We start from the raw sequence: 72,089 nt of genomic DNA, 5'->3' as shown, positions 1-72,089 counted from the left end.
GAGAGGGTAAAATGCATTATCTATTTCAAATTCTAGAGGCTCAAAAACAACTTTAATATGTTTCACACCCCCTGCTATCACTGTTATTATACATGCCACTGCATATGCTCTTTGTTCTATCATTACTTAATGTCATGCAATAATAAAAATTATACACATAAAGTCTTAAGCAAAATTTAGTAATTTTTAAGTGTCTATTGTCTAACTTTTAAAAAAGTCCTTGGATTCTATTATAGGTTAATATTCATTTTTCTCTTGCAATGAAGACAAAATCAGTTGATTATTTCAATGTATTGAATGAAAAATATTTTGCAGAAAAAATATCAAGGTACTTAAATTATTAAAATGGAGCAACTAGATAAGAACTGCTTTTCAAGGTGAATTAGTAGTAAAATTTTAACAGAAGTGCCATTTCATTTGTCCAAAGGACAATAGGTATGAAACTGAAAAATAAACTATTTTGGCAATTAGTAATAAATGTAATGAGTAATGAAAAACAATTGTGATTGATTTGGCATGTTCTTTTTTTACAGAATAATAATAGTTACAATATTTTTCTGTTGTACATTCTAGTAGAATTTTAGGAAGAATTTTCTTAGTTCAGGTATACACTGTGAAGACCACAATTAAAACTGGAAATATAGATTTAATAAACATCATATTAAGCAATATTAAAATATCCAATTATTTTCTAATCAAACATCTTTCAAAGTAAAATATTTGCTTTTATTCTAAAAGTAAGAAAATTTACAGATAATTTTTTGTTCTAAAGTATGTTTTGCTTATTCAAAAGAAACAAAATATATTATTGACAATGATTTTTCTTTATATCTTATTTGCAAAATAAAAATTACAACAAAATTTCAAAATATTTCCTGTAAAAACTGTGAAACACACAGAATTTCAACACGTTGCTACTTTTTTTTTTAATTAATTTTATTGGGGTGACAATTGTTAGTAAATTTACATAGATTTCAGGTGTACAATTCTGTATTACATCGTCTATAAATCCCATTGTGTGTTCACCACCCAGAGTCAGTTTTCCTTCCATCACCATATATTTGATCCCCTTTACCCTCATCACCCACCCCCCAACACGTTGCTACTTTTAAAAATACTCTAAAAAGATTTAAATTAGTAAACTATATATTGCAATTTTTTTCTATGAGATTGCCTTCCATTTATAAAAAAAAACAAAATGCTACATGTCTTCTGTTCCCAAAATTATCCTGTTTATTGTTAGTGAAAAACTGGGAGAATTTTTACCCTACTTTTTTGCTTTCTTATTAGAATTCATTATACCCGTTCATATCCAACCTTTATGTTTCTACCATTTTCAAGATTAGTTTTAATTCTACACTTTGACATTAGTAAAAGTAAACTTTGTCTTACAAATGTATTTTATCCTTCCTAATAAATAATGAAATATACTAAAACTTGTTCAGTTACTTCTATGGTAACTAACAGTCCATGATGCAAAAATTTGCTATACTATTTTTACAGATGGAAAATTTCAATTAAATCACTTTGTTTCCCACATAAATAGAAAATGAGTGAAATTAATACTTTTTAAAATTATTTACACATAAATAATGCATTTTTGTATCATTCTTTATAAGATCTAAACAAAATAAACCAAAAAGTAAATGTGAAAGGTAAAATTATTCAAATCGAATTTCCTAATTATAAGTCCTGTTCTACCATCATTAACAGGTTTTTGACACTGTTCACCTGTTTCTCACCTCAGCCAGGTTTTCTGAATCTCTCCCTGTCACAGGTAGATCATGCTGGAATTAATCTTTCCTCCACAAATGTCATATAAAAGGCTTGGATATTCAAATTTTATATGGTCACTTCATATGAACTTGCCTAATAATTTTGTCTTAATCCTTGACAGTGTAGTTGTATATATCTTGTCTTCATTTTCAAACGTATAGATATTTTGGTTATTATTGGCTGGACTTTGGAAAGAATTGAATGTGGCGAGGCTCTTCTTTGCAAGTAGCATCTTTGATGTGATTTTTCTGCCTACCTATTGAATATGTATATTTTATTTCTTGTTTTACTCTGTGGATTTCCCACCATGTTAGATCTACTGTGTTTCTCCGAAAATAAGACCGGGCCTTACACCACATTTCCCCAAAATTAAGACCAGATCTTATTTTTGTTTCAAAAGATGCATTAGGGCTTAAGTTAAGGGGATGTCTTATTTTTTTCATGTACAACAATCTACATTTATTCAAATGCAGTCATGTCATCTTCTTCTGGAACATAGTCATAACATACTAAATGTGTCCGTCTGGCTGACGATCTGAACTCTGGCTTATTTTGGGGGTATGTCTTATTTTGGGGGAAACACAATAACAGTCTTGTTATTACCTAGTATCAGGAAAGGTTTCTATTCTCAACTCTTTAGTTGGTTTTATCTTCTTGTCAGTTTTTAGTACTTCTCTGGGCCTACACAGATAGAATGATTAACTTTATTTTTGGCATCAGGTTTAGGGAAATTCTCTCAATTCCAGCTCTTTATTTTATGTCTGGAATATGGGATATTCAAATATCAGTAATTACTAATAATTTAACCAAATTCTACTTCTAACCATGGTGAGATAACAGGAACTCCTGAATGAACCATCCCTATTTAAATAAACAAAGAGACAAAAAGAAATTTTGAAAATATATCATGTCCATGCTCTTCAACACTGAACTCTCATATCACCCCATGATACCTGCTTGCAGTACCTAATTATCTCCTCTCTTCCAAAATTCCACTTTGTAGGGATTTGATTCATGCCCTGAAGACAGTTCTTCATAGAAACCACCCTACCTCCTCTGCCCCACCCCCCCAGCAGAAATGCTCTTTGCACTCTGTGGCCGTAGGAAAGGGAACCCTGGTCTCTCAAGATGGGAATGGGAATGAACTTTCCCCTGGCTATGCCATTACACACAGAGGAAACTGTACCATCAGAAAATGACAGCCAGTGTATGCTGAAATAGAATTTACTTCTGCATGATGATTTAACCATCATTTGCTATATAACATTTATGAAAAATATGTTTCAGGTTTCAAATAACATCAAACATTTTAAAACATCACAACTGCCATCCCTCCACCCCCCCCCCCACACACACCCATTTTGGAGACTGCCTATACTTTATTCCAAAACAGGGTCTTCTAATAACTATTTGGAAAATGTTATTATTACTTTTTCATACTTCTGTTTTCTATTGCTGAAGTTATGTTGATATAACATGTTTCTCTGTTTTGCCTTCATTCTGGTTGGCAGCTGCCCAAGGTTTCCAGTAAATTTGTTGTAGTGAATTACGTTTTCTCCTCTTGCACTTCTCTTTGCTGCCTCTCTGCTGTTGGCTAGATGCCCACTATACCCTGGTAAGCTTAACTATAAAAACAGGTGGGGAAAAAAATCTGTTCATGGCATTTTAGACAAGGGTTTTATTTGGTTTTACACAGTTGACTGGTTCTTGCAGTTCCTCTCTGTGGTTAGGTTGAATCCATCTTCTTTTCAAGCCTCAAGTTTAGCAATTTTAGAAATTCAGATGATTTTTTTAAAGGACACTGTGAAATACAGAAAGTCTTTTATATTTTCTTTAGATAACTCCATTGCCCTAACCACCTTAACTTAATCTTCCAAATAATAAAAACAAAATAGCTTCCTACTTTGAAGTATTTATCTGTGAATTATGCATAAACTTACTAACTTAATGACATACTGAAGCAGACAACTAAGGCAGAAACTTATTCAAATACTGAAATGTTTATGTCTCAGAGACAATTAAATCTCATGGATTAATAGTCAATCTTAAATTAACAATAATATTAAGTGATTTGCTATTTATGTTGTGTATATGAAGCATACATTCATCAAATTATTCTCGTTATTAATATTCTCATTATTATGTTACAGTGAGGGGGGTACACAATTTTACCAAGTATCGTGCAGTAGCTTTGCTTTTCAGTGACTCATAATATTTCAACTCATACATTTATATCCTTTATTCTTACAATGACTTGATTTGAAGAGATATAAGAATAATTCAACTCTAATGTGGTTCATTTTATTAAATAGAGATGAATGCGATCAAAATAACTTCATCTAGTTTGATCATTGAGGTTTAACGCCACAAGCCTGTACTTTAAGTAGGAAATCCTGTAGGAAATAGTGACAGCCATCATTAAGCTAACTTCTGTGAGAGTATATCCAATCATATTTTAGAGAAGGCAACAAATTGTCAAAGAAACGGACAATGATTTTGGCATCCTCTACCAGTTAATATCTACTAAGTGCTGGTATTAAAACATAAGTTATGTGTACTACCCACAATTACAGACTAGAACCAGAATTTACAAGCTTGAAATAAGACTGAGAAAAAATGCAATTTCTCCCAGCTTCAGCCTAACTATTAAAACTATATTTTCTGTTTCAGGGTAGATACTTTCTATAATAAGGGAACATTTTGAGGTCCTAGGACAAAGTAACAGATGTGCTCAATATTAAACCTAAATCTTTCAATGATCAATCCTGTGACTTTGATCAACTCATTAAGCATATGATCCAACAGATACCCCAAATTCCTTTAGTGGTATTTTCACACTTTTGTTCAAATAGTCTTAAAATATATAATCTATATATCTGTTTCCATACTGTTTATTTTTTACAAATAACTGGTTATTTTAAATTTTCAATGTGACACATTGCAGAAAAATCACTAGGTAGTTTGAGGAAGAAGAGATTTTAGGTATTCTGCTATTTGAATCTTCAGTCATATTTTATATATAGCAATTCTTCAACAAATGTCAGAAGCTATACACTGCCTGATAGGATACTGTCTGACTGTGCCTGAGACTAGGGAAAGCAGTCTCATCCAAGAATAAAAAGTATCACAGCTGACACGTTTTACTTCCCCACTAATAATTTTATAATTTCAATATGGAAAATCCCTGAATAAATAACTAAGAAAGATAATTATTGCTTATATAAGGAAAGTTTAATGTTATAAAAAATGTGGTTCTCAATTCTTTATTTCTTTGAAATTGTGTTAAATAATAGAAAAGAACAATGCTTTAAGTCAGGGTCATGTCATTCATAATAGATTTGTTTTTATAATTTTACAAATAATGTGTATTCAACAAGCACCATCCAATGTTACCGATCTTTTACAAATTGTATTACATGGAAAATATTACAACTTGTATTTTAAAGGTAACAAAACTGATAGACACTGAGCCCAACCATGTAACATCTAACATACATATTTGAGAATAGACAAAAAGTAACATGGAGTTCTTCTTATTACTATTTAAATCCATTGTAATAATTTCTTATTTGAATATTTTTATAGGCTATACTAATAAATTCATTTTATTTAAGGGCAATAGATTTTCAAACTTCTATCAGCAATGCATTAGTGAAAGGATGTCTTAAGAGGAAATAGAATAGAACAGTAGTTTTGAGACTGCACTTTTTTTACTATTTATTTTTTATTAGTTTTAGGTGCGCAAAACAATGTAATAGTTAGACATTTATCATTTATATCCCTCACACAGTAACAACCCCCCTCCCCATCCACTATCCCTCTGACATCGCACACAGCCATTACATTTCCACTGTCACTATTCCTAATTCTGTACTCTGCTTCTTGTAATCATACATATATATACATATGTACACATATGTATATATATATGTACATATATACATATACACACATATATATAATTGTAGTTGACATTCATTATTGTTCAGCTTCAAGAGTACAGTGCATTGACCAGGCATCTACATCTTCCCTGAGGTGGTCTCCCTAATGAGACAAGTGTCCATTGGATACCCTACAAAATCTTTACAATATTATTGATGACATTCCCCAAAGTGAATTCCGTATCACCGTGGCAATCTTGTGGTTATTAACTGTGCTTTCTAATGCCCTCACCTTCCCCCATATCCCCACCCACCCTCCCATCTGGTAAACCTCAGTTTTTCCTCTGTCTCTGACACTATTTCTGATTAGTTCATTCATTTGTTTTTTTCTTTAGGTTCCACATATAAGTGAGATCATATGGAATTTGTCTTTCGCTGTCTGACTTATTTCACTTAACATAATGTTCTCTAGGTCTATCCATGCTGTTGCAAATGGCAAGATTTCTTTCTTCTTTATGGCTGCGTAATACTCCATTGTATAAATGTACGACAGTTTCTTAATCCAGGCGTTTACCTATGGGCATTTCAGTTGTTTCCATACCTTGGCTATTGTGCATAGTGTTGCAATAAACATAGGGGTGAATACATTTTTTTGAATTAGAGTTTTGGATTTCTCCAGATAGATGCCTAGGAGTGGAATTTCTGGGTCATAAGGAGTTCCATTTTCAGATTTTTGAGATACCTCCACACTGTTTTCCATAGTGGCTGAACCAATCTGCAATCCCACCAACAGTGCACTAACGTTCCCTTTCCAACACATCCTCATCAGCACTTGCTGTTTGTTGATTTATTGATGATAGCCATTTTGACTGGGGTGACGTGGTATCTCATTGTGGTTTTTATTTGCATTTCTCCAATGATTAGTGAGGATGAGCATTTTTTCATATGTCTGTTTGCCGCCTGTATGTCCTTTTTAGAAAAATGTCTCTTCATGTCCTCTGCCCATTTTTTAAATTTTTTAATTGTGTTGTTTGTTTTTTTGGAGTTAAGTTGAGTGAGGTGTTTTTTTTTTTTTTTTTTATCAATTTGGGATATTAACTTTTTATCGGATATATCATTGGCAAATATTTTTTTCCCATTCAGTAGGATCCCTTTTTGTTTCATTGATGATTTCCTTTGCTGTGAAAAAACTTTTTAGTTTGATGTAATCTCACGTTTATTTTTCTCTTACTTCCCATGCCCAAGGGGATATATCAGTAAAAATCTTACTCCCGGTAATGTCTGTAAAGTTTCTTCCTATATTTTCCTTTTTCTTTTATGAATTTTATGGTTTCAGGTTTTACATTTAAGTCTTTAAGCCATTTTGATTTTATTTTTATATACGGTATAAGGAGGTGGTCCAGCTTCATTTTTTTTGCAGTGTCTGTCCCGGTTTTCCAGCACCATTTATTGAATAGACTGTCTTTACCCACCGTACATTCTTGCTTCCACGGTCATAGATTAAATGACCATATAGGCATGGATTTATTTCTGGACTCTCTATTCTGTTCCATTGATCTATATGTCTGTTTTTATGCCAGTACTATGCTGTTTTGATTACTGTAGCCTTGTAGTATAATTTGATGTCAGGTATAGTTATACTTCCCACTTTGTTCTTATTTTTCAAGATTGCCGAGGCTATCCGGGGTCTTTTATAGTTCCACATAAATTTTAGGATTATATGTTCTATTTCTGTGAAAAAACATCCTTGGTAGTTTGATAGGAATTACATTCAATATGTATATTGCCTTAGACAGTATGGACATTTTAACTATATTAATTCTTCCTATCCATGAACATGGTATGTGTTTCCATCTATTTGTGTTTTCTTTAATTTCCCTCTTCATTGTCTTATAATTTTCTGAGTACAGATCTTTTATTTTTTTGGTTAAATTTATTCCCAGGTATTTTATAGTCTTTGAAGCAATTGTCAATGGGCTTGTTTTCTTAATTTCTCCTTCTGGTATTTTATTATTGGTATATTCAAATGCAACTGATTTCTGCATATTAATTTTGTATCCTGCTACTTTATTAAATTAATTTATCAGCTCTAATAGTTTCTTGATGGAGTCTTTAGGGTTCTCTATATATAGTATTATGTCATCTGCATATAATGACAATTTTACTTCCTCTTTACCAATTAGAATGCCTTTTATTTATTTTTCTTGTCTGATTGCTGTGGCTAGAACTTCCAGCACTATGTTGAATAGAAATGGAGAAAGTGGGCAACTTTGTCTTGTTCCTGATCTTAGGGGGAAAGGTTTTAGCTTTTCCCCATTGAGTGTGATGTTACCTGTGGGTTTATCATATGTGGCCTTTATTATGTTGAGATATGATCTATCTATTCCCACTTTCTTAAGAGATTTTATCATAGATGGCTGCTGAATTTTGTCAAATGCTTTTTCTGCATCTATTGATATGATCATATGATTTTTATTTTTCATTTTGTTAATGTGGTGTATCACATTAATTGATTTGCGGATGTTCAACCACCCTTACATACCAGGAATGAATCCCACTTGACCATGGTATGTGATTTTTTAAATGTTTTGCTGAATTCTGTTCACTAATATTTTGTTGAGGATTTTTCCATTTATGTTTATTAGAGATCTTGGCCTGTAGTTTCCTTTTTTTGTAGTATCTTTGTCTGATTTTTTGATTAGGGTGATAGTGGCCTCGTAAAAAGTTTGGGAGTCTTCCTTCCTTCCGGATTTTTTGAAAGAGCTTGAGCAGAATAGGTGATAATTCTTTTTTGAATATTTTATAAAATTCACCTACAAAGCCCTCTGGTCCGGGGCTTTTGTTTGTTGAGAGATTGCTGATTACTGATTCAATTTCCCTGGTGATAATTAGTCTATTCAGGTTTCTGTTTCTTCTTGAGTTAACCTTGGAAGGTTGTATGCTTCTAGAAAATTGTCTATTTCTTCCAGATTGTCAAATTTATTGGCATATAGTTGCATATAGTAATTTTTTTTTTTTTTTGTATTTCTGTGCTGTATGTTGTCACTTCTCCTCTTTCATTTCTGATTTTATTAATTTGGGTCCTCTCTCTCTCTCTCTCTCTCTCCCTCTCTCTCTCTCTCTCTCTCTCTCTCTCTCTCTTTTGATGAGTCTGACTAAAGGTTTGTCTATTTTGTTTATCTTCTCTAAAAACCAACATTTGGATTCATTGATCTTTTGTATGTTTTTTTTTTCTTTTTTTTTCTTTCTATTTCTTTTATTTCCACTCTGATCTTTATTATCTCCATTCTTGTACTCCCTTTGGGCTTATTTTGCTCTTTCTTTTTTTCCAGATCCCTTAAATGTGAAGATAAAGTGTGTATTAGTGATTTGTCTTGTTTCTTTAGGTAGGCCTGTAATGTATGAATTTCCCTCTTAGGACTGCTTTCGCTGCATCCCATAGATTTGGGGTCATCGTGTTTTCTTTTTCATTTGTCTCGAGATATCTTTCGATTTCTTCCTTGATCTCATGGTTGATCCATTCATTATTTAATAACGTGTTATTCAGCCTTCATGAATTGGTGTATCTTCCAGTTTTTTTTTCTGTAGTTGATTAGTAATTTCATAGCACTGTGGTCAGAGAAGACAATTGGTATGATTTCAATTTTCTTAAATTTATGAAGACTTGTTTTGTGGCCTAACATATGGTCTATCTTGGAAAATGTTCCATGTGCGCTTGAGAAGAACGTGTATTTTGCAGCTTTGGGCTGAAATGCTCTGAAAATATCGATTAAATCCAAGTGGTCCAATGTGTCATTTAAGGCTGCTGTTTCCATATTGATTTTCTGTCTGGAAGACCTGTCCCTTATTGTCAGTGGTGTGTTGAAGTCCCCTACTATGATAGTGTTACTGTTGATCTCTGTTTTTATGTCATTCAGTATCTGTTTTACATATTTAGGTGCTCCTATGTTGGGTGAATAGATGTTTACTAAGGCATATGCCCATCTTTGACTTTGAGTATATTCTTCATTTTAAAGTCTATTTTGTCAGAAATATGTATTGCAACTCCAGCTTTTTTCTCATTTTCATTTGCATGAAATATCTTACTCCAACCTTTCACTTTCAGCCTGTGTGTGTCTTTTGATCTGAGGTGAATCTCTTTTATACAGCATATACAAGGGTCTTGCTTTCTTATCCACTCAGCCACCCTATGTCTTTTGATTGGAGCATTTAATCCATTTACATTTAAAGTGATTATTGATACTTTTTTATAGGTACATAGTTATTGCCATTTTTTATATTTGTAGTTAGATTGTTTTTATCTTTCTTCTGTTTACAGAAGCCCTTTTAATATTTCCTGCAATGCTGGCTTGGTGGTAATACATTACTTTAGCCTCTTCTTTTCTGGGAAGTGCTTTATCTCTCCTTCAATTTTAAATGAAAGCCTTGCTGGATAAAGCAATCTAGGTTGTAGCCCTTTGTTTTCCATCACTTTGAGTATCTCCTGCCTCTCCCTCCTGGCCTGCAGTGTTTCTGTAGGAAAGTCATTTGATAGTCTTATAGGAGTTCCCTAGTATGTAACCTGCTGTCATTCTCTTCCTGCTTTTAGGATTCTCTGTTTGTCTTTAACCTTTGCCATTTTAACTATAATGTGTCTGGGTTAAACCTGTTTGGGTTTATCCTGGTTGGAACTCTCTGCACTTCCTGGGCTTGTATGTTGGTTTCCTTCACCAAATTAGGAAAGTTTTCGGATATTATTATTTCAAATATGTTCTCTATCCCTTGCTTCCTCTCTTCACCTTCTGGTATTTCTATGATGCACATGTTGCACTTGATATTATCCCAGAGGTCTCTTAAACAATTTTCATTGTTTTTTATTCTTTTTTTCTCTTTGTTGTTCCATTTGGGTGATCTCTGCTAATTTGTCTTCTAAGTCACTGATTCAATCCTCTGCTTCATCTAACCTGCTTGTAATTCCTTCAAGTGTGTTCTTTATTTCAGTTATTGTATTCTTTAGTTCTGACAGGTTGTTCATTATGATTTCTACATCCTTCTTTATGTTGTCTCTAAGCTCCTTAAACATTCTTATCATCAGTGTTCTGAACTCTGTCTCTGATAGGTCGGTTACCTCTGTTTCATTTGGTTCCAATTGTGGAGGTTTATTCTGTTCTATTATTGAGAAATGTTTATTTGTTTCCTCATTCTGACTGACTCTCTGTGTTTGCTTCAATGTATTAGGTAGATCTCTTAGAGTTCTTAGTTTTTGCTGGGCTATCTTATGTAGTATGTATCCTTTATATTTGACTTGCACCATTTTCTTCTTAAATTTTGTGTGTGCTCCAAAGGTGACTCTTGTGTTGTGTATGTTGTCCTGTTAAAGTTGATTTTTAATTGCTTTTGGCTTGTGAGTAGGTGGGATTGATTCCTAGGCTGACTCATTGTAAGTTTTGGCTCTGCCCACAGCAGGATGTTCTGCTGCATGAGGATTGACCACTCAAATGAGGCTTGGCCCCTATGGGCTTTTGTGCCTGTAGAGAATTCCCTCTGGGTGTGTCACTTGTAGGTCAAACCTGGTAGTATTCTGGTTTGGTCTGGAGTTGGCCTCTGGATGTGTTGAGTCTTGCGACCCTTGAGCTGGGCCCTGGTATAGGGCAATTTCAGAACAAAGCAAATCACCAAGCACAACAACAACAACAAAGAAAAAGCCAAATACATTTACATGTGAAAACAACTGATAACCCACACTCAACACAGGCAAAAATATCACAGATATAAAAACAAAACAAAACATAAAAAAGCAGCACCAGTCTTGGCTTAAGCCTATCAACTAATATTGAGGTTGTCCTCTACTGTACCAAAGAGTCCTCTGCATATTGTACAGGCAGAGCCCATCACCGGGTGCCCAGAGTGACCCTGGGACTGCAGTTTTAGATGAGTGGGTCTATGGGGTCTGGATGGTAGTTTTTACAAAGTCAGTGCAGTTTCTGCATTTGCCTGCACATATGCGCACTGAGGGTAACACAACCAGCCCTGTGCCCAGGTCTCCTGAGTTTTAGGGTATTTCTTTCATGGTGTGTGTGTGTGTGTGTGTGTGTGTGTGTGTGTGTGTGTGTGTGTGTGTGTGTAGGGCTGAAAGCCCAGAGCTGCACCTGCAGCCTGCTGCTGACCCCTGGGTGTATCTCCGCAGTTGTAATTGCCCTGCCCTAGGCAGGCCAGAAAGGGTGGGGGTTGCGGATGGAGGGGTCTTCTCTCTCCCAGCCCACCAGTGTCACACTCTTCCCAGTCTCTTCCCTGGGTCAGAGCTGCTCTGCACGCAGGTCTTCCCAAATCCTGAGCTCTATAGCTCCTCTGTAATCCGACACTACTCCTCAGTTCAGGGGCTAGCTTGAGTCTCTGGGAGGGCGGGGGTAGGATTGGGAGAGTGGGGGGAGGGACTCAGGTGTGGAGTTTATGTCCTTTGACCCACCTAGGGCCCAGCTGGCGTTCTCAGCTGAGGTTACTGCCTCAAATGCTGGATATGCTGCTCTCTTGGTGGGAAAGATCAGCTGTGGGACGCAGGGAAAGAGCCCATCTCCTGGTTTTTGTGGTCTCTGTTCTATCCTGGAACCCCCTGTGTCTCGGCAGCTCAGGATGTGGTCTGCGTCTCCACTCCACTCTTTTCCCTCTTCCCCTGCTTGCCCAATCTGCCCACCTTCAATTGATCCTCTTAGGAGTCTCTTAGCTGTTTTGCGTGATGAGCAGTGAGACCTTTGATGGATTATAGATTTTGAATTTGTGGTAAGTTCCAGAGGAGAACACAAGAAGTCCGCCTTGCTGCCACCATTCCTATGACGTCACCCCCGAGACTGCATTTTTTAAAAAATATTTTGTTTTGTTTACGTAATTGTGTATTAGGGAAAATTCTGTGATATGCTGTAAAATGAACTTTTTACTGTGGATCAAGAACAAAAAGTTTGAAAATCACTATTTCTAGAAAAGTTTGCCTGTGGAAAGAGTGGGAAAGAGAAATGGTGGCTATCCCCTCCAGAGAAACATACAGGATACTATTTGAGTTTTGACTGTGTATGTAATGTCTTCCATCCCAGGGAAAAATTGGAACAGAAGCAGATAGTTGTGTGAAATATTAATGAAATTACAAGTGCTGCCAACCCAATACCTACCCAATTTTGACATATGATAATAATTGTTGTAATTACTAATTATGAACAAAATTAATACATAATAAATATAATTCATGAACAGCTTGAGGTGTTCTGTGACATGTGTTAAATTATTTGCATTTATATTTACTTTTCACAAAAATCCTGTAGTAGAATTATAGATTCACTTAATGTATAGAAAGGAAATTGTGGGGATAACTATTCTGGTTAGATCAGCTGATCTAGAATAATAATTAGATTGACTATTCTAGCTAGGAACTGAGGTCAAAGATATTGTATAAATTGATCAACTATCACACAGGTAGAAAGTAGAGAAGCCTTGATTAAATGTTATAATTGTCTGAGTTATCCATATTGATTTCAGAAAGCCCCACTGGTTTTCTTTTAGAAAATCCATCCAACCGGAAAAGGTTCCCTAATGTTATCACAGGCAATTAGAAAACTAAACTTCCTTCCTCTGATATTCTACCACATGTCTCTGGAATCATTGCTAATAACATGAATCAGAGTATTTTTTCACAGGTACTTTTTCTGTTTATCTTTCTTTCTCTGACTCTATGGTATAGGTACAATTTCCCAAATCTGCAATGAACAAGTGACAACTCTCATCTCTGCACCGTGTTAACTATACTTAAAAATATGACTGGTAAAGGTATGGCCTGGTTAAAATTTAAACACTTCTTTTTTTAAAATATGAATTGGGATGCCTTCATTTCATAACTTTTGACTACTAAGGAAGAGTCAATGTTTCTTCACATTGCATAGATTGTTTTGGATTTGAGGTAGGTTTGGATTTAAATAGTAAACTAAAAGAACAGTTTCTTTACTTTATTAAAATCAAGCATATATTGATTCTATTATTTTCAACTTCATCCAGAAATTAAGTTTGGTTATCTTTTATTACAATGGTGACTTCATTAATGCAACCCGTTGCATTTTAGTGTTTTTAGACCATGTGTTACCAATCATGACTTCTGTACCGCAGCTCCAGATTGAATACACATTTTTAAAAGTTATAGCTAAAGTAATGGTTATTTATTTATCTATTTATGTATGTATTTATGTATTTATGGGTTCTTGTTTAAACTAAAATTATGTTTAAGTGAGCCTTGACCTGAAATAGCTGGATTTTATGTCTTTGACATTTTTAACTCAAATACATGTCTTTAAATACAAGTATAAATGAGACCTATGCACCAATAGCAGTGGTAGCCTCCTGTGGGCTAGAAAATCCTTCCATATAAAATACACAGAGCCATTCTCACTCTGTTCTTGAAAACATGGGCTTTTACTTTACCCCTTTGGCACTGACTTAAAATCTACTCATTTTAAACCTTTCAGTCATTTACAGATTCCCAGTACCTTATATTTGATTTCAAAGTCTGAACATCTCTGAAATACTGTTTTTCCTTAAATTTATGATATAAGCATTGGTAGCAAATGCATGGTAGCAAATGGTAGCAAAGCATGAAGTGAACAGACGTGACTGTATTCATAGTCTTTATATACCCATTCATTATAAATGCCCATACAATTTAGCACAGAAAAATCAATATGTTTAAGTATAGGGTGTTGTCCCAGGACCTCACACCCCTTATGGTCATTTCTAAATATATTTTACATGCAATATAAAATGTGTTTGGTATTCTCATGCTGAGAAATATTTTGAAAGAATGTCATAGAGCAGCAAATAATATTGTCCCTTTATGAAAGAATCCCCCCTTGCATTTTGAATGTCTGTAGGAATGTAGGAATGTAGGAATAATGAAATCAGTCTGATAATTTCATTTTACCCATAGCCTAAAAAAATATCTATGGCATATTAGCTCAAATGTCACTTCTTTGGGAAGGACTTTTCTAGCTGCTTGGTGTTCTCAAAGCAGAATTCATGCTGTCTTATCCGGGCTCCTGTGCTTCATGCATCTCTCTCATAGGACGAATGCACCGATTGCCTGGGAGATGTGTGCTTTTAAGACGGTGTTCTTCCCTCCAGTCAATGGATGTCTCCATGTCGCAAATAAAGCTCTTTCCATATTTGAATCATCAGCACCAGCATAGCCCTTAGCTCCTAATAAGGACTCAATGGTTTGATTAAAAACATGTTAAGTGGATTTTTCAAAACAAAATGTCTTTTCAAAATGCCAATTAACATTTAATATCTCCAGTATAATTTTGGAGATTTCCCCTCAGTTTTATGGAGATATAATTGACATACCATCATTGTATAAGTTTAGGTGTACAACATAATGGTTTTACTTACATATGATGTGAAATGATTACTGCAATAAGTTTAGTTAATCACCATTTTTTCATAGAGAAACAATACAAAAAAAGAAACCAAAAAAGGAAAAAAAAATATATATATATACACACATATATATATACACACATATATATATACATATATATATATATATATATATATATATTAAATATAGTCACCATATTGTATATTATACCCCTAGGACTTATTCATCTTTTGTAACTAGAAATGTGTCTGTTTTGACCACTTTTCTTGGAGCTTCTTGTACAAATATGTGCTCAAGTTTCCTTGGTGTATAGTTTGCAAAACCAATTTTAGCACGCTTCCTGCATATTTTCTAGAGAATTCTGTATAATTTCTGTAGAATATCATCAATGTAAACACACTAAGTATATAACTATAATGATAATGGTCTTTGTCAGTTTGAATATTGAAGATATTACAGTGCTTATTTTTCTGATCCAGACTTGAACTTTTTCATGGTGTAGATCCTTGTTATTTACCTTCTCCACATTGAATTAGGTGTTGTTTCCTTAACACTTGAGTAAAATACATACCTGCTAATGTTGGGTATGTGTGTGTGTGTGTGTGTGTGTGTGTGTAATATTGGAGATATATACATATATATGTATACACATATATATGTATATATATATGTATATACGTATATATATACATGCAGTCAGACAATTAGGTTCGTGAACTCATCTTAGTAAAATTGCTACATACCTGAATATCACTATGGTCACCTTTGAAGTACTCCCCTTGGGAAGCTATACACCGACACCAGAAACTAGTCCACCATTCAAAGCAATTTTGGAGCTTTTTTTTCTGGAATGGCCCTCAGAGCTGTTGTCGTATTACCCTTGATGTCCTGAATGTCATCAAAATGTCTTCCTTTCAGTATTTCCTTTATCTTCGGGTAAAGAAAGAAGTCATTGGGTGCCAGATCAGATGAGTAGGGAGGGTGTTCCAATACAGTTATTTGTTTACTGGCTATAAACTCCCTCACAGACAATGTCGTGTGAGCTGGTGCATTGTCGTGATGCAAGAGCCATGAATTGTTAGCAAAAAGTTCAGGTTGTCTAACTTTCACGCAGCCTTTTCAGCACTTCCAAATAGTAAACTTGGTTAACTCTTTGTTCAGTTGGTTCAAATTCATAATGAATAATCCCTCTGATATCAGAAAAGGTTAGCAGGATCATTACAACAAAGTTTGCTAACTTAATTGGCAGACCTCATATGTATGTATATGTGGGTGTATATACATGTATACCTATATATGCATATATGTTAGGTCCATTTGGTCTATAGTGTTATTCAAACCCTCTGTTTACATGCTGATATTCTGTTTGGATGTTTTGTCCATTATTGAAAGTGGAGTACTGAAGGTTCCTACTGTTATTGTATTGTTTTTCCCTTATTTCTGTCAATGTTTGCTTTATAAATTTAGGTCTGATATTAAATGCATACATATTTATAATTGTTATAGTTTTCTGATGGATTAACCCGTTTATTGTTGTATATGTTCCTTCTTTGCCTCCTGTGACAGTTTTTGGCTTAAAATCTGTTTTCTCTAAGTATGGTAACTCCTGCTCTCTTTTGGTTGCTATTTTCATAGAATATTTTTTCCACCTCCTCACCTATAGGACACCTATAGCTTATATGTGTCCTTAAATCTAAAAAATGTGTCCTTAAATTTCAAATTATATAGTAACTATAATTGCATATTGTTTTTGTTTTGTTTTGTTTTGTTTTAATCCATTCTGTCAATCTGTGTCATTTGGGGATTTTAATCTATTTATGTTTAAAATAGTTATTGATAGAGAAGGATTTGCTATCATCATTTATGAGCTATTTTCTATTATTTTTCTGCCTCCCCCATTGACTTCCTTTGTGTTTTGTTGATTTTGTGTATTGATATGCTTCGAGTCCTTTCTCTTTTCCTTCTGTGTAACTTCTATAGGCATTTTTGTTTTGAGGTTTACATAGAATATCTTAATTTATAATAGTCTATTTTAGGCTAATAACTACTTAAGTTTAATCATATATAAAACTCTATTCTTTAATTTTTCTATACCCATGTACTTTATGTTATTGTTGTCACAATTTATATGTATTTAAATGGTTTATTTTAAACACATTTTAGTTATTGTTGTTTTTAATACTTTCTACTTTTTTAACTTGTGTACTAGAATAAAAAGTTATTTATCCGTTGCCATTGCATTTTACCATATTCTATATTTGTCTGTTTATTTACCTTTACCCAAAAGTTTCATACTAAAAAAAAAAAAAAGTATAAAAAGTTTTATACTATCTTGTTGTTTAGTGTCATTCAATTTCAAATTGAAAACTCTCTTTTGCATTTCTCATGAGGTAGGTCTCATGGTGATAAGTTTTGTTTGGTAAAATCTTTATCTCCCCTTCATTTTTGAAGGACAGGTTTGACAGATATTGTATTCTTTCTTGGTAATTGCCTCCCCACCCCCAGTACTTGGAATATATCAACCCATTCCCTACTGTCCTACAATGTTTCTACTAAAAATATCCAGTGATAATTTAATGGATAGAGGCTCTTTGTGTGTACAGTTTGCTTTATTTTACTGCTTTCAAAACTGTCTTTTCATATTAGTCCTTTGATTATTTATTCTTACGTTACTCAATGCAAATTCTTTGGATTCATCTCTTTCTGTGTCTTTCAGGCATTTTGGACTTGAATGACCCTTTCCTTCCTCACATTTGGAGAGGTATCAGCTATTATTTCCTTGAATAAGCATTATGGCCCTTTATCTCTTCAGTTTGTAGAACTTCCAAAAAGTGCATATTGGTCCACTTGATGATGTCATATAAATTCCTTAAACTTCCTTCACTCTCTTTTATTCTATTATCTTTGTATTCGTTTGCCTGAATTATTTCCAGTGACCTGTATACAAATTTGCTGATCCTATCTTTTGTTTCATCTAATATGCTCTTGAAACTTTCTAGTAAAATTTTTCATATAGTTGTGTTCTTTATTATTATTATTATTATTATTATTATTATTATTATTATACTTTTAAACTTTTGTTGTTGAAATTCTCACTTTGTTCATCCAGTGTTCTTTTGACCTTACTAAGAACATTTCTGAGAGTTACACTTGATTCTCTATTCAGATAAATTATATAACTGTTTCATTTGGATCAGTTTCTGGAGATTTATCTCTTTTCTTTGTTTGGAAAATCTTTGCCTGATTCTTCATTTTCCTGACTCTCTGTGTTGGTGTCTATGCATTGGACAAAGCAGTTCTCTCATTCAGTCTTCATGGACCGACCTTGTGTAGGAGATGACCACCACCAATAGGCACAGTCATAGATTCTGCAGGCCTCTATCAGCTCTTTCCCTCCCCAGAAAGACTCAAGCAGCTGTAGTTTTTACCTTCGTGTTTGATGCTGAGCCGGGGTGATCTTGGGGGACACAGTTAGGGCAATTGCCAGCCCAACCCACCACCTCCATTCTCTTCTGGGCAGTTAGACTGTGGCAAACCCGTCAGACTTCTAGGAATGGCAAGACAGATGTTAATTTCCTGAGCAGCCCTGGAAAAGTTGTGGCACTTGATGTACAGATCTATGATTTTCCTACTCAGGAGGAAGCTGAGTGCTGCTTTTGTTTGTTCTGTTTTTGTTGTTGTTTTTTTCATCTACTTGCTCTGTGTGGAGCAGGGAGTAGGATCAATGGTGTTTACCACACAAAGCTATGACTTATATTCTTCTTTGAGTAGTTAGGCTTTGTTGGATTACTCAGAGCTCCAAGTCTGTCGACACAGATGCTAGTGTTCTGGGGAACTCCATCGGAAAGCTGAGGCACGGATGTAAACCAACCGATTTCTTCCTTTTGTGAAGCTTGGGTCTATGGGTCTCTCTTTTTTTTTTTATTATTAGTTTCAGGTGTACAAGACAAGGTAATACTTAGACATTCATCATTTATATCCCTCACACTGTGAACCTCCCTCCCCCCATCCACTATCCCTCTGACCTCACACTGAGCCATCACATTATATATATAAAATTATAGTTGGCATTCATTAATGTTTAGCTTCTGGTGTACAATGCCATGATCAGGTATCCACAGTATCCCTGAGGTGGTATGGGTCTCTTTTTGATCAGATGGCAATGTACTGGGGGCAGGGTCTCTGGTGAGAGGGTGCCCTATATCTCCCTGTCAACCTCGGTTACTGTGGTTTTTGCATTATCCTCTCGTAGAGAACTACTTCAGTTAGATTCTTATTTCTCACAAAGGGAATCTGTGAATTTGTTAGGAGAAGGAGGACGTGTTTGGTATGTTTGTTAGGACAAGGAAGGTGTAGGTGTTCTCATTCATTTTCTTGCTGGTACCACTTCCTGTTTCTTTTTATATATTCGGAATGGAAACAAAAAGTGACTGGAGAACTCACCACTATACAGTTGGATTCTGGTAGAAATAGTGCTAAAATAATTATCTCCTGAGTCCAAGTTGGTTCTCTGACAACATAAAGCTTGTAAGCCTTATACACTATTGACCATCCATCAAATAATCACCATGTAATGCTCCTTCAAGGCTCTTTTTGGCCTAAAAGAAGGGAAGTTTTTTTTTGTTTTTTTTTTACATTTAATTTGAAAGCTTTTTATAAATTTTCTATTGACCTTGTAGCAAACTAGAGTGTCATTAAAACACTGCACTGAAAATAAAATAGTGAAGTATTTTTAATTGGCATTGTAGCTCCTTGTCACATTATTTTCAAACTGATAGATGCAGGAGTGAATAGAAAATGAAAACAGAACAGAGTCATGGAAGTAAATCCAAATCATTCATTACTTGGAGACAATAATCGTACTGTTGAATAGTCTTTTTGCCTATAACTCTTTGGTGAAAATATTAAATTTACAAATATTATTTAGAAGAACTTGTTATAGAAATTATGTAAAACTTGACTTAATTATTCTAATTTATATCACATATCAAACTATAAGTATGGAGAAAGACATTATTCTGCCAATAGAGTGTGAGAAATATTTCAATATAGAATGTTGTAAGCTAAATGTACTCAGTGATAGAATATTCCCCTATAACTTCAATATAAATACACTAATATTTAAGTAGTTTTAAATGATCTTACAATAATTGTAATATTGTCATTAAATAATATGTTAAATATGTTATACAAGCTATTTGCTTTTCTATAACTGTAAAGATAATAACATCATTTAAATATGTTAATTCATTTATCAATTAAAATGTTATAATTTCATTTATCTCTGATTCTAATATAAAAATATTACTTTAGAAAGTAAATTGAAGTTTGCATTCTGATCTTTTCTTTATAAAACAAATTGAAACTAAAGAGAATAACTAAAGAGTTTTATTGTTTTATTTGTTTGTGAAATATATCTATTAATCCATCTTGTGTTGAATTTGTGTTGGAAATATATTAAGAAACATCTATAATATATATTCCCTACATATAATCTATATTCCCTACATATAATCTGTACATATAATCTATATTCCCTAATTCACAAACAATGAGAAACTGTGGTATAACAGGCAGCTAACTTATTTGGATACTAGTTACAGATCATGAAAATATTTTTATAGTAATTAATGCCATGTCTTAAAATGACAATCATTAATGTTAATTTTAACTTTTGAAAACATGGTTTGAATAAGATTTCACAGAATCTTATTTGCAACTCATGTACATATGTTATTCCCATTTTCTAATACTAGAAGAACACATGTAATTGTCAATAGAATATACCCCTTTCAGGAATATTAATGGGAACATACATACCTTGTATACAGCTTTGTGACCCCTACCCACCAAAAAATGGCAGGGAGATTATTCTTTTCTATATTTTTAAGATTTTTTTAATTAAAATACAGCAAACATAAAATATTTTATTAGTTTCAGGTGTACATCATATTTATTCAATAGTATTCACCTAACTCTATGTTGTGTTATTACCACATTATTGATTTTATTCTCTGTGTTAAAGAAGTGATCACCATGATAAGTCCAGCAACCATCGGACACTACACCACACTATCACAATATTACTGACCTTCTCCCCCTTTAATAATTTTCAATTAGAGTTGACATTCAATATTATTTCATATTAGTTTCCGGCATACACATAGTGGTTAGACATTTATATAATTTAGGAAATGACCACCCTGATTGCTACCACCTGACACTATACATTTTTTTACCATATTGTTGATAATATTCCCTATAATTTACACCCCATGACAATTTTGTAACTACCAATTTGTGTTTCTTAATACTGTCACCTTTTTCACCCTGCTCCCAACCCCATTCCCATCTATCACCCTGAGAGATCTAATACCTATGTGGCACCATACATAGTTATTATAACATTATTGACTGTGTTCCTTATGTTTTACCTTACATTTCCATGACAACTGTGTGACAACCAATTTGTACTTCTTAATCCCTTTCCCTTTTTCTCATCCCTAATTCCCTCCTATCTTAACGAAGTTCTTATAAATTCTGTAATACTGGTTCTGTAAATTGTAATACTGGTTTGGTGATGATGAACTCCTTTAGATTTTTTATTACCTGGGGAGCTCTGTATCTGTTCTTCAATTCTAGATGATAGCTTTACTGGTTAGAATAATCTTGGATGTAGGTCCTTGTTTTTCATCACTTTGAATATTTCCTGCCAATCCCTTCTGTTCTGCAAAGTTTCTTTTGAGAAATCAGCTGACATTCTTGCAGGGGCTCCTTTGTAGTTAACTAACTGTTTTTGGTTTGTTTGTGGTTTTTTGTTTGTTTGTTTTGATTTTAATTAAAGTTTATTAGAGTGACAATTGTTAGTAAAGTCACATAGATTTTTCTGCTTTTAAGATTCTCTCTTTGTCTTTAAACTTTGGCATTTTAATTATAACATGTCTTTGTGTTGGCCTCTTTGGGTTCATCTTGTTTGAAATTCTCTGCACTTCCTGGGCTTATATATCTATTTCCTTTACCAGGTTAGGGAAGTTTTCTGTTATTATTTGTTCAAATAGGTTTTCAATTCCTTGCTCTCTCTCTTCTCCTTCTGGTATCCCTATGATGCGAATGTTGGTGCATTTGACGTTATCCCAGAGGCCCCTTAAACTCTCCTCAGTTTTTTGGATTTTGTTTTCTTTTCACTGTTCTGGTTGGGTGTTTTCTGTTCCCTTATTTTTTACATTGTTGCTGCATCTAATCTGTTGATTTCCTGTAATATATTTCTCATTTCTCTTAGTGTATTCTTTATTTCTGACTGGTTCTTTTTCATGTTTTCTATCTCCATTTTTATGTGTCCTATCTCTTTGTTAAAGTTCTCCCTGAAATCAGTGGGAATCCTTATAACCAGTGTTTGGAATTCTGTGTCTGATAGATTGCTTGTCTCCATTTTGTTTAGTTCTTTTTCTGGATCTTTGTTCTGTTCTTTTATATGAGACATTTTTCTTTGTCTTCCCATTTTGGCTTTCTCCCCTGTGTTTGTTTCTATGCATTAGGTAGGGCTGCGGTGTCTTCTGGTCTTAGTAGAGTGGCCTCATGTAGTAGGTGTGCTGTGGGGCTCAGTAGTGCAGTCTTTCTGGTCACCTGCGCCACACATTCCAGGTGTGTTCCCTCCTGTTATATTTGAGCCTTGGTTGGTAATTGCACATCAAAGGGAGAGACTGAGCCTTGAGCTCACTTGTTGTGAGCAGTGGTCTTGACTACAGTGGGTGAGTGGTTGTATAGGGGGTAATCTTACAGAGCATGACCTGCTTTATCACGACGCTGGTGCCTGTCCAATCTGTCCATTCAATGTTTTGTACTTGGAGGCAGTTGGGTTAAGATCCAGCTTGTTTGGAACCAGGGCACTGAGGGTGCCAGCCTCAGGACCACCTTGGAGGGTATCTGCTATACATCAAGTTCAGGTACAACCCATGCCCCACCCAGGGCCACCCAGCAGTAACCACAAAGAAATCTGCAGATGATGCCACATGTGCTGTGCTTGGTTGTGTCTTGAGAGGCCAAGCTGGGAACCAAGGATGGCTGCTGCTAGTGCCAGTTTTAGGGCTGCTCAGCCAGAGGTACAGGAAACACTCAAACCAGGTGCTGCTTGTCTGGGTTCTGCAAGAGACCCTAGGGAATTCTGAAACTTGAGCTAAGGCAGATGATTTGTACAAAAAAGCTACTGGAAGTGGCTTGGGTATTCCCGAAAGTGTGGTGGGGTGGGGTCTTTAAACACCTGAGTGTGGCATTCAAATGGAGGAGACTCAGATATGGTGGTCACCTGTTTTCCCACACTGGGAAGGGTGCAGGGGGCTCAACACAAAAACAATGGTCTCCACCAGCTCCTCCATCAAGGATAAACCTGTGCTACAGCTCCCATCCCAAGCCAGACAACTCAATTCCCCACCATATGCCCCTGCCATCTTTCCAGCTGTTGCCCCAGCACTAAAGCTCAGAGCAAGTGATTCTGTTGGTGGGTAAGTCTGCATGTGGGCCCTTCAGGGGAAGTGGCTGAGACTTCAGCTGCCCTCCATCTCGTTCAATCACAATCTCCACTGGTTTCACAACCAGAAATTATGGGGACTTCTCTCCCTGGAACTGGAACCCTCGGCTGGGGTGTTGCTGGTACCTGCCACTTCTCTGGGGGGTGGAGGAGCTCTCCACAGCCAAAATATCCCTCCCGATCTTTAATGGTCACAGGTGGGTGTGAGACCAACCCATTCCACATCTCTGCCCCTCCTATAAGTCTTAAAGTGGCTTCGTCTATTCATCTTTGGTTGTGGAGCTTTGGTTCAGCAAGATTTTAGGCAATTCTCACTGACAGTTGTTTTGCAGTTTAGTTGTAATTTTAATGTGGTTTTTAGAGAAGGTAAACACAGCATTTACCTACTATGCCATCTTGGTATTCCGACCTCTTGATGCTGTAGTTTTAAGGTAGAATTCCTCTCAGAGAGAATATCTTTTACAATGTTTTACTGGTTTCTTTGTGTCTGGAAGCTAAACACACACACACACACACACACACACACACACACAAAGAAGATGGCAATAATAGAAAATAGATTTGAGCTTTTTTCTTATTATTACTGATGTTCCAGTTGCAAAGTAATTATGTGAGCAATAATTGAAAAACCTAATGATGCAGCTTGAACAAACTTTATTTTGTGGACGAAAACCAACCAGAACATTGTTAAACATAAGATTTTATTAAGAATCCTGCAGCAATTTATGTGGGATCCCTGTATTCTCCTTACAACTGCATGTTAGTCTATAATTATTGTTATACGAGTATATCAACTTTAGCTCAATAAAGCTGTTAAAATAGTGCTAGGTTAATATACCTATCTATAAAATATGGTTTTATTCAGTAAATAAGTCTGTGAATGCAGCACATATCTACAAAACCACTGATTCTAAAATTCTGAATAACAGATATTTTATGCTTGTAAATTTCATAATAATATAATAATAAATTAATAATAATACAATAATAATATAATAATAAATTCTGCATTTGTAGTGATGTGCTGATGTATTTCTTTCCTGTTTAAATTTTACTATTTTATTCCTTTAACCTTTTTGTTCTTGCATGTCCAAAATCTGGGACAGACCCATATACATGAGCAATTAACATACAAATACATATTTTACTCCAATATCAGATGACAATTTAAATTAGAAAGTAAATATTTGTGTCTGTGTTTATTTACCACTTCAGTTTTGAGTTTCCCCTGAAAGCCAAGGTGAAATAAGAGAAAAAGGAGTTTCATATTATTTTGTAGAAGAATTAAAGTAAGTATACACATTCCTCTGAAGCACACAATTTTTGGTCAGCAGCAGATTTTATCAGCCATTTATTTTGAAAATACTTGTGTAAAGCATTTTGAGCAGTATAATAGTCAAAATATTGTACTACAGGTTTGGAATTACTTTTTAAGTTAAAATTTCTTCCTGGCTGTCATTTAAAATAAGATGAGGGCATATCATTAAATAATTCAGTGAAATCATAGCTGTAGATTCAGAGATGGTAAAATGATCCAAAAACAATGATTTTGGGTAAGTCAGCTCCTGTACAACTAAAGCTTAAGACTTGCGGAACTTAACATATCAGTTGTGTGAGCTATCATCTATTTCAAGCAAGCTTTGGTCAAAGATTAGACTTGTGTCATGGCTGATTTACCAAGAACTTCCTCCATTAAGTCCAGTATTTTATGATGTAATTAAAGAGAAGTGTATATACTATAGATATCAGGCAAGCAAGGGACAAAATTGACATTCTTATTATGACAATTCCAAAATCAACATTCTTCAACAGAAAAATGGACTACAGTGGTAAGGTAGCACTCAAAATTTTATGAAGCGTTTTGAATATTTATGTCTGTATAAGATTCATAAGTAAGGAATAGAAAAATTTCATTTAAGATGATAATAAAAATATGTATGTAGGCAGAAAATACAGATGAGTATAAACCAAATGTGCCAAAATACAAAGAATTTGTACTCCATTTTCTCTATACATCTCTTACTGTTTGCACAGTAATCTCATAAGGAGAACTTTTGGTATATATGACATTTTGGTTTTTAAACATTTTTTAAGGATATTTTATCTTAGGCAAAACAACTTTAAGATAAAATAAGGTATATTATTTAGTCTATTGTTGGAGTAGATGACTTTTGACACTAATTACATCATAATTTTAAATCAGTGGCTAACATCTTTTCAGAATTATTATATGACTTTATTAATTCTAATTTTAAATTTGATTATCCAGTGTAACCTTTTATTTTAAATTTTTATTGAGATGAAATTTACATAAAAATATTAACATTTTAAAGTGTACAATTTATTTAGCACATTCAAAATGTCATGTAAGCCATAACCTCTATTAAAATATTTTTATAACATCAAAAGAAAACCTCATGCTAATTAAGCAGTCACTCTCTGTTCTTGCCTCTCCAGACAATCATAAATTTGCTTTTTGTCTGTTTTTTATGAATATTACTTATTCAGGATATTTTATATAAATGGAATCAAACAATATTTGACCCTTTGTGTCTGGCTTCTTTTACTTACCAGATTGTTTTTGAGATTCAACTATGTTGTAGCATGTACCAGTACTTCATTCTTTTTATGACTAAATAATATTACGTTGCATAAGTATACCACACTTAATTATCCATTCATCAGTTGATGGACATTGGGTTATTTTCTACCTTTGGCTATTGTAATGATTACTACTATAAACATTTGTGTACACATTTTTGTTTGAATTCTTTGTTTTGATTCTGTTCGGCATATACTAAGAGTGGGATTTCTGGATTATATGGTAGTTATATAGTTAACATTTAGAGGAACTCCAAATCTCTTTGCACAGCAGCTGTACCATTTTACATTTCCATCAGCGATGTATAATGGTTTCAATTTTTCTACGTCCTCCACAACTCTCCATTTTTTTAAGACATAGCCACCCGACTAGGTGTAAAGAGGTATCTCATTATGGTTTTGATTTATATTCCTCTAATGACTAATGGTCAATTATTATTCATGTGAATGTTGGCTTTTTGTATCTTCTTTGAAGAAATGTCTATCTGTATCTTTTCCCCATTGGTTTGTTTAATTGGTTTGTTTTTCTTTTTGTTGTTGAGTTATAAGAGTTCTTCGCTTTCTTTTTCATTTTGTTTTTGTTTAATTAAAGTTTACTGGGGTGACAATTGTTAGTAAGGTTACATAGGTTTCAGGTGTACAATTCTGTAATACATCAACTACATATCACATTGTGTATTCATCACCTAGAATCAGTTCTCCTTCCATCACCATATATTTGATCCCTTTTACCCTCATCTACCACCCCCATTCCAATTACTCCCTGGTAACCACTGAACTGTTTTCTGTGTCTATGAGTTTTTGTTTCTTCATTTGTTGTCTTATTCTTTTGTTGTTTTCAGTTTTATATACCATACATCAGTGAAATCATATGGTTGTTGTTTTTTTATATATATTCTGTGTACTAGAGCCTTATCAGATGTATAATTTACAATTTGTTTTCTATACTATCAGTTATCTTTCCACTTTCTTGGTATTGTCCCTTGATGCACAAAAGTTTTTGATGTCCAATTTATCAATTTTCTTTAGTTGTTTACAGTTTTGGTGTCATATCTAAGAAACTATTGTGAAATGCAAGATCATGAAGATTTATCCCTTTGCTTTCTTCTAAGAGTTTACAACCTTTTATTTTTAATTAAATATTTCCCCTATCTAAATTTATTGTTTCATTTAGAACAAATATATTTTTGTCATTCTTATGACGTTTATGTTCTATTTAATATTTTGTCAGCTTTCCTTTTTTTTCTTGAAAAATTATCTATATTTGTTTACGCTACATTGTACAAAACTCCTCATTAAAATATGAGAACAGAGGTCAATGTTCATACTGGGGAAAACTTTTCGTTCTTTGTGATCCACTCTGGTTATGACACAAAGAATGCTGAAGTCATAGGTCTATTTTTCTGTTATGCTGGTCATTTCCCTTCTCAAAAGACTGATTAGTGAATTCCAGTGTATGGTTCAGAATATGACTCTGAACTTCTGTGCAGTATGGTTTTAGTTTGCTGCTCCATAGTCACTTCCCATTCTTCTTGCCCTAGGAAGTAGGAAAATAGGTTTTCTGGTCCTGTGGCCTTGGATTGGGCATTATCAATATAAAGTCAAAATAGAAAATCAAAGAATGGGAAAAATAAAGTCTAGATATTCACTCCTATTTATTTCTTACTACAGGTTGTTGGGTTGACTGCCTGTGTTCAAGTTTCTTGTCAAGTGATGCTCTCTACACAAGTCTCTCTGTCTCTCTATCTCTGTCTCTCTGTCTCTCTCTGTCTCTGTCTCTCTCTCTCCCTCTCTAGTATCTCTCTGCTGTTTTGATGATCACACTCTCTCCTTACCCCTCCAGGACCAGGCGTAGTAATGGTGGCTTCCTATTATCACCATCATCTGGTGCCCATCTGTCCTACAGTCTGACTTTACTGTATTGTTACCATGCGTAGCTAATAGGACGGTACAGTGTCTATGACATGTAGAGGTACTTTATAATGGAAAAATAGTACCATCCCCCAAAATGATAGCACTATTAATAAAATTAAGTTATGTTAAAACAACATGAAAACGATTTGTCACATTACATCCTTGAAAACATAAAGGACAATAAAAGATCACATCCAGTGTTTCTGAGGCTTTGGGAAACAAACTGTGACAGTGAGAATATCTATCTATCTATCTATCTATCTATCTATCTATCTATCTATCTATCATCTATCTATCCATCTATCTATCTATCATCTAATCTAACTGTCATACATATATCTATCTATCAGGTGGTTGCAAAAGTAATCGTAGTTTAAAAGGTTAAAAATAATTGCAAAAACTGCAATTACTTTTGCACCAACCTATTATCCATATAGAAGGTGCCAAAAAATGTATACATATTTTAAGAAACGGAAAGAAAACTATTAAAATTGTAATACTCAATATATTCCAATAACAAAAGATGAATGCAAGTTATGTTTGACTTTTGCAATTACAAGAGGTGCTCAGAGTGGTTACCATCAGCATCCAGACACTTCTGATTATGGGGAACTACTGCTTGAGCAACATTGACCAAAGTGCCCACGTGTATACATATTTTTTTGGTACCCCTGATGTGTGTGTGTGTGTGTGTGTGTATGTGTGTGTGTGGTTTAGATAAATTGAGCAATGTGAATAAGTGGGATAAATCTGATTCTGGGGAATATTTGTACATAATGCTATTTTGCACTGTTATTCCTAATAGCCTTAAAATTGAAACCATCAAAATACCCAAAAATCATACATTATTTTTGTTAGTCATGTATATTCATATGATAAATACTAGGTATGTGTGTAGAAGAATCCCATATCCAACACTCAGTAGTCATGTTTCTTTGTGCAAATTATTTGACATCCCTGAAATCTAAGGACAGATCATTATGCTTACCTCCCAGAGTGGTTGTAAGGATTAAATAAATTAGTGCACGTTAAAGATTTCACACAAAGGCTTGCACATGGGAAACAAATAGTAAATATTAGATGCCATTACTGTCTCTCTCTCTCCTTTAATGCCTGTAATCTAGAACACTGATTTTTAATCAGAGATTCATATGAGAATCACCTGTTAATTTTTTTTGTTGGTGGTGGTGATTATACTTTCTTAGAACTCTACTTAGGAGCCTCTGATTCAGTAGGTGTTATTTGGAGGTCAAGGCATAGTTATCCAGTCTCCACAAAAAGTACTGATGCCTATTTCTTTATGATTTGTTCTCTTACATAACAAAATGCGTAAAATATGTTGTAAATTTGAGCAAATTATAACGTTTATTGACTAATTACATTTTAGTCTATGTAGATTTCTTGATGAATAGAATATTAAAGATTGAAAACTCATGCCAAAGACAAAAATGGAATTTATAAGATAATCTCCAAAATCAGAAAAGAGAAAAAAAGTATGTGTGTATATATACACACAAACACATATATATATGTGTATATATATATACATGTTTCTATATATATACACATATACATATATATGTATATATGTGTGTGTGTGTATATATATATATATATATATATATATAGTTACAACAGAAATCTCAAACAGATAGGAAAAGAGTTTTGGTAATTTAAACAAAATAAAATAAACAATACTAGCAAGTCACTGGTGAATTATTATGTAGTAACTTGTATAGAAGCAAATAATCTCTAATAGTGAGTTAAAAAGAGAATTTGAAAGTTCATTATGACAGAAATTCCTAGAGCTCAGAAATCAACAACAACGTAAAAGGCAGTCGCAGTTTTGCAATAATATCATGATAATGTTATACTACTTCTGAAGTCCCTTCTGTTATTGAACTTAAATCTGGTTTGTTTTGAATATTCCCTTCAATCTAGCATGTTAGTAACTATTTTCTAAAGAGACGATCGACTCCAGTGTGCAAATTTACCAATTAGAAAACTTTGAAGCTATTCAGTTTAATTTAGCTGAACAAATACCCTTTGCCAGTCTTTGTGAAATTAATAAAGTAGAACCAGTATCAGAACAAGGGAAGAAAATTGAAACTTTCTGCCAACGAATATAAACAGTGTCCCTTTTCTCAACAATTTTCTGTACTGACTTTTCTCCTGAAAGTTTGAATCGTTTTGTAGTTTTACACTTGTTTATTAGCTTATTTACTTATTATATACATTTACTGAAAAAAAAAAAAACAACAAGCCCTCAAACCCAGTGATAAAGTATTTGCTTATTAGTTGACATTCTTTAATGTGGTTAGAAGAAAACTATGATGTATTTTATTAAATACAAAATTTTAGGTAGGAATGAAAATATATATGTGGACAGACACTATTTTTATTACTTCAACCTTAAGTTTATATTTTTAGCATAGAATGTATGACAGGGAAAACAAATAACTGCGTTTAAGAAAAATTATTGCCATGAAGTTCTATCGGAAAATGTTTTATTGACCTCCCTCTATGCTATAGGCAAAAGCCCCAGAAGAACTAAATGAGGTGCTGGTAATTAATTAGCCAGGACGTTGCAGTCCTTCATTTTTTATCCGTTTTGGATTTGTGCAAGAGTTTGGAGTTTCATCTTGGGACCTGGTCTTACACTCTTACCACAGATTTCTCAACATTGAAGGAAAATGTTGAACAGAACCTACTGATGCCTAAACCTTAGACTTATAAAAATGCAAGACAGATGTGTTTGTATTTGAATAGGTTAAGCCACAGAATGCATAAATATCTGACTTAAGAAGCAAAGCCTTTCTCTTGCAGAACACAAGGTTTAGTTCATTGAATGGACACGTTATGAGATAAGCACCCATGTCAAAGAAATAAAGTTAGAATATGACAACTAACAGCAATCAGAGCTCAGCATTTCCTTCATCATGAGACAGTGTGACCGAAGTTATAATGGTGTTAATTTTGGAAGTAATATAATGGGCGATGAGAATACCTGGGATGTGAAGGAGTGCAGGAGAAAATAGTTTCAAGGATGGCAACTGAGTTTTGCATTTGAATAGATTGTGGCGTGTAGTGTAAACAATGTTAAAGCAACTGGATCTGGTGGAAAAGTTTAGAGTTTACTTTCTAACAAGTTTAGTTTAAAATACAAGGAACATGTCAAATTAAGAGTTGAATGTGTGAGTCTGGAGGTCAAAGCATAATTTTTCTTGGAGATATGAATTTCAGATTTTTTTTTTAGAACCTTGAGAAATTTCCATCAGCTCATAGAGGAAAAAAAATGAATTTAAGCTTACGAATGAAACAAAAATGGGGTGGGGGGGGTACAGTGTCATAAAAACCAAGGGAAGAAAATGCACAGTGTACTTGGATGTGATTAAATGAGTCCTGATAAGTTAAGAGAAACTTAAAAATGTCATTAAATTAGGAATTTAGAAATAATTCATTATCCGGTAGGAATGGAAGTCACTAGTGTCACAGGAGCAAAAGACAGCTTATAATAGGTTAAAGAGGGGGTTGGATATAAGAAAATGGGGATATATCATTAACCATTTTAGGTATATGGCTATGAAGGAGATGAGAGGAATTATATATCCAGTGGATGATATAGGATCAAGGTAAGGGTTGTTTTGTTGTTGTTGTTGTTGTTGTTGTTGTTGTTGTTTTAATTTTGCATATGTTTTTTTTTCTTTTTATGGACATATTTGAATAGATTCACTAATCCAATAGGAAAAATCCAGTTATTAAAAGTTCATTAAAAAGAAAAAGAGGGAAGTAGAAAACCTAGAGTGTGAGAATGAACACTATTGTGTAGAGGGAATGAACTTCAAGTTATAGGCAGGGGGATTAGATTTAAATTGAAAGAGAAGCACATTTCCTTATTCTCACAGAAAGGAAGGATATTAGAATGGGTTTAGTGGTACTCTCCACTACAGAGTCAGTCACACCCTGCTCCTGAAACAATTATAAGGCACAGAGGAAGGCTGTAAACCAAAAAATGCTTCCGTATCATATCTATCAATGAAGGAGTCTTAAAGAATATTGCCTCTTTATGCTCAGTTCCTTCCTTCCTCCTTACCTTCCTTTCTTCCTTCTCCTTCCACATTAATTTCAAACACAGTGCATGAAATATGACTGATCTTGAAATTTCCTTTTAATGACAAGCCCCATATTTCTTCTACCAGTACTTCTGAGGTAAACACTGTATCATTGATCACTGTTTCCAGTGTGAACTGATGGTCATTATTGCCATTTCAACAAGAACAGGAATCCCCAATTTGGGGTGTGAAGACGGAAACTTTATTCAGTGCAAACAATTCAGTTGTGATACAGCACTGCTGCACCTCAGTTGTGCCACAGGCTCAAGTAGGAAGCAGCAGGGCAGTGAAACAGCACTGCTGTGAAGTGGCCGTGGAGCAAGGCCCCCGTGTGTCTAGACAGCTCTGCACAGCTCCATCTGCTCCTGTCTGGTCTGCTCAGCTCTGCTCCAAGGCCTGGGGTGCACAGTCGTTCATCTTTGGTAGAAAGGGAAAGTGTGCTCCAGAACCAGAGCAGAGCTGACTTATATAGACAGAAGTTTCCACGCCTGGTCCCTGATTAGTCCATCCTCATGCAAATACGGACTTCATATCATAGTTTGATTGGTCCAAAAGGCACTGTCCTGTTTACTCAGAATGGAACTGCTCTAATTGATTGGTGAAGACACTGACGGGGTTATAGCTGAGTATCTCCAGTTGGAAGATCTCAGTCCTATTGCTTTAAATAGGATTCGAGAAACTCCTTTACCATGGCTGGTTCAGATGGCAGAAACCCAGTGCAGGAAGGCAGTTCTGTGCAGGAGACAGGCACCTTGGTGCAGGCTTCTCACTGAAGTGCAGTAGTGCAGTTTTCATGAGACTCTCCTGCATAGAAATGGCTGCTAGGCTCTGTTTTTACCGTTTTTGATTTTGTAGCTTTTTTGTTTTTGTTTTTTTCTTTTTCAGTTTGAGCCCAGTTAGACACCAGGAACCCTTCTTAGTAGGGTTCTTTTTTCTCAGGGTCTACACTACTATCTTAAATCGCATTTTTAGCTCTCTTTCCCCCTATAATTGACCTACATTTATACAAAAGATCCACAATTCTTTACACCAGTATCATGAACTTCAGTACATTTCAATTCAGCATAGAAACTCCAGTGACATCTTCCTAAAATACAAATCTTTCTACATTCATAATAGCTTCAAAAACGATTAATTGAATAACGATTAAGAATGCACTGAATACCATAAAATAGTGTGAAATTTCAGAAATGACCTTGAATACTAGAATTGGATTGTGAAAGTCTTAATCATAAATAATTATGTAAAACCATAGAACATTGGACAGTATATCTTCTTTATGTCTCAGTTTTCTCATCTGTAAAATGGGGAAATAATAACACTTATCTGAGGAAGACAGACTTAAAACTTCTCTCAGCTTGACCAAACTTTAGACAGGTTTCTTCCAGACTACAGGCCCTTTTATTAGTACATTTACTTGAAAAAGCTTGCAATTGTGCATTATTCCTCTCTCTCTTTGAGATGTAGATCTTTTTTTAAACCTCTAGCTAGTTTTACAGTCTATAAACATCTTTCTCAAAGACCTGGAGCCACTCTTTTGAAATGCAATTATCAAGAAAAATAAGAAAAAAGTGCCACCCCCATCCAATCTCTGTGGGACAGAGGAACACAAACTTGAATAAATGCCAGTTAGGAAGCACAGATATCCTAATTAGACTGACCCACCTCTTTATGATATCTCTTAATACATTTCCACTACCTCACTCAGTGCTTAAAATTTCCCCAACTTTTGTTTCAGCATTTATGTTCACTCTCTCTCCCCTGTTACAAGAGCTTTAAATAAAGTCTGCTTTGTTTAACTTGTCCTCTATGATTTTTATTTGATATATTTTAGAGGATTATTATGAAAATTGTTTCAATATGTGCACAATGTTAAAAACAGTGCCTAACATGCTGTATTGTGTAAAATTCACCTATTTTTGTAATCATTCAAAATGTAATGCTAACCTTAATCATTAGCTAACTTCCCATCATTCTTTCTCTACGCAAATCTCACACTATGTTGAACTAAATTTATATTGTTCCCTAAAATATAACTAGTTCATTGACACCTTTTTGTTTTCATACTTTTTGCTTGTTTCTTTTTAGGATTTTTATTAAAAATATATTTAACACATATTATATGAGATTCAGGGGTGTATCATAGTTGGTCAACATTTATAGACCTAAAGAAGTGATCACCATGATAAATCCAGCAACCATCTGACACCATACCATGCTATAATATTATTATTATTGTTTATATCCCCTATGCTATAAGTTACATCCCCATAACTTATTTGTTTTATTCTTGGAAATTTGGACCACTTATTGCCTTTCACCATTCCACCATTTTTAAAAAATTTTTCAATAGGGGATAGTGGGCATTAAATGTTATTTTAAATTGATTTCAAGGGTACATCATAGTGGTTAGACATTTATATAATTTAAGAAGTGATCCCCCTGACTAGTACCCACCTGGCACTATACATAGTTATTACCATATTAATGACTATATTCCTTGTGTTTTATTTCACATCCCCATGATGATTTTGTAACCACCAATTTGTAATCATTAATCCCTTCACCTTTTTTTCACCCAGCCCCCAACCCTCTCATCTATAACCCCAACAGATCTAGTACACATCTGACACCATACATGGTTATTAAAATATAATTGGCTATATTCCTTATGCTATACCCTTCATCCCTATGACTACTTTGCAAAAAAAAAAACAAAAAACAAAAAACAAAGTGTACTTCTTAATCTCTACCTCTTTTTATACGCACACCCCCCACACCCCCTCCCATCTGGCAACCATCAACATGTTTTCTATTATCTATTAGTTTGTTTCTGATTTGTTTGCTTATTTTCTTCTTTAGATTTCACACATAAGTGAAACCACATTGCATCTGTCTTTTTCTGTCTGACATATTCCACTCAGCACAATACTCTCCAGGTCCATCCATGCCACCACCGATGACAAGAAATGATTCCTTTCCATGGCCCAGCAATATTTCACTGTATATATGTGCCACCTCTTCTTTATCCATTCATCCATCTACGATACACAGGTTGCCTCCACATCTTGGCCATTATAAAGAATGCTACAATGAATATATGGGTGCAACATCCCCTTGAAGTAGCATTTAGGGTTTCCTCGGGTAAATACCAGAAGTGGGATTACTGGTCCTTCTTTGTCTCTTGTTATACCTTTTGTTTTGAAGTCTATTTTGTCTGGTATAAGTATGGATACTCCAGCTTTTTTTGTTCTTGTTTGCATTTTCATGAAATACCGTTTCCCATCTCTTTCCTTTGTGTCTGTGTGTCTACGTCTATCAATCTGAAGTACGTCTTTTGTTGGCATCATATGTAAGTTTTTTTTTTCTTCTTATCTATTCATCCCTCCTATGTCTTTTGATTGGAGCACTTCATCCATTTACATAGAAAGTAATTGTTGATAGGCATGTCGCTGTTGCCATTTTATTATTTATCATTTTGATTTTTTTTTCTATTTTTGTTTCCATCTAGAGGAAGTCCCTTTAATATTTCTTGTAATACTGATTTGCTGGTGATGGGCTCCTTTCATTTTTTTCTTGCCTGGGAAACTCTTACTCTGCCCTTCAGATAGAGTAGTCCTTATTGGATAAAGTAGTCTTGCTGGCATATTCTTCATTTTCATGATGTTGAATATTTGTATCAATCCCTTCTGGCTTACTAAGTTTCTGTTGAGAAATCAGCTGACAATCTTATGGGGGCTCCCTTACAAATTCCTAGTTGTCTTTCTATTGCTGCTTTTAGGATTCTCTCTTTGTCTTTAAACTTTGCCATTTTAATTATAATATGTCTTGGTGTGAGCCTGTTTGGATTCATTTTGTTTGGGACTCTCTGTGCTTCCTGGACTTGTATGTCTATTTCCTTCGCCAGTTTAGGAAAGTTTTCAGACAGTGTTTCTTAATATAGGCTCTCAATCCCTTGCTTTCTCTTTTCTCCTTCTGATACCCCTATGATGCAAATATTGTTATGCTTGAGGTTGTCCTAAAGGTCTCTTAAACAATTGTTCCAATTGGGTGTTTTCTCCTACTGTATCTTCCAAATTGCTGATTCAATTGTCTGCTTCATCTAGTCTGCTGGAGATTCCTTCTAGTGAATTCTTCATTTCAGTTACTGTATTTTTCACTTCTGACTGGTTCTTTTTTATGGATTATATGTCCATTTTTATGCTTGCTATATCTTTGATGAAGTTCTTACTGAGTTTCTTGAGCATTCTTATAACCATTGTTTTGAACTCGATGTCTGGTAGGTTGCTTGCCTACGTTTCATTTAGTTCTTTTTCTGGAGTTTTCTCCTGTTCTTTTATTTGGGACATATTTATTTGTTTCCTCATTTTGGCTGCCTCCCTGTATTTGGTTCTGTGTACCAGGCAGATCTGCTATGTCTCCCAGTCTTGTCTGGGGGGCCTTATGTAGTATCCATGTGGTATCCTGGAACAGTCTCCCTGGTCACCTGCTCCGTGGGCTTCAGGCGTGTCCCTTGTATGGGTTTGTGTGTGTCCTCCTATTATAGATGAGCTTGTATTGCTATTAGCACATCGGTGGATAAGATTGACCCTCAGGCTGATTGGCTGTAGGGTTTGGCCATGTCCACAGCTTATGGGCTTCTGTGCAGGGGACTTATCCAATGAATGGGATTCTCCCCAATGGGTTCTAGTGCTGGTTGAGATTGCTCTTTATGTGTGACTCTTGTAGGGCTAATTGGGCAGTTTTCTGCTGTGGTCTGAAGCCAATCTCTAGGTATGTTGGTTCTGGGGCCTTTTGGAGGGGCTCTGGTGCAGGCCTAGGTCACCCACTGCCTGTGACCAGCTGTGGACTACGTGGTAGGAGCTAAAAAACCATCTACATTTTTTTTTGCTTCCTGTGCTAACCCTGGAGTTACATGGGAGAGGGCATGCTGAGAACAGAGGAGAGCCCCCACCCTTACCAGACCTGGAGTAGCTCCATCAAAACCCAGGACACCCTGCAGCCTGCTGCCACCCGCTGGTTCCCTTACAGTTCAGCCACTGATAAAGCTTTGTGCAGTATGCAATTTACATGAGGCTGTTTCTCAGCGAGTCATTAGAGTGGGAAGTGTTGCGTTCGCCAAGTTAATGTAGATTCTGTGTTGATTCCAGTGCTGAGCTTGGGGCAACTCAGAAAAAGTCTCAGAGCACACTGAGGCCAGTCTTACCCATCTGATGCCTGTGGACTCTGATAGTTTTGCAAGAAAGAGTGAAATGCAGGCGGGGCTGGCTGCACTTGGAAAAAGTGCCTCTGGCATTGGTGGAGTTTGATGGGGCAGGGTCCCAGTACATCAGTAGGGCAGAGAACTGAAGCTCAGCAGACCAATCAGATTCAGATTTGGCCATAAGCCTAGGGGTTGGACTCACCATAGTTAACGACGGTGATGGCCTGCCCATTTGCACTGGAGAAGGACCCCACATAGGAAAAATGGTGACAGTCCTTCAGCCCTGGCCTCAAAGTCACACACCCCAGTCACCTCCCTGTATGCCTCTGACACTCCCTGAACCACCATTCCTCTGCTGGAGTCCAAGGTGAAAACCTGCAAGCAAATTTGTGTGCGGGCAGTTTAAGAGGATGTCTGGGTTTCCCATAGCAATCCTTCCCATCCAGATGGTTAGAATCCCACTGTTTTTCACAGTTAGATATTGAGGGTCCTCTTCCCAGCACTAATACTCCAGGTTGGGGAACCTGGAGTGGGGTTTGGGTCCTTCGCGCCTATGGGAGGGAACTTCCACTGCCAAGGTATTGCTCCCTATTTTCAACCACCACACAGAAAATTGGGACCATCCTGGTTCCCATATCCACCCCTCTTACCAGTCTTGATGTGGCTTCTTCTTTGTATCCTTAGTTATAAAACCACTGTTCAGCCAGAGTTCAGACAGTTCTCCAGGCTGATTGTTCTATAATTAATTTTAATTTTAATGTGTTCATGGAAGGAAGCAGGCATGGTGTTTATCTTCTCCACCATCTTGGATTTGTCTGTACTTTTTTGATTGTTTAACAGTTGCCTTGCATTCTTTTATTCTTATTGCAAGACACAAATCTGTATCACCAGCTATGAGATACTTACTTGTCTTCTGAAGACAGTTAGTTATATGCTACAGTTTTGCTCATTCAAGTCTCTCTCCCTCACTAGGCTATAATTCCCTTGTAATCAGGTTAAGTATTGTATTAGAAGAGTGTTTGACACATTAAAGGATTTGTTTTATTAATGAGTGCCAGTGACTTTTGCATTGCTATGTTATTAAATATGAGTAGTGGTTTATTTCAATGAGCATTGATATGTGCAATGAGTGTGCAGTGTTTTCTTCGTAGCTTTCAATCATGTAAGCATCTGTGTTTTTTTGTTTGTTTGTTTGTTTGTTTGTTTTATCTTTTTATTCTTTAGATGAGCAGCTCTTTTTATTGCAGATTCCAATCTAAAAGTTTAGAAATAACAAGTAGCAATATCACTGCATTAGGCTGTAAGAGTTCTAATGCTGTGGAACCATTTGAAGGACACCATTTTTCTCCTGTGGCTAACATTAAACAAACAAAAAAAAAATTACAAAATTGTATTGCTTCAGGCAATTCCTTTCTGAATCAATGTCTGTGGACATTGAATGATATTAGTTTTGCTGCTAGTAGTTTTACTATGAGATATTTGGCAGAAAGAAAAAGATATGGATAAAAAATAGACTTCAGAAACCACTTTGTGAAAGCACCTGCTAAGAGAGATATTCTTAAATCCTTGATGACATTTACTTGTAAATTTGCTAGGATTTGTTAGGTTTCAGGTGGAAGGAGCTCCTTTCAGTGACAAGAATACAAGTATCTACAATATAGGTGGTTCCCATTGATCAGGGAGTAGGGAGCAGTTGTCTGGTAGGAAGTAATATTATGCTGCAAAGATCTCAAGTGCAGGAGTTATAGAGTCAGATTCTAGTGCCAGCTCTATATACTAGCTGTGGGAACCAGGCGAATCATGTTTCAGAGTTTCAATTTCTTATATCTGTAAAATGAATTATAAAACAATACATTTAGGGTCATCAAAGGAAGAAACACATCGTGTGTTTGAAAGCATTGAAAATAATTCTTGGCATATAATAGACATATACTCTTTCTCCAATATTTAAGGTGAAAAAATAACGTCTGTACTTGCCTCTATTTCCTCATTCCCCATTCCCCTCTCAACTACTTGCAATATAGTTCTTCCATTTAAATTAATTTTTAAAGGACACTAATAACCATTTAATTAGAAACACCAATGGCATTTCTTTGGTTTTCATCTTATATTCCTTTTTTATTAATAATATCACCTTTGTCATATGTGAAGTTTTCATATAGAGTCTGTGCTCTGTATTCCATTCAACAATGTAGTCTTGTGCAAGTAGCAAACTGTTTTATTTATCTTTGAAAATAACATTTGATCTATCATATGGCAAATCCACATAATGTGCTGTTTTTCATCCAAAATGTTTAGCTGACTCTTGATCATCTATATTTCTGAATAAATTTTCATATTAGATTGCCAAATTTTCACTTAAATAAAAAAAAACAACTTATGATTTTTGTATAATTGTATATTACACAATATATATGTATATAATTTGTATAATTCCTATATTGTATAATTTGGGATGATTTACATTTTTATACTATTAAGTATTCTTAACCAATGATATTTTATATATCCTTTTATTTCATTAGAATTTTAAATGTCTTTCAATTAACATTTACAGGTTAAATCACAAAAGTCTAAACATGCGTCTTCTATTTATTCTTTAATATTTTATATTTTATTACTTCTCTAAATGGTATAGTCCTTAAATTTATATTTGATGTTTCTTGTGGGCATAAATAGAAATGAACATGATTTCCATAGACTGATTTAGTGATGAAGCAGCTTTTTCTAACTCTCTTGCAAACATGATTTGTTTGGAAGTTTTCCTGAAGATAGAAAATATTATCTGGGGACAAGTTATTTGAATGGAGACATATTTTGTTTCTTTCTAACTATTGTATTTTTTGTTAGATTTATCTTATTTCCAATTTTAAAAGAGAATGATATATATCTGTATAAATATAAAACACTACATAACATGTTAACTTGTTTGAAGTGCATAGCAGTCTCTAAAACAAAATATATCGTCTTACATTTTTTTTGTAAGCTTTTTGTCATATGTAAGTAAAACAAAAATTGTAATGGCAGGTGAGGACTAACATGGACCTAAATGATTGCAAAGTTTCTGAAGTTTGTGAGAAAAGGCATACAATTAAACCAAACTAACTGTAAAAATGATATAACTTGTATATTGTAATTACTAGAGACCACTAAAATAATGCAAAGCAGTATACCTAAAAAGCAAATAGATTAAATGGAATTCTAAATGAAATATTCATGTAATACAAAAGAAGGAAAGGGCAAACAAAGAAACAAAATAAAATGGAGAGAAGAATAGTAAACAACAACAACAAAAATGGTAGACAGATTTAATCATCTCTAAATGTATTAAGTGAAAATGGACTTTCCTTTCCTTAAAAGAAAGAATGTCTATTAAATAAGACTCAGATATATGTGATTTACCAGACACAGCCCTTTAAAAATGGATAGAGAGATATAAAGTACATGATTGAAAAATAAAAGAGAATGTCATGCAAATAGAAATTTAGAAGACTAAATCCAACAAATGCAGGATACATTTTGGTCTAGTACACATGGTATGGTCACCAATATTGATCATATGCTGCACTAAAAAACTAATCTCAGTGAATTTAAAAGCACATAATTGACATACACATCTAAAGTATCCATGAATCAAAAAGAAATGCAAATGCAAACTTCTGATTCTTAATTTTATGTGGCAAATTGGGCTAAGAGTTTTCTAGAAATTGAATCAAACATTATTTTTTCCCCCTGAGTATTTCTGTGAGACTTTGGGGATGATAATAACTTAGTAGACTGAGTAGCACAGATTGCCCTCTCCAAAGTGGGCATCATCCTATCAGTTGAAGGCCTGAATAAAACAAAGTGCTGACCATTCTCCAAGTAAGAAATTCCTCCTGATAGACAGCGTTTTAACTGGGATATTGACTTTTCCCTGTCTTTAGACTCGAACTGAAACATTGGCTCTTCCTGGGACTTGTGCCTGCCAGCCTTCAGACTGGAATTACACCATTATCTTTCCCGGTTCTCAGAACTTTGGAATTAGAGTAGAACTAAACTATGGGCTCTTCTGGGTCTTCAGTTTGGTAACTCACCATGTAGATCTTGGGAATTTTCAGCCTCCATAATCAAGTGAGCCAGTTTCTTACAATAATTGTGTGTGTATGTGTGTGTAATTATACATTTGCTATATATTATTACTGTATATGTATATCTCAAACGTATAATTACATACACACAAGCACATTCACACACGCATGCACATAGACATCCTGCCCTGCTTCTCTGGCAGAGCCCTGCCTAATACAAAATTAGAATATATTTAAAACTTAATGGACATCAAAACATAATGCATCTAAATATGTGAGCAGCTGGTCAAGTGGTGCATAATGCAAGTTTATAGGACATTTATAGGAAAACACAAGGAAGTACTATAAATCAATCACATAAAGTTCTAATTTTAAAGCTGGCAAAAAAGAAAAAGAAAATCACAAAGAAAAAAAAAAGAAATTCATATAGAACAGAAACCAAAGTTGGAAAAAAAGATGACAATTGGATCTTTGGAAAGATAATGACCAAATGAAAAACAAGGGGAGATCTTAAAAAAGCAAACAACTAAACCCTAGCTATCTTGGTTCAAGGAGAGGGAGAGGAGAGAGAGAGAGAGAGAGAGAGAGAGAGAGAGAGAGAGAGAGAGAGAGAGAGAGAGAGAGAGAGAGAGAGCAAACACACATAGCAGTGATATCAATAAAAAATTATGGACTTGGGTGATGATATGTCAATGTAGTTTCATTAATTAGAGCAATGCACCACTCTTTTGCAGGGTATTGATAGTGGGGGATCTGTGTATTTCAGTCTGTACAGAGGCAATAAGAGACGTTTCTATGGAATTATTAGGATTATAATCATACTGATCTTCTTGAGGAACAAAATCACTCAGCTACAGTAGCTTAAACAAGGTGAAAGTGTATATGTCACTCATGGGATCATCTGGAGTCATGTAGTCCAGTGCTTATATGACAACCCTATTCTATAGAGGCAGCAGGGGCCCAGGCTCATACTGCCTCATTATTTCATAATCCTTAGGCTATAGCCTCCATTTTCATAGGCTGAGATGAGAATGTCTGTTTTCCAAGTAGTGGTGTAGAGGAGTGAAGAAGAATCAAAGAGTCCTCAGGGATGTTCCCTTCACAGATGTCTCTATGCTACCTTATCACATCCACTTGAGTTACATGGTGACATCTAACTGGCAGTGAAGCTAGGAAAAAAATGTAATATGCTCTTCACAGTTTCTCAATATAAACTGTTGGTTATTATGAATATTTCTAGCGTAAGCTTATAGGAGTAGATCTATACTTGGCTACTCCACTTTAAAATCGAATTTAGAAAAGTGGTTTATGTAAACTGAAAGTGTACGTCAACTATGCAACCAAGTGACATCTCAATAAAATATAGGGAACTTAGAACAAGAAAATGAAAATGTATAAGTGCAAGAATTCATATACAAGTACACTCAAATTAAATTCTCTGAAGATTATGTGTAGTGCTACTATAGTTTGTAATAAACATTTTGAAAGGAAAAAGAATATAAGAAATATCATTTGGCGCTGGATGTTCATTTAAAGAAATATTTTAAAAATCAGGCTATAACTAATAGTAATTTATATGATAGACTGAGAATATTTTTGTAAAATGTTCTTCAGCAAGAAAAAAAATGCAAATATATGCAGAATTTCTGTTTGGTCTTCTGAATGTAAATACTACTCTACCAAATTTATTGATAATTCCAGTTGCTACTGACTCAGCAGAGGGGCTTTTTCCTAATTGCATTTAATAAAAAAAAATACAAACTATAACGATTTAAGAATAATTGTCTAACAAAGCATACTGTCAACAGAACGCAGTTTACGATATTTAATTATCATTGCAAACATTGATAGCTGATTAGCAGAACATTGAAACATATGCAATAATACTTATATTTCTCAGTTTAAAAATATTTAGCTGACATTAAATCTTACAAAGACTATAGATTTGCATTAAATGTATTGTAAGGAAGATATAGTTTTTCAAGTTAGGACTATGGAACATACTTTATTTAATAGTCAGCACTATGTATAACTTTAAAATAATTAGATATATTGTATGAGGTCCTCCTTTTGTACTCTTGTTGCAGATTCCACAATTTCTTTAAATTAATTTTTATTGGGGTGACAATGGTTAGTAAATTCTCCTAGATTTCAGGTGTACAATTCTGTAATACATCATCTATAAATCCCACTGTGTGTTCACCACCCAGAGTCAGTTCTGCTTCCATCACCATATATTTGATCCAGTTAAAACTCAAGTTTTAAGTGTGCTTTTATGCCATTTCAGGTAGTATTCAAAATTCCTGAACAGCCGCATTTTGCAACTGCTGTAAATACCTAACTGCTAATTTTCTCCCCCATTTCTTCAGTTTTTGAATTAGAGCATTTATCACGGCCATCCTGTCTGTACTCCTTCTTGAATATTAAGTCCGAAGAGGACCAAGGTGAGATTATAGTTCACTGGATCGTAAGGGGTCATGTCCACATGTAAGGGGGAAGACTAGGCTTCCTGCAGACATCTCAGACTTGCAACTGTATATAACAGCTGAATGAGACTTTGGATTGTCACCCTTAGGAAAGGAATGCATGTGCTCAAGGTGAAGAAGTTGTGGAATGTGGTGAATACTGACAGCAGCCTTCCAGTGTCCCAGTCAGTTTTTCCTTTTAGAAAAGAATCCCTGTGACTGCCCAGCTAGAGTCTCATTCTGGCTAAAAATGAGCCAAATGTTTATAATTGTATAAACACTGCAGTCTTCTTATAGACTAACTATAGCCCTGGGCTTTCACTCACTCTCTTCCCCAATATAGATAAGTGCTTAAGTAATTTGCTGAAATATGGTGTTATCGGGAAAAACTGCAAAAACTTTGTAATGAGCATGACAGAGTTGCCCTACCAGCCCTGGATTGCTTCCTTCTAGATCAAGGTTAGAGAAGCTACAGTTTACAGGCTGTTTTTGTAAATGAAGTGTTATTGGAACACAGCCATCTCATTCATTTATGTATTGCCTACTGCTACTTTTAAGCTATAACAGCAGAGTCGAGTAGCAATAACAAAGACTAAATGGCCTTACAGAAAAACTTTGCTGGATTCTGCAGTAGATTATTAAATAAAAAGAAATATATTTTACATAACCATTATATCCTTGGTATCTAACAGATTAGCATTTGTCCAAATTAATATAATCACTGCATCTGAAAAAATTCCTTAACTGAAAGTTTTAAAGGGACCAGGTTTCCCCCAAAAACACAGAAATAAAGGATAATTGGATTCAAGTTTTAACCTATCCATGAAGGCTAAGAGATTGGATGCATGAAGGCTATTGTGAGATGGTGCCCATTGCTGCCAGAAAATGACATTATGTAATAGCTGTGGTAATTAATACTGGTTATTACATTGAGAGAAAATGTTCTCATGCAATTTAAGTTTACCCAATTAAAAGAAAATGAAAGTCTTTTGAATTCAAGCTTTCACATACTCCAGGAATGGAATATTGCCTGATATGAAAACTAAATCAAAGCACAAAAACTAAAGACAAGAGTAGCAAGGATATATGATTAGTAAACAGAATATGTAGAAACCCTAGTAATATGCTACACTATTTTTTAAAAAAATGTGTAAGATAAACTATTTAAAAAAAAAAAGGAATTTGCTATAGAGTAGTACCTAAGTGAATTTCTGCTTAATGGTTTAGGAGTTGCATGGCAGAGGGATATCTTTCACTAATAGTTTTTATTACGCACAAAATTATAGTTACTATATGTGACTTAGGTGATTTAAAAGCCTTATAGAGTGCTTGATTCTGCTGCTTCCAATTCAACTGGAACCATCTCTGTAAAACAAATATACTCATGCTAATCAAATCATAAATGGTAACATCCATTGATTTAAGAAAGATTTAAATTCGTTCTAGAAACAATTGTTAAAACAATTGCAATCTATAAATGTTTATGTCTCTTCTGATGTCTATGTACTTCAGAAGGAAATAATTTTAAAGTTTTTTATGTTTGTTTGTTTTCTTTATCAAATTTAACCTGATACGGAACTCACTGGTTGTAGCTATGGTGGGGGCGGCAGCGCCCACAGTAGAAGCCGGAGTATCCAGGGGTGGGCTGTTTAGATGACACAAGGGGGTAGCGGAGGGTCTTTGGGGGAGGATGCCATGGGAAAATGAGGCATGACCGCATCTCTGTCCTGCTTGTGAAGCTCAGCCAGACAAGCTTATCAGCAGTAAAGACTTACCAGACCCATATAACTTAATTCCAAGGAGAAAGGCTGTTTTTTGAAGGAACTGCCCTTCCTTCAGTTCTAAGAAGGAAGGTAAGAGAAGAGTGTTGCTTAGTCTGTTCAGGGTGCTATTACAAAATACCACACACTGGGAACCTTGTAAAAAATAAAAATTTATTTCCCACAGTTCTGGAGGCTGGATGCCTGAGATCAGGCTGCCAGCTTGGTCAGGGAAGGGCCCTCTTTGTGTTGACATGGCTGAAGGACAAGAAAGCTCTGTGGTGTCTTCTTTGTTAGAGAACCAGTCAGATTCAGGAGGGCTCCACCCTCAAGACCTAACCGCTTCCCAAAGGCCTCACCTCCTTAAACCATCACATGGCATCAGTATTTTAACTGATGAATTTTGGGAAATTAAGACATTCAGACCATAGCAGGGTGCAAATTTGAAGTGTCTGTTCCAGATTCAGTACCTGCAAGGAAAAGATTATCACCTATGAACACTGCACATGCAATTCAAAAGACAAACGTGGACAGCAGTGTTTCTTAGCACCCATAATAGCAATAAGGGACCCACTTACTGGCTCTGAAGGTCTACAAGGAGCCAGAGATGCTTGTTCCATTGCAAAGATATTGCATCATTCCAAATGACAAGAACGTCCTCAGATTAATTCTGTAACAAGTAGCCAATTGGAATCCTAAGTGCACTCGTCATATGTACATTAAATGATTATATTTTTAAAGAGATTCAGGATTGGAATTTTAAAGAGATTCAGGAGAGATTTTAAAGAGATTCAGGAGACTGGATGAGATACAATCAAACATATAAGTCATATGAGTTCCCACTCTAGAAAACTAAATCCGTCTAAAAGCGACAGCCATTCAAAAACTTGAATATGTTCTTGTAGAGATGCTGTATCTTCTCAGAAAACTCCTTTGGATTTAGATTTCATTGATACTTCAATGAATAAAAAAATGTTGATATATCACCTGACAAATATAGCATACCTCACATTAAATGGTCATTTGAATCTTACCAGTGAAAAATGTATTCAGGTCTTCATTGCCCCCTACAGTAGCTGCCATCCCCACTTCTCCCCATCTACCTTTAGCCCACCTGTTCATCACAAATCTTCCTCCAATTGTAAATCAACACTCCAGTTACCCTAATTTATGTAGTTCTCTACACAAAATGTAACTGTTAATAGTTTTTTTTTTGTTTTTTTTTTTTTTTTTTTTTTTTTTTTTTTTTTTTTTTTATCAAAATGATACCATCTATGAGGACCAGCAAGACATAGCTCTAGGACTTCTCTGGGAACCTTATCCTCTAGTTAAGTTCTAGTGTATAAAACCTTCAACAAGAAAATCCGTATCTCACATAAATTCTTAAAAGAAAAACTAACTAGCTAGCTAACTAAATAAATACATAAGACAAAGGCCAATAAAATAGCATGGTTTTGAGATTATTGAGGAAAAGAAGGAAGACTTTAAAACAGGAGAGGGGGTTGCCATGCTAAATCACTAGTCTGAATTCCAATGGAGGGGAGGGTTGTTTGCTTCCAGGGAACTTCATTAAAAACTTGAAATTCTAGGTTATTTGATAGAATACATCGCTGTTGTCATCCATGAGCAACACCAGGGTTACAACGATGACTTCAATGATGAGTTTGATGAGGATACGACCTTAAATGCCAGGACAGAGACTAAGTAGAAGATTTATTAAACTGGATGTACAGGGAAGTGCCTTTCTCCAGTTCAGAAGTATCAGATTGTGCATGAAGTTTTACAAGCACATGAAAAGAACAAGCAATTGTTCACAATAATGATAAAGAAACTACATGTAACAAGGCGGCTCACATTAAAAGACAAATAGATTAATTTCATCAACTGGCAAACAAGGTCATAGCAATTAAACTCTTCTTATACTACAAAAATCTAAATAATTTTAAGCTTATTTATTTAATATTTAATCTAGCAAAACAAAATTAGACAAAATTCATGTTTTAAGACATTATTTTATGTGTTGAAATTTTTTCTTTAAATGTTTATATAAATGTAAAAAACAAAATATTAACTGATTCTACTGAATAGGTGAGACACAGAACATCACAGAAATCATCTATATAAAATAAACAAAATAAGCTACACTGATTTAAGCACTTTAGCGATAAGTCAGGAAGGATTTTACTAACAAAATTGTTCAGTGGAAAATAGCATATGTAACATCCATAAGATATGAATTCTTCACAAATGAGATAGTATAGTAAGTTTATTTTGGGTAGAAAGGCAACGATAGAAATATATAAGTATCTACTGTTTCATATTTTCACATGTATGATTATTAAATTGTACAAATTTTGACAATATCCTGGGAGAAGTACAATAGTAACTAATATCGAAATTAGCTGTTAATGCCTATCATGCTATTATAATCTAAAAATCTCATGTCTACTATCAGAACTTTTGCAAGTATATTTTTTCCATCTTCCGGGAACAGCTTTTGCCTGCAAAAACTTTGTCTAAAATATTTTATCATTAATGTACATTTCTTAGTGAGATCTAGTGTCTTTATGTTCTGTGTGCTCCCATCTCCTACGCTCTTCATAGTAGACTGTTATATCCCACCAAAACATGTACAAATCTTTTTTTTTTTTAATTTTTAGCTTCTCCACAAAACACTGTTCTCACTGAGGAACATGTCTGTTGCATGTAATATTTTATACTCAAAGCCTAGAAATATGTGATAAACCATAGAAATGTGTTCTTACACTGGGTATGCATGAAAGTCATAATACTTTGCAGCTTGCAATATTGAAAAATTCAATGGTATATAATTATAGATATATTAATGTATTGTGTATGTAATGATATATAATTATACATATAATAAACTTTGTCTAACTCAATAATTATATACCATTTCTTAAAAATGTACACTGTTCTGCCAAAACTTATTCCCACTCCCCTTCTTCAGAATTTTATAAGAGTCATTGAACCATTGTTTTAATAGGTGGCGTTTTGGAACCCGGAGACATGTTGCAGCAGAAGGTTATTTCTGCACAATGCTGCATGATATTTGTATAACTAAGACTATTTGTATAACTAAGAAAACTCCTAAAGGATTATTAAATTACACAATACTTCTTGAATATAGTTCAAAATATAGATTTTTAATGGAAAGTTAATATATATAGGTTAGAACAAGATGTCTTGCTTACATGATACATGAATTGTGAAAATTAAGTTTGCGAACTCATCCTAGAAAAAGTGCTAGATAACTCATTGATGGATATCACTATGGTCACCTTCGAAGTACTCCCTTTGGAAAGATATGCACCTATGCCAGTGCCTAGTCCACCTTTCAAAGCAATTTTAGAGCTTTTTTTTTCTGGAATGGCCATCAGAGCTGTTGTCGTATTACCCTTGATGTCTTGAATGTCATCAAAATGTCTTCTTTTCGATATTTCCTTTATCTCCGGGTAAAGAAAGAAGTCATTGGGGGCCAGATCAGGTGAGTAGGAGGGTGTTCCGATACAGTTCTTTGTTTACTGGCTGAAAACTCCCTCACAGACAGTGCCATGTGAGCTGGTGCACTGTTGTGATGCAAAAGCCATGAATTGTTGGTGAAAAGTTCATGTTGTTTTAATCTAAATTTTTCATGCCGCCTTTTCAGCACTTCCAAATAGTAAATGTGGTCAACTGCCAGTTGGTACAAATTCATAATGAATAACCCCTCTGATATCAAAAAAAGGTTACCAGCATCATTTTGGCCCCTGATTTGGACTGACAGAACTTTCTTGGTCATGGAGAATTGGCTGACTTTCATTGTGCACTTTGACACTTTGTTTCAGGGTCATATTGGTACACCCAGGTTTCATCACCAGTGATAACATGGCCCAAAACATCATCTTGCGTCTCTTGCTTTTGTCCAATGTTGAGCTTCTCAGGGACTATTTTTGCACACATCTTTTTCATGACAATATATTCAGCTAATATTTTTGTAAATGTTTCTCTATCGATGTTTGCTTGGTCTGCTATGTTTCTCACAGTCAGCTGATGATTGCGCCGCACAATTTGTCAAATTTTTGCCATGTTTTCATCAGTTCTGCTCATTACTGGCCGTGCTGACCTCTCTTCATTAGTGACACTTTCTCTTCCCTCAGAAAAATGTTTAATCCATTTGTGCACTGCCATTTTCTTCATGGCATTATCCCCGTAAACATGGAATAACACGTCCCTGATTTCACTTCCATTCTTGCCAAGTCTAACAAGAAATTAATGTTTGTACATTGCTCTAATTCAAGCTCAGACATTCACGTGATGGCACACACAAATATGCAACAACAATAATGAATGCCGCTCAGCAAGACGCCGCCACATGTCGACACAAACACAGATGTTAGACACTGATATACCAAGGTTATGAAATCTGATAGACATGTTTTTATGGTGCTGCCAATGTAAGCACACGGTGGAAAGTTCTTGAATGTACTTATCAAATGTCATAGCTGTATTATATGCCTAGAAAAATAGCCATTCGTGAGAATAAAACTTTGAATTTTTCCAAGTTGATGAGAAAAGAAACTGGAGAAAAATGTCATGTATAATTTGTGGTTTTCAATTTCCTAAAAGATGCAAGAGAAGTGGGAAATGTTGAATTTATCACAGATATAAAGGCTTTCAGCAAAAAATCAGAGTCCCCACTAAGAATGAGTGAAAAGGTATTGGATATGAAACTAGCAGCCAATAGTAGAGTGACATAAAAACACCATGATAATTAGATGTGATAATTTCAGTGTCAATACTTTGCTTAAAATGTCAAATATCCCCTGCTGCCTTTAACCACAGATAACTTGGCTTTGTCCTTTTCTAAATTTTCTGCCCACTGATTCTATAAGCTATTCAATATCTTGCTAATAAATTTCTTTCCTACTTAAAACAAGATTATAAACCAGGGGTGTCCAAACTGCAGCCCGCGGGCCAACTGCGGCCCGTGATCCATTTTTTATTGGCCCGCAGCAAATTCCAAAAATATATTTAGTTTACTTAAATAAACCAGGTAAGGCAATAAGTACTTTACCTCAAGTGAGTGGCCCGGCTGTTTGTGTATTTTACCGCATATGGCCCTTGGTGAAAAACGTTGAAAAAAGTTTGGACACCCCTGTTATAAACTATGTCTGACTCAAGACAAGGAAGGTGGGTATTCCTTAGTCAGAATTGAATAGAAATTCTGTTATGATCATGCATATGTTTTGTGTATGGACATGTATGGCTTTTCAATATTGCCAAACATTGTGTGGTTGTTAGACATCATAGCAAAAAAAAAAAAAAAAAAGAAAAAAATACACACACACACACACACACACACATACATATATATGTATATATATAAATTATGTGTATAAATTATATATGTATGTATATATTACATATTTATATATTATCTATATCTATATCTATAGTAGATTTCAGTGTTTAGAAAAGTATCCTTTCAATTTTTATTTGGAATTTCTTGAGAATTGGTATGCTAAAGTTTTAAATTTTTAAGAAAATTAATTGTGTAATGGTTCTGTGCACTAAAAGTAAAGATTCCTTTTATTAGGATCTTTTAATCAGAATCAAAGGCTTTAAAAATTATCACCATTATAATTTTTGCATATTCATCGATCTTTTATTGGCTTTTTTCATACTTACTAATGCCACATTTGCATTCATAGCTGTGAATACTGGGAACTTGCTATATCTGCCTAATATTCTCCGATTACTTTAATGTATAATATTATATATTAAAATATTATATATGCGATGATGCTGGCCCAATTGTCCACATGCTGCTTTTCATCTTAAATAGGATGACAGATAGAAAAATATATTATTGTATTAAAAATAAAATATAACCTATATGAAAAGAACATGAGTATTTTAATGCTTAGATGAGTGTACATTTCTTATGTGATATATATTTCTAATACCTTATAGCTTTTAGCAGCCAAAAAAAATTGGAATATAAATATCTATAATATATTGCAGGGTTATTTAATGGGTGCTGAAAGAACTGTTTGCCTATATAGAATTTTTACAGAAATATCATGTAATTCTGATTTAGAGTGATTCCTTTGGCTTAATTTTTCTCAGAAAACCCTTGTGTTAAGAGGCAAATGCTGCTGGGATGGTGACAACTACCCACCATTGTTACTAAGAAACACATTAGGATAGAAAGTATTGAGTATGCCTGAAAAACTTTCCTGGAATATTTTAAATTCTAACTTAAAAAAATAATAAAGATACAATTTGAAACTTTATTATTTCATTAATTGACGAATTGTCATCGAAGAAAGAAAAAGCTTTTTTTTTAAATAAGTGAAGGTTCATTAGAAAATGGTATTCAGTCATATGCTGCATAATAACATTTCGGTCAACAACAGACCATGTATATGATGGTGGCCCTGTAAGATTATAATGGAGCTGAAAAATTCCAGTAGCCTTATGGAATCATAGCTATCATAATGTAGTCGTGAATAAATTACATGTTTGTGGTAATGCTCGTATAAACAGACCTATTGTACTGCCAGTGGTGTAAAATTACCGTATACCATATTTTCACTGTAAGTTTTCTATGTTTAGACATACAAAACTTACCACTGTGTGACAACTGTCTACAGTATTCAGTACAATAACATACTGTACATGTTTGTGGTAGCCATAGCCTATGTGTGTAGTACGCTATATCTGGGTGTAAGTGTACTCTATGATGTAAGCACAACAACAAAGAAAATCACACAATAATGCATTTCTCAGAATGTATTTTCATCATTAAATGGCATGTGATTGTATTGTGTTTTATTAAAAAAATGCCCCTCCATCACAAATAAGTAATCAAAGAACTCTCAGTGGAAGGAAAGAAGTGTCTGATTTTCATTCCATCCTCCTCCAGTAGATGTCAGCGTGACTGTGGAATATGAACTCTTCACCAAACCTTTGTATGTTAGGGTCAATGTTTAACCATTTCCATTAAAAAAAAAAAAAAAAAAAAAAAAAAAAAAAAAAAAAAGGTTATTTTTATTTTTGTGAAGTACCAGAAATTCACCAGTTTTTTTCAATTGCAGTAGCTAAAAGCATGGATCTGTAGTTATGATATGTTTGATTACCCACCATTAATATATTATACAGCTTATAACTTATAACAGTTATAAAATAACTCTGAGAAGTATTATATAATGCATTAAATACAACCATTGTATACATTGTATAAAGTATGTAGACTAAGCCTCCCCATGCACTGTATAGACCAGCATTTCTATGACACAAATCTTGAAATTACCATTTCATTTGTGTTAGGCAGTGAATATCTGGTAGGAGAAACACAAAAATATAGGAGGTGTGATCAGAAAATACAGTAATGTTCAAATAAAAAAATTACAGTAAAAGACACATTGTCATTAATCTCCCCCAAAACACTTCCTCTCACTTCGGACACACTTATCCCATCATTCTCGCCACTTTCTGAAGCAGTTCTGGTAGTCCTCTTTCATGAGTGTCTTTCTTTTTTTCTCTAGTGGACAATTATGTTTATTTTAACATCAATATCAATATAGTTAGAGAAGTACAACATATACATATATTATAGTCTTAGTTGCCTCATTAGAGTTGCAATCACTTCTTTTTTTTTCTTTTGTTTGTTTTTTTGCGTGTGTTTCGGCATCTTGTATTTCGTGAGTGTCTTTAATTGTGTTGTCTTGGCTGTCTCGATGTCCTGCATCATTTTAACCCGAAGTCACACGGGGCCAGATCCAGTGAATAAGGTGGATAAGGACACACCGTAATGTTTTTATTTGACAGTAATTGTTACATACCAGAAGTGATGTGTGTGACACATTGTCATAATGTTGGACGATTTACACACCTTCTCTCAACTGTAGCTCACACCCAATTGACTGCACCATACAAGTTGAAACTTGTCACACACTATTACTAAAGTTTGTCACGCCACCTCCAGTTTTGAAGATCTCTGCTTTTCCATTGGATGGCACCAGCATTCACCGTATTTTGTGAGCACAATGGAAAGGCTTCGTTTCACACATCACTTTTGTTTTTTTTCTGTCAAATAAAAACATTGTGGTGTGTCCTTATCCATCTTATTCACTGGACCTGGTACCATGCGACTTCTGACTCTCCCCCAAAGTCAAAATGATTCAGGACATCGAGGCAGCCACATCAGCACAACTAATAACATTCATGAAAGAGGACTTCCAGAACTGCTTCAGAAAGTTGCAAGAGTGATGGGACAAGTGTGTTCAAAGCGAGGGATAGTATTTTGAGGGGATTAATTACAATATATCTCTTACTATAATACTTCTTTTTTATTTATTTAAACATTCACGACATTTTTTTTTATCATACGTCTTATATACTTTTGATGTTAGACTTTAGTATGTGTAGGGTCTTCTGTTTTTGTTTTTGTTTTTTTCCCTTGAGATGAGAGGGTCTCAGAGGAGTTCTCTATTTCCATAGATGGAGTTTGAATAGTCAGTGGGTGATGTAAATCAATGGGTAAAGAATGCAATATAAAATATAGAGAAGAAAGCAGATACATGACTGGCATTGATTTATAGTCAATCAAGTTACAAATTATTGTTTATGATTCTTTTATTTTTGTGAAAAATGAGATTTGGCTGAGATAAATTTGGGGGGAATTATAGGATGTTAAAGGCTATCTATTATACTTGTTGGGGTATATAGGCCCAAATAATGTGTTTCAATGAGCTGTATATAAGAGGAATATAATCCCAATGAAAGATAAATGAATTTCTGGAAACATCCATAAACAATGAAAGGAAAATCAATTTATTAAAGAAAGGCAGAAAAACAAGGCAATTCACATTTATGTTTAGGATAACCATAAATTACTTATTTTAGTTAAATATATCCATTTCAGCATATTGAAATCTTTTTTCCAAAGTCCTGATCTCTATGACCTAGGACTATTTTCTTTATTGTTTTCATGGTATTCATCAACTTTTTATGTAGTTTATAACTTAATTATTATAATATTATCTATCTGTTATTGCTAAAATACAAACTCTAAGAAGCAAGAGTTTTGTTTTTTTGTTCACTAATATATCTGAAGTATGAGAAAGTGTCTGACTCATAGAAAGCGTTCACATTGAGTGCATAAATTTATAGTCTCCGATTTTAACAAAATAGATATATTAAATTGAAAAATGTTCATATTTCTTAAATTAGATACATTTTCTCAAAATGCTTTATAGAGAATATTTTTTATTCAAAAAACATTTTGAAGCATACTGCTAAGCACTTTTAATTCTTTTTAAAGATGTTATTTTTTTTCCTTTCATGTGCTACTAGTTCTTTTACAATATTAATATATTTTATTATTCAGTGGACATTGTAGTTCTAGTATCAACTAAAGGCAATAATTAAACTATGCTGGTTATTCAGTCATTCAATGACAATGGGGAGTAGGCAATCACATCCTTATTGAACAAGTAAATTGATAAACACTAGAGAAAGTGATGTATTAAATAAAACACTGAGTTTAAAGAGCCTAGAACGAAATGAGGTGGATAACACAATGACTAAAATTTTGTCATCACAACTTAAGTTTTATTTTTCAGAAAGGAATTTCATTAAGTGTTCTTAATATATTTTGAAAAAGTCATTAGCCTTAAAAACAAAAATACAATTGATAAGGTTGTCAAACATAGAAAATAACTTTAAGAGAGGCATGAGGTTGACAGCAGGCATACTAATTACTTAAGCAATGAACTACATAATAGCTTGATACTCTTTCCTGTTCAATTTTTAAAGAGTGTCCAGATTCCCAGTACTAGAGGCAGAGGAGAGGCAGAGGATCATGACCACGTGGGGTGAGATTCTGACTAGAAAAAAGACTGTAGAATAGTTTCTTTTTCTTTTTTTTAATAAAAATAATCCACTTAAAACTTTATTGATATCCTCCTCATCAAGGATTATCAATTTGCAGTTTCTGGCACAGAATGGCTTCCCATTCAGATATTTTCTGAATGAATGGATGTGTGGATAAATAAGGACATGCAAAAATAGTTTTATTTTCCTTTTCTTGCAAATTATTTTTTGCAAATTAATTTCATCAGAATTGCACAATTTCTATATGAAATTTAACAAAACTTTTAAATATATAATTCATGCACAGTAGACATGTTTAAATTTATAATATTTTAACAATTGTCTTGATAAATTATTTTCGTATTCTGTTTTGTGATTCACTATATTATGCTTTATGTTTCAAATTTAGATCACTAGATAGATAGAATCAATTTATGCTAATATTACTTTAACAACATTGCCATAAAATAGGTTGGTAGCAAAAAAAAAAAAAAAAAAAAAGGAAAGAATGCTGTATTTCAAATTATCTGTAAACTTGAAAGGAAACATAAATTCCAAGTTGGCACACTTATCATACTTAGAGAAGATGCATATAAACGTTTTCCAGTAAAATGCTGACACCATATTTGTACTTCATGTCTTTTTATATCATCCAGCTATACCAAAACTACTGAATTGTTTTCTTAAATCTGATGAAAATTCAATATATATTCATGTAAATATAAAGAGAAATGGGTCCTTTAAAGTTAGATAATTACAGAGGAAATGTTTTCTGTAAGAAAATTTGATTCTCAATTAAATTTTCGAAAGCAATTAAATTAAAAATTATTTCTAATCAGACCTGGAGAAAAGTCAATATATTTTGAAAGTCCACATAATAGATAAATGTCCTGAAATATATTAGTTACTAATTGTTTTACACTTTGAACTATAAGCTCATGTTAAAGATTAATTATGCATGTAGTAAAAGCCTTCATTATAAGCAGCAGGAATCATTTTATGATCTAATACTTGTGTTTAAATTGCAATTTTCTAAATATTTAAAACAATGTAGTTAAACTAGTACAAAATAATATAAGCAACTTAAATCTTCTTTTTAGATATTGAGGATGTGTTTTATTTAAAGAGAGAATTGATTTTATGTGATTATCCCCAGTCATATTATCACCACTATATATTTTTTTAAAATCAGAATCTAGGAGTCACTACAGTGATATTTATCGTATAAGTAACATAGATGCTAAATAATAAAAGATATATTATGGCACACCAAAATATGCCTTTTAAAGAAAAATATGCAAATATTTAAGTTTGTAAGAGAAATAATTACAGATGTTGTATTTTTGGATATGAACAAAATGTGTTTTATCCTTTTTTATTTTTTTCCTGGAAAATAGTACTTGATGTATTTGTATCACCTGATTTAAACTCCATTGAATTTTCTTGGAGAACAGAGGAAGTAGTAAAAGAAAGTAGAAAGGGACCAGATACTTTGAGGAGAAACATAATGGGTGCCAAAAAATAAAATGTAGATTGTATGAAGTACCATTGTAAAATAATAATAATATATACAATAAAAATATAGAAATAGTAATGTATAATATAAAATGATATAATAACATTATTTTAATTATTATTTCTATAGACTTAAAACTTTCACAAAGTTTTAAGTGATTCACAAAGGTTAAGTGATTTACCAGAGATTCTACATATAATAAGAGTGGGAGCCAGAGACTGATCCAAGGTTTCTGTTTACTTCCTGTGAACATTGGATGACCTGCATCTGTTTCTTAGTATACGTTTTACATGTCAGATTATACTATCTGAACCTCACATTTCAGGAGATGCAGAACAGAAAAAACAAATTGCATGATACAATTTTCTCTTTTAGGGATTTATTTTATGGGGGAAAATGGCAATTTTACTTTCTCAGATACTACATAGAGGGTATGGATGTCATTGGGTGTCATGGATGTCATGGATGTCATGACATGACATAATTGCATACAACGTGATTATGGTGGAATGATATAAATATATTAATTATTGAATGAATGATATTAAACACAATGAGATATGAGAAATACAAGTTACTCATAACGTACATGGATTGTACTTCCCTTGTGTCTCCTTCATTATTTAAAATGGTTGCAGCTTACAACTTTCCCCCTTTCCTTCAGGCTATTTGTAGGCACTTCTTTTTCAGTGATTAAAGTGCTAATTTTTAGTGAAACCATTAAGGAGAAAGTGACTAATTATGAGCATTAACAATAAACATTATGGGAAGGACAATGCGTTTCATTGTGAATGCAAAATAATACTGTGTGAAAACTGTAATCTGTAATAAATGAATGCAACATGTAATAGATAACCAAAAATATTCATAGAAAAGAAATGTAAGCTATTATCTCTGAAAACAGTGAAGAAATTAGTTAGGAAATAGTGAAAGAAGAGTTTTCATTATTCTGTTCAGTCTTGGGCGGCGGCTAGAGAACAGCTATGAGCTGGAATAGCTTGATCTCACACCTAATGCCCTGCTATACCCCTACGTTTCCCAATACAGACTCACTTGTTCGCTTCCTACCCATGATGCTCTTCTTTCTCTATCTACCCAAAGAAACACTATTAGTTGGTGTGAAATTCAAAAGGCATAGTTTTTTTATATGCTTCCAGAACATTCTACTTCATTATGTCCATTAAAATACATATATACATCTTAATAATTTTTATATGTTCTACTGTAACTATTAAAATGTCTTTCTCATCACACTATCCTTGAGATCTGAAACACCTATTGTAAACCATTTTATCCTTAGAATATAGCATAATCCTGACACATCTTAGGTGTTTAGGAAAGATTTAGTCATTAAAAAATAAGATTTGCCATATTTTATGACATTTGGTATTAAGATGAGGTTATGATTCTTATACAAATACTACCTGATATTGGAGATAATTTTAAAAACATATTGCTATCAATGATTAAAAATATAGCTGAAAATTTGCAATGTTGTGAACATAGAACAAATTACTTCTCTCTAGAAGTGTGCGCAGTATAATTTGAGCTATGGGAATTAAATGAGAAAAATCACATGACCAAACACTGAAAGAGTTGCGTAAGTCTGATGTTTGAAAGTAAAATAAACTTATTTAAAATCATCAAAAGAAAAAAAAAATACTATTGAAGAATTTATTAGAAATAAATTGGATTAACTCTTTGAGTCCGAGGAAGGTTTAATAAGAACATCTATAGCAACTGTATTGAGAATACACTTCCTGGAACAAGGAGAGAAGCATGGATATACACCAGAGGTTATTTAAATAATACAGTGAGAAAATGAACTGCAAGAAATAAGGATGATAATTATGAGTGAGATTTTTGTGTTTTGAAGGTAGAGCCAACAGGATATCCTGGCAAATAGAATGTAAGATGTAAGAAAAAAAAGACTGTCATGAATTCAGGATTTTGGGACTGATTAATTGTAAGCATGGATTTGCCATGAAATTAGATGTGCAAGAATATGAAATAAACAATTTTGAGGGGAGTGAAGACTGATGAAGTTATATGATGGGTACAAATGATATCAGGCATCTCTTGGAATGTTCTATTTAATTTTCTTGGGGTAATAGGAAACACAGTTGTCTCCTGAGAGTAAAGTAGAGGAGGAAGTGATGGATGTTTGGAGACAGAGGAGAGTATGAAATAGCTTTCAAGTAGAGTACAGAAGTGAAAGGAATAAAGAAATGCATTATGGTGACTGGGCAGCACTCAGTGATCACTTGAGGTTCACAATAATGCAATTAAAGAGAGAACTGATAGGGTAGTTGAGTGTTTTTTCTCTATTCACATTTGGCTGTGTACAAGTGCAGAGTCAGAGTAGCCTAAGATTGGATGGAACTGAAGTAGTGATTTTGCCAAACACGTATGACAAAGCAAAAAGGGGCAAGGGATGTGATGGTGTTTAGAAGGGAATTAGTATAATTAATGACCACATATATACACTGGGGAGGGAAGAAAAGAGGTTATCAAGAAGGGGAGAGACAGTTCAAACAATGTTTAAGGCACAGAATTCCTATGTGTCACACATTTTGCTGGTGTTGAAGCATTAAACGTTATACTCTGGAAAGATGAGAATTGGGGTCAGAGAAGATGTAACTGTTTAATATTCAGCTATTTTAAATCTGTAGATGTATGCTAATTCTTGAAAATGATTATTTTTCACAAAGTCTTTTCAGTAGTACATTAATAATGAAATTAATACTGTTTGTAATGGTCTCTTTTGTAACTGTATATGTGAATATACCTTGGTTTTCACACATAATTGTTGAAGGCAAGGCATGAAGAGGAATTATGTATGTTGATCTCTATGTTTCTGAAATTTCATGTCACACTCCTGCAACATTAGGCGATGAATCAGCTCTCTCTTTAAAAAGGGATAATTTGTTGAATAAATGGAATGATATATTTTATTTAAAATCAAGAAAAGTTATGCTTTATAGACCCAAGAAAAGTAAAAGTTCCTCTTTTTCATTCATTTGGAATCAAAAAGATAAACGATATAGTGAGGATAGCACTTCTTTTAAGTTAAGGTCACAATCCACTCAATACACAAGGGAATTTCTTCTTCAAAATTTGTTTTTTAAGCTTAGAGTCCATGAAGAGCTATGATTCATGTTACTACAGTACAGGGGCTAGTGATGTATCTGAATTTCAACAATATGGTGTAGAACTAATCCAGAAAAGTAAGTTACAAACCTTGAAGTGAGATTAAAAACAGCTGTCATTTGAGAAAAATAACTAAATAAAAGCTGCTGTGGGGAAAAATGACTTCTACATCATAAGTAAATACTGCATCGCAGCCTAATTAGCCTTAACTGAAACTAATATATGTTCATCTTCAGACTTTATAGATAGAAAATATTTTTTAAATTAGTCTTGTATCTAAAGTATGGATTTTCAAGTTGCTATTAATCAGCTTAGTTTTTTGGTATAAATTTTTAAAACTTCTAAACCGTCAGAGAGGAGGAGGAGGGGAAATAAAGCCAAAGAGGAGATTTTTAACACTCAATTTGTAAATTTTATAATATTTCTTTATGGTGATATTTAATTTTTTTTCTTTAAATAAAAATACATCGATTCATGTCAGCTTATGGGCCAAGGAAATAACTTATATCACATTAGTAAAAGTCCAAATGTGGGCTTGAATGATGGCTGATTTTTTAACTACCTGAACATTAGTATTCCAGTACCATCCATATATCCCCTCACCAACCTTGGCTTCATCCTTAGATTTATAGAAAGATGGCTGCAGCAGTTTCAAGCACTGTATCCCGATATTACAATATTTAGAGGAAGAAGACAAACAGTCTCTCCGCATGTGTCCTCTTAGTGGTTCTGAAACTTTTTCTCAGAATCTTTCCAGATGCCATCTTGTATCTGAATGATAATTTCTGATCCAATCATTGGCAAATATATTCTTAGGATGTCCTAGACCAGTGGTATGATTTTGCTCGGTAGGGGACATTTCACAATATCTGGAATCATTTTTTAGTTGTCACAATTTGGATAACACTAATGACATCTCCTGGGTAGAGGCCAAGGATAGTGCTAAACAACCTACAATGCACAGTACAAACCCTCCCCCCTGTACCCCCCTCGCCCACAGCAAAGAATCATCAAGAATTCAATAGTGCTGAGGTTGAGAAACCCTTAGAATAAAAGACAATCCATTAGAGTCTTAGAGTAATCAGACCTGCCCCTCAAGCAAGGGTTGACATCAGCTTCTAGTGAGGCATGTGGGTAAGTGAGAGAAGAGTCACTACATAAAGAAAAGTGTCATTCTTTTAGGAACAAAGCCAGGTAAGTAAGTGTCAATGCCACTACCCTCACCTACTGGGCACAATATTACAACTTCATGTTTACCTTCCTGTACAGATAAGGCTGTCTTCAGGAATTTGAGTAAGCATGACTGACCTCACAATATTTAGGTGATGGCTAGCTGATTGCTTGATGGATATATCTTAAAAATGATATTCAAATTCATTTAGATAGCAATGAAACATATAAGGTTTTCTTCAAAGAGCTAATAAAGTATTAACAATAGGGTTAGAAACATTTTTATTTTTCATTTTATAGAACAACGATACTTTAAAATAGAAAACTGTGTGTGTTGATGTGTGCATATGTATGAACTTAAAAGAAAATGATTCTTTTCTACAAAGAACCTGGGGTGTGAACATCTTGAGATGAGCTTTCCTTATTTTTAAACCACCGACGACTCTTCACTGATATTGCATGCTATGTTAAATAATTAATTTTGGATAAGGGAGTTTTGAAATACCTCCTTTTGTATAAAGGAGATTTGAAAATCCCCTTTAAGAGGTGATATTCATTTATTTTTAAATATCTTACAATGCTGATATTGTAATACATCTAAATTAAGAAAACCTATTTCATTGATATACTTATGACATGAAATGTTTATCATGTGAAGTCAAAGTACATTTTCTAGAGTTGAGATAAGTTTTTTGTTTAATTCTAGCTTTCTTGCAGCTTTATTAGAGATTAAATCACACTAGAATTCCAAAGCCAAAGAACAGATTAAATAGTACTGAGAAGAAAACTATCTCAGGGAGAGTAGGTAATGTTTTTTTCTAGATCCCACAGCTAGACTAATTGAGACAAAACTATAATCTCAGAGCTGCAGTCTCATAGCCTGCTGCTCAAATTTGCTAGTTATCTCTTTAAAATAGAGGTAGGCTGTAGGAAAAGAAGCGCTGGAGAGGAGGAAATTTGCACAACATTTTCTATTTGCTATTCCTTGAAGATGACTATGCACAGAGGAATACTTTCAGTCCTTAACGACGCCAGTGATAGTAGGTTTTGCAGAACTAACAAAACTACCACAATATAGTATATGCAATATTTCCTACAGAGTCAACTTGCAAATTTAGCAATCATACCTCCCTAGATTACTGTTAAGATATGAAATTATTATTTTTACATGACAGGTAAATAACCAGTTTCCCTTAATTAGACTGGATTAAGAGAAGTAAAATGCTTTTGAAAACAGCGGTGGAATGGAATGGTGCCTTTCATCAAAAGCAAAATCATGTTAATGTCCATGCTGTCTAGTTATCATGACAAATAGGTTGTGGTACATGCACACTTTAATTATTAACGCTGAGATCTGCTGAAATTGAAGTATTGCTCTTTGTAAGAGCTATTACTTCTGAAATGACCCATTTAATAGTGACCCATGGTATCAAAATATGGATTTAAATTGGTAATTAATAACAGTCCATTTTTGAAAATGTTAACACAGGAGTTCAATAAAAATGCTAACTAGGTTTCAAATACCACAGACAGTATATTGACATATTAAATGTATTGCTTATATTAAATGCTTTATACATTTAGATATGAAATAAGATAACACAAATGTACGAACTAGTGTCCAAGGAATCAGTCAGTAAACTTAGTGGATTAGTTTACTTTTTTGTTTTTTTTCAGTACTTAGACCTGAAATTCTTTACATATTCCTCATATCACATTCTACAATTGTCCAATAAATGGAAGTGAAATAAAATTTACAACGTGACAGTATGACACAGAGGAGGAATTTTGGAGTAACAGGGTGTAGGTGTGTTCCTCATTTTATGGGTCCCATATAACAACTAGCTGCCCCACAACCGTCCTATTCTTTCTGTGCCTTTCCAGAAAAACAATAAAAGCTCACTAGGAAGCCATATAATCAATTATACTGTGAAATAACATATTAAATGAACTTTTAGTAGAAATAAAGCCCAAAGAGAACAAATAAACAATATTAAACATACCTATAGCAGAGTGATCATCTCCAGTCACCAATATATGGTTACAATGAATTAGCTGATCTTTTTTGAGATTTATTTGCTTAAATTGTCCTCTCTTAAACCTAGATTGAGATGGAATTATGTTCCCTGAATATATTGACAGACAGTATCCTTGATATTTTAGAAAAAGTTAAGAGAAAAGACTGTATCATTTTAAATTCTCTAAAGATAATTACAAAACTGCAACTTCAATCTGAGAGTAAATGTATACTATGTTATTTTAACTATGGTGAATATAAAATATGTTTAATGATAACCATTCATCATCACTTAGGTCTTTAAATAAGAACTGCAGAGGCGGTTTAACAAAATTTAGAGTCAAATTTCAACATATTTTGTTTAATTTGATCGTTAGTTTCTAAGTAAACATGTAGAGTGGAAGGATGCAGTAGAAAACATTTCAAAGTACTTTGCAAGTAAGTACATATGTATACATACACTCTCCACAAGTACATTTAACATATTTTAAAAACAACATTTCATGAGTAACTAATCATTTTTAATTAAATTTATTGGGGTGACACTGTTTAATAAAATTATGTAAATTTCAAGGGTACATTTCTATATATCACATTGTGTATTCACCATCTAAAGTCAAATCTCCTTCTGTCACGATATATTTTACCCCCCTTTACCCTCTTCTACCTCCCCTGCCTTTATCCTCTAGTAACCACTATACTGTTGTCTGTGTCAATGAATTTTTGCTTGATTTTTTTTTATATTGTTCCTCTTTTGCTTTCATTTTAATATGCCATATGTGAGTGAAACCATGTGGTTCTCGCCTTTTTCAGTCTGACTTAATTCATTTAGCATGATAATCTCAAGATTCATCCATGTATTTTCAAATCGCGGTATTGCATCTTTTCTTATGGATGAGCAATATTACATTGTCACAGGAAGTGGATTTTGCAACAGCTGTGTTCTCAGATTGAAGTGTAGTTCCTTCAGGAAACCCATGCCTAAATTTGTGGTATACAATTCTTAGTTGCCTCATTTGACCAGTACTGGGGGCATTTGGTTGTTTAGTCTTATCACTCCAGTTATTTTTGTTTGCATTTAGCAGGTTAGATATATTTTTTTCAGAATAACTTCTCAAAGTGGTATAACCACAGTGGCAGCACATTGTAAATGTATTACTGTGACACTTTCCAAACAATGATGTTCCCTTTGTCATTTATTTTATGTGTCCCAGACCAAAGAGCTAGTTTTCTTTCTTTTTTTCTTTTTTCCCTTCTTTTTCTTTGTTAGGAAGCAGAGGTCTCTTTATTATAAGCATAAGCATGTAATCCTTTTAAGATGGTATACATAGTAAGGTGTTTCAGGGAAATTACTTCTATAAGTGAAATAGAGAGCAAAGTTATCAACTGTGAAAAGAATGGAAGAGGCATTAAAAATTTGAAAAGGGAGCAGAAGGTATAGTACAACAGGATAAGCATTGAAGGAAATGTAGTATGATTGCCTGGCAGCATTAAGGTCTCACTTGAAGATATAGTAATAATGAAATCAAAATAAGACAAGTCAACATAATGACTTATTCTTCAGCTTTATCCACATGTATATACTTCAGGAATGGAATATGCTGAGAACGGGCTTTAATTACAATTGCGGTTTACCAATATGAAAGAAGGGCAGGGGTTTAACAATATGAAAGGAAAGCAGTTTAAGGGATATTCATAGGATTGTTATCAATGAAGGGTAAGAGAATTTAAATTGGGTAAGAAGAAATGTGAGAAAATATCATTGATAAGTAGCAAATTGTAATGTATAAGAATATACACTAGCATATGATTGTATATACATATATAGATAGATTGTATATGTCTTATAGTATATATATATATTTGTGTCTTATAGTATATATAGTATATATATATATATATATATATGTCTTATAGTATATATAGTAGATATATATATATATATATATATATATATATATATCTATCTGTATATCTCTCTATATATGGATATATATGCCCCCCCACAAGAAATATCATTTAATCCCAAAGTTGCCAAAATCATGACTAAGCATTCACCTAAATGCATATGGGGAACCAAAAGGCTCAAATATTGCCTGAGGCACCCATCAGGAGTTTGGAGGGAGGGGAATGGGTGGGGGACACCCCTAACTGTCCCTCTCCTTTTAAATGTCATCGGAAGGCGGTCCTCCTGTGGCCAGCATGCTTCCCTATCTCTCAAGTTCAGTTTCTCTTTGGGGAGGTGGAATGAGGGGTGTGGGAACAGGGTGTAGTGTGAGTGGGCCCCAGGAGCGGAAAGGACACAGGAGTGGTTGGCGGGGGTCCCCATTTCACATGCACTTACAACACTAATCTCCCAGGGAGTAGAAATGAGGGAAACTGGACTGGGCCAAGTCCCCCTCCCACACAGTATTATAGGAAGAAGGGATTCATGTTGGGGTGGGGAGTAGGGCATTATTGGGGGCAGGCCAGGGCCCCCACCAGGGGAAGAGTGTACATCAGCGGTGTGTATAGAGGGACAAGGACACCGTGCTGACATCAAACTGGTTCGGGATGAGTGTTTCAAGGGGTGCAGGCTGCATATGTATCCTGTGTTTGATTGTTTGTTAAAAATGTTTTCTCTTTTTTACCTTTAAACAAAATAAGTATTTTTTTTTTAATTTTTAATCAATGTTATGTTGTCTTTAATGTCTTACCATTTTCCCTAATTTAGTTTATCAGAAACAGGTTAATGGATTGGATTCCCAAAGAGAAGGGAGGGGAGAGGCAGGGAAGAAAGGGGGTGGTTTCCATCCATATTCTACAAAAACTGCAAGTATGAAGATCAATGAAGTTCTAGGACTTAAGGTAGTGTGGTTATGCTTAATGCATTCACTCCAGGGTGTCTAGGAAGACTAAAATAGCTTTGCACTGGGTTTTGTGAGTCTGAGAGATTATAGTAAGCTTGTGGTAAATCTTTAAGGTGTTTGAAAACTTAATTATACAGAAGTTTCTTAAGGCAAGACTTTTTTTGTTCCTTCATAACACTTTCCAATCTGTATTTTTGTCAATTTGCTTCAGCGCACAATAATTATCTTACTTGTGCCAAGGGTGTGTCACTTTGTAGCTAGCTGTCACTATAGCATTAATCAATAAAAGCCTCTCTAAGTTTCTAGTAAGACTTTAAATCAGGCAGAGTAAAGTCAAGAATTATTTATATTTTCAAATGATATAAGCCAGTAACTTAGATAGAGCTTTTCTACAATATATAACAATGTCTAAATACTACTAAGGATATTCAGCATGTTGATTTCCATAAAGCTAAAAGGCAAATCTATTAGGTTTGAAGCTTGGATTTATTCAAGATGCTATCAATGCTTAACACAAAGCACTAACATTAGTACATCATCCTGATGCTGCAATAGATGGAACGACATCAAAGCTATCATCACTGTAAAAGTGTTTGAGATCAAAAAATAAGCCATAGTTTTACAATTATGTCTGCCCATGCCTTTATATAACAGAGTATAAAACGGGACTGATCTCTGGTCCTAATTATAACGATTCATGTTTTCCCAAAATTTGCAGTCATTTACAGTACAATGACGTATTAATGATTCAGGGATTTTTAAAAACCTTTTCGCAATCAATTATAGTTTTCTTTACATATTCTCAAGAGTGTCTTACTTTATTCAGGCTGCTATTAATGTCACAGAATACCATACGCTGAGTGGCTTATAAAGAACAGAAACTTCTTTTTCAGCTCTGGAGGTTAGGAAGTCCAAGAACAGGAAGCCAGATGATTAGGTGTCTATTGAGAATCCATTTCTTGTTCATAGACAGCTGCCTCCTCACTATGTCCTCACAAGGCAGAAGTGGCAAGGAAACTCTCTGAAGTCCCTTTTCTAAGGGCACTAATCCCACTAATAAGAGCCCCACCCTGAGAATCTAACTCCTTCCCAGAAGCCCCACCTTTAATCACTTGGGGGATAGTACTTAACATATGAATTTTGGAAGGGGCACAACCATTTAGTCTGCAGTAAAGTGTCTTACATTTACATGGAAAATTATAACATAGCACTCAAAGCAAAGGATGCTAGCTAGTGACTGTGAAAGTGCCAATTATTTTCCAGAGAGGAGAATAAATGTTTCAATAGGCCAGTTTGAACATTCATGACTGTAGAGCAAATAATTAATAATTTTACTCACTTGTTTTCATTGGAGCAAATTTGTCTCCATACTTTGCTTTCACATGTGTTTTACGAGGTGTGTAAAACAATACCTTGAACTTGAGGCTCAGCTTTGTACCACAAATGGTCTGCTCAGTTTCATAGAACATATTTTATTTACATTAATGACTAGATAGTCTTTAGATGATATAATTATTTTAACTGAAATTATATTTATTTTTCTTAAAACTACGCAGACATAGAAATTCTAACCTGTAAAATATTGCACTAGAGGAATTAGCTTCCAGTCTATGTTTATTGCATTTCAAAATTCACAAGAATCTGGGGAAACCATAGTATAATCAAATACCACAGTAAGTCTTTAATTAAAAACAAATAATAAGTAGAAAATGAGAAAAAAATTTATCTAATTAAGTCAGTAACACATTTTGTGGATAAGCAAAGACATAGAATATAGACAGTAAAATGCACAGCATTCTTATAAAGATTGCATAATAATATAAATGATATTAAAATACAAGCCAGGATTTAAATTAGAGGAGTGAGAATAAAACACTGGACATATCTCTTTAAATGCTTTTGTTTATTGCTTTGCTATTTCTTTCCAAGAATCTTCAAGTAGGTAGCGTACAAGTAGGGATAAATTGAGTACATTTACCATATTTTCATGTTTATTTAACAAATAAATCTAAGAGTTTTTAAAAATTCTCTAGTGAAAATGATTTAATGTTAATATGAGGTACATCCTGAGTGTTGTGTGGAGTTTGCTGAATATATTCATGCTTAAATTAATTATTTTGTGAAATAAGTGTAATTTGCACCATAGCAAAGGTTACATCTCCCAGGTAATTCTTTGATTTTTTTTTTTTAAATATGTTAAGTTAGACTTACCTTTAGGTACCATTAAAGACAATAATCTAAACCAGATGGACCCATGAATAATCACAGCAAATTATCATTGGTTCTTAGAAAATATTGCGTATATATACTACATACTTAAGTAGTGAGTGAGAAAGAAATGAAACACAGAGTGCTATTGATACTTTAAGTTCTCGCTGTCGCTTACTTTCCATATATATATATATATATATATATACATATATATATATGCTGTGTATATATATATAGATACATATATATATCTATATATATCCATATATATAGATATATATATATGCTGTATATTCACATATAGTTCCTACACTAATCTATAAAAAGAAAAGATAATCTTTATATTATGCATGAGATATCTTAAATAACTGGAGAAAATCGCTTTTTTTGCCAAAAGTCAATATATGAAGTGGAACAAATCTATGTTTGATTAACTCTAATGCTTCCATACATGGTGATAAAGATAAATTGAATTTGCATTTCTTGCATATTTTTCAAGAGAGTGCTGAAATTCAAAATCTGGGACATCAACATCATTATCATTGACATAGCTAATATTTACTCCACACTTATTTGTGTTGCAACCTGGATTGCCAGGATGTACCCACTTTATATCTGTTGTCCAAAACCAACTATTAAGAGTACCTACATTCAATATTTAATTATCCTACTTTGGTTGATAAATTATATGACCACTCTACTGATTATGAAATAAGCATTTTATTATATTTTAAATACATGTATTCCAATCAATTTAGTCATTGATTCCTAAAACAATAACTTTGCACGTTAAAAAAAAAACAAGAGTAATTTATTAACTAATAAAAGTTTATCCAGTCAATAAATGATAGAAATAGAAAATAAACCCAGGTGACTGGACCCTCCTACCAATTCACAGATGATTTAGCTCGTCTCAACAGAGTGAATGTTTTGTTTGTTTGTTTGTTTTTGTTAAATTCAGGTGTACAAAACAAAACTAGTTAGACATTTACACTCCTCACAAAGGAATAACTCCCCCAATCTGCTACCCATCTGACATCGTATATAGCTGTTAACAATACCATTGATTATATTCTCTATGCTGTACTCTACATCATTGAGAAATGTGTGTGTGTGTGTGTGTGTGTGTGCATTTCTCTTTTTAAATTATAGTTGACATTCCATACTATTCAGCTTCAGGTGTACAGCACAGTGTTCAGGCATCTGTACAGCGTTTTCCCTAATAAGTCTTGTGCCCGTCTGGCACCGTATATAATCTTTTCAACATTATTGATTGTACTCCCCAAACTGTATTTCATATCCCAGTGACAATATTGTGACTACTAATTTGTGCTTTCTAATCCCTTTACCTTTTCCCCCATCCCCATCCCTCTCCCATCTAGCAACCATTGTTGTTTTTCACAATATCACTGAGTCTAGTTATTATGCTAAGTGAAATAAGTCAGAGGGAGAAAGACAAATACCGTATGATCTCATTTATATGTGAAATTTAAAGAACAGAATAAAGAAACAAATGAGACAAATTTGAATATTATAAATCAACATAAATAATTGGGTGCAATTTGCACTGGGGAACAAGTTCCTCTCGATGAATGGAAAAACATAAAATCTTTGCTAAAAATTTGATAGGAAATTGTTGCGAGCACCTTCAAGGGCAGTCGCTACAGTCTCTTCCTGAAAGTTAAGGGAACATTAACCCCTCGGCAGGGCCCTACGTCCCTGCATGGTACTCGTGACACAAGTGGGGAACAAAGTCCCGGCACACAGGTTCTGATAGAGTGAGTAACACAGCTTTATTTGGGAGCCAGTGTCTCTCCAGAGGCCAGTGCTCTGGTAAGCACACAAAAGGTTACAAGAATAGAATAGAATTGAATAACGAACCAAGTCCCAGAGTCAATGGGATGGAAAAGGTTCCTGGTCCGGGAGAGGATACTGGGCCCACAACAGGTCTGAGGTAAGCTGGTCTTGCAAGGAAGAGCTTCGCAGAGTCTCAGAGTACGGTGGCTTGCATCTTGCAGAGGGTCTTAGCCAGAGGGCCCAGTCAGACTACTCATGGCTTTGCCCTGGAGGTCTGCTTTTATTGTCTTTTCTTTTGACTTGTTTACTTCTCAGGTGATAACCAGAAGTTGTTTTGGTGAATGTGTTTATCACTCAGTTTTGTTATGCTCAGTTTCACACATAAATATAAACATGTTTACATTTATTTATATGTTCTGAACATAAACATGTTTACTTTCACTTTTATCAGGCTCACACAGGTGTGGCCATAATCTTGTCCAGACTAGTAAACAACTTGTTTTGCAAACCTCAATCCACATGTGTAATATATTATACAGGAATGCATTGAGACGAGGTAACCTTCAAATAACCCAGTGGTGTGTTAGCAAGGGAAGGTGTGTGAAATGCAGTAAGGAGAAGAGGACTCCATGTGGAAGTAGAAAAATGAGCATATTTGAAAAAGTTTAATATATTGTGCTTTTGTTTAGGAGAATTCAAATTACTTTTTAATGTACAGTTAACAGTCCTTCGCAATATGCCCCAATTACTTTTTTTTTATTTTTTATTTTGAACATGGAAAATCTTAAAGCAACTTAATTCCAACAACTACTAATCTGGTATACTCAATATTTCAATGCTATAGGAATAGTGTTTATGTTATATTTTACATTTTGTTATAATGGAAGTGCTTAAATATTAGTATGTTATGCTACGATAATTTGATAATTTATAGGGTTTTCTTTTTCTTTCTTGTTTTTTTTTTTTCTTTTTTTGAAAGCTTTTAAGAGTTTATTTGAGCCAATCTGACAAAAATTGCCAGGAAGCAAAAACTCAATGGATTAAGAAAATACTCTGCAATATAGTGGTTTGCAGCTTGTTTTATACATAGAATCAAAAGAGAAGGGTTACGTGAAATCCATTAGTGATATAGATTAAAGGGGTGGGAGAAAGCAAAGCGGGACAATCTCTGGGATTGGACAAAAGTAAATTGGAGAGACAGGAACTTTCTTGTGAGCATCTACATGAGGTGTTGGAATTAAGCAAAGTCCTTTCTTCTTAGCAAATGTTGTATTCTATTATATCTCTCCTGATTTATCTTTCATTTTAATCCTATAATTTTAGCAACAGGGTCTTTTCTATAAGTAGCAAACTCTCAGTACATTGCAAGAACGTGTGTATGTTTGTGTGTATGTGTGTATGCATACCTGAGCATATGCATATATGTGTGTGTATGCATGCATGCTTGTATGTGTATGTAGATCATGTATATGTATAGATCATATATATACACATATATACATATATACACATACATATGCATACATACATATATATACATATACATATATATATATATATATATGTTTGTGTACACACATGCAAACACTCATTTTGTCTGGTAAAGCTGCAGAACAGTCCTTACTACTTTCTTGAAACTTTATTGAAGCAATTTGGAACGTTTGTTTTTCTTTTTCTTTTTATTCTCCATAGGTTTCAGGATATTTCCATCCCTGTGATATATATCCTCACATTTGTTACATAAAGAAATAAAAGTTTGCATTTTATAGAGTCCAAAAGTTTTTGTTATACAGATTGCTATGT

This window comes from Rhinolophus hipposideros, assembly GCF_964194185.1.
Source record: "Rhinolophus hipposideros genome assembly, chromosome: 4".
Lineage (NCBI taxonomy): Eukaryota > Metazoa > Chordata > Mammalia > Chiroptera > Rhinolophidae > Rhinolophus > Rhinolophus hipposideros.
The sequence above is the reverse complement of the archived record's forward strand: the minus strand, read 5'-3'. Positions refer to the sequence as shown.